General features: G+C 41.4%; 2 protein-coding genes and 1 pseudogene across 4 annotated transcripts in view; all 3 read left to right on the top strand.

Moving 5' to 3' along the window:
- Positions 1 to 6,078, top strand: part of IFNGR1 (interferon gamma receptor 1) — a 21,336-nt gene extending 15,258 nt beyond the window's left edge. For both annotated transcript variants that reach the window (XM_077144124.1, XM_077144125.1), the window contains exons 5-7: positions 443 to 617; positions 3,126 to 3,250; positions 4,975 to 6,078. In XM_077144124.1, coding sequence (XP_077000239.1) covers positions 443 to 617; positions 3,126 to 3,250; positions 4,975 to 5,544 — 870 coding nt within the window. In that variant the 3' untranslated portion in view covers positions 5,545 to 6,078. The remainder of the gene's footprint in view (positions 1 to 442; positions 618 to 3,125; positions 3,251 to 4,974) is intronic.
- A 6,266-nt stretch (positions 6,079 to 12,344) lies between these two features.
- On the top strand, positions 12,345 to 13,049 carry LOC143668991 (microtubule-associated protein RP/EB family member 1 pseudogene; annotated as a pseudogene).
- Positions 13,050 to 24,356: 11,307 nt separating this feature from the next.
- On the top strand, positions 24,357 to 54,138 carry IL22RA2 (interleukin 22 receptor subunit alpha 2). Of its 2 annotated transcripts, none has more exons than XM_077143678.1 (5): positions 24,357 to 24,469; positions 27,388 to 27,523; positions 29,788 to 29,966; positions 52,732 to 52,901; positions 53,945 to 54,138. In XM_077143678.1, exons 1-5 carry the CDS (start codon positions 24,385 to 24,387, stop codon positions 54,092 to 54,094), a joined length of 720 nt encoding a protein of 239 aa, XP_076999793.1. In that variant the 5' UTR covers positions 24,357 to 24,384; the 3' UTR covers positions 54,095 to 54,138. The 2 variants fall into 2 exon arrangements, with proteins under 2 accessions (XP_076999793.1, XP_076999795.1); XM_077143680.1 differs by having other exon boundaries at positions 24,415 to 24,462; positions 27,390 to 27,523.
- Positions 54,139 to 72,089: the final 17,951 nt, after the last annotated feature.

Genomic DNA, 72,089 nt, shown 5'->3' with positions numbered 1-72,089 from the left:
CAGGAGCGTGCCTCTTCCAGAGTCCTGACTTCGTGATGTTCCCGTCTGAGCTCTCCCACCCTCCCTTGCCAGGAATCCCAGGCCAGGCAGCACCAGCCTGCCCTGCGCCCTCGTTAGAGCCTCGCCCTGGGGGAGATGGAATGGCTGGCACTTCAGGCGCCACCGCCCACTCTGGCTGGGAAAGGTGTGGCCCTGCAGCCTTGTATACTGCCTTCATGCTTCTTAGCAGGTGTTTTCTCTCTCACCAGCGGAGTTTCTAGCACTGTAGGTATGGGGCAAAGGAACATGTGTTGGTCTAACACCTAACTTTGATTTCAAAGCTGTAGCAGCCTTTTTTGTCATGCATGTTTAACATCCATCATAAACATGTCTGCAGGTATTTGACAGGGGTGAGTCTGGCGATTAAAAGGGGTCGTGCATTTTTGTTGTTTTTCTTACACAGGTGAAGAAGGAGAAGGGAGTTGACTGCAGCGAGATTCCCTGCCAGCTGAGCATCCCAGTGACCTCCCTGAATTCCGAGTACTGTGTCTCAGCAGAAGGCATCTCAGACCAGTGGTATGTGAGAACTGAAAAGTCGGAGGAACACTGCATTACCATTTCCGATAGCAGCACAGATGGTAAGTTCTTGCCATTTTTTCCTTTACTCTTGTAATTCCAAACGTAGAGGGGGTTAACTAAAAGAGGGTAACTAAAAAAAAGACAGATTCATGTGTAATTCCTTTCTCTTTTAAAAATATTCAGTACTGTCCCTAAAAATATTCACTAGTTCCGTCCCTCAGAGAAATTCAAAATTAAAAATAAGACAGTTCCTTGGGCATTAAAAGAAGATACAAAACAACCAACTTGGAAAGCCATATAACCTTTTGACCCAGGAAAGAGAAAAATAAAGCAAACACATTAACCCATGTACCTCAGGGTCCACATTTCAGAGTTGCACACAGTAATGTAGGACGTGAATGTGTTACTTCAGCATGGCATGATGCTGTATATCCATTAAAATACTCTTTATAGAGACCATAAATTTAAAACCTGAAACTATGTAACATGAAAACTGGACAAGGTCTAGTAATTAAAATACAGACATAAATACAAATGAGTTTCCATAATTGATTATGGGCCACTTTCCTACCATTTAAAAATAATTCTTAACTTTATTTCATCGTCTTTTCTTTGCATGTGTGTATGGATGCATCTAAAGGAAATTCAAACTGGCATTTTCAAGGGGCAGTTATCTTTTAAAAGTTTGGGTTTTTCTTTGCAGTTATAAAAAATTCAATCCGAATTTTAGGTAATTTGTAAAATATAAAAAGCCAAAAGAAGACAAAAGTTTCTGTAGTTTTCCCATTCAAAAAAATACCTCATTGCTCGCAGTTTGGTGTTTTTTCCCATCTTCTTTTTTTCCCTTTTCCTTTTTCTATATGTTTACTGCTTTAAGTACTTATTATCAATATTATTCCATTTTATTTCATATACTTCATTAATATTTTTAACATCTAGAATTCTGTTCTATTTCAATTAATGTTCCGTAAGTTTTGAGCTTTTAGGATTATTTATATATTTTCACTTACAAATCATGCTTTGATGACTATCTTTGTATATATTTTTTGCTTAAAATAACAGTTTGGTTTAGACTATTTTTCCTAGGTTAAAAATGTATAAAATTTTAAGACGCAGATAGCTGGGTTTTTTTTTTTTTTTTTTTGTATGCCTATGGCGGGGGTTACATTTCATTCTTTTTCCGTGCAAGTATCCCCTTATTACAACACCATTTGTTGAATTTTTGTTTGTTTGGTTTTTCATTTGTTTGTTTACTTCTTTGTTTGGGAAGTGCATGGACTGAGAATCGAATTAACCCGGGTTTCCCACAGGGCAGGCAAGAGTTTTACCACTGAACTACCTGTATACCTCCAAGTTTGAAGGATGAAAGTGTAGGCTAAAAAGTCAGAAAACTTTTAGCCTGTTATATAAAGGTTTCACATTTAAAAAGAAAGCAGTGCCTATTCTCCCAGTTTTCATGATGCTATTTTGAAAAATCTTGTTTAGTACACAAAATGTGACAACGCAAATGCCCCAGATAGATTTAAAAAAAAAAAAAAGCCAGATATCACGACCACAGGGTGGCGCCCTGCGGCTCACTTGCAGAAATCCTGGCTTGCCTGAAGTCACGAATTCCAAGTACTGTGTTTCAGCAGAAGGCGTCTCAGACATGTGGTTTGTAGAACTGGAAAGTTGGAAGAACGCTGTATTTCCATTGCTGATAGCATGAGAACTGCACTTCTTCAGCGAGTGGAACCTCTAACACAGTTTAGTGGTATTAGTTATGATTATTTTACCTTTTACTGTTGCTGTTGTTTAAAATATTTTTTTACATTCTGTAACAGGTATGAAACAGACATTCATGAAGTAGTAACTTCCAGAGTTATATTCCAAAGCAGGAACTTTGGAATTAGAGATAATAAAATCCCATGAAGAAGGGCGAATATCACCACAAAACACAATGCCATTAGTGTGAAAGAGAGACTGAGAAATACTGAAGGCTGTGCTGAGGAAGTAAAAGGCAGCATTAAAGCAAATGCACAATAGCGATTATAGCTGTACTCTGGAACAAATCTTCCCTATTTTATATTATTTGTTACCTGGCTAGCATTCAAGGGAACGTCATTCCTTTGCAGCTGTGTGTATGTGTGTACATTTGTATATTTTTAAGTATTTGCAATCTCGTAATAAATAAAATATAACAAGATTATGGGGAGTGGGGCTAAATTATTTTAAGAGTTATGAAGCCTGCTTGAATTTATCTCCAAAGACAATATATTTTAAAAATTCTTCCTTTGCATTTTTTAACAGCAGGAAAAGCATAACTCTGGAAGCCCCCTAAATCAGGTCATGGCAGTATCGGGTCAGGGAGGTTAGAATTGCAGAGCTGCATAGAATCATACTGATGTCTAGGGCAGATAGACATTTTTTACTCAGGTTGTCTGCTGTTTCACTGATTTTTAAAACTTTGACCTCATTAATTACCTATTCTGTAAATCTAAGAGTAATGCTAAGTTTTTATAATTATTTGATAGCTATGACAGTATTCCATCTTAATTCTGATCTGTGATTTTTCCCTTTTTTTTTAGATTCTTTCTGGATTCCAGTTGGTTCTGCTTTGTTGCTCTTTCTGGTACTTATCCTGATACTCATAGGTTGCCAGGTTAAGAGGAATCTGTTTAAGAGAGAAAGCATCCCATTGCCCAAATCCTTGGTAACTTGATTTAAATATTTTTCTTTAATTATAGACACTAAAATGTTAATTTGAACCTTTTGCCAATTGCTTAAATTTTGTTTATAAAGTAGAATGATATACAGCAAAAATCACTTAATCCACCACACATCCAGAAACCACACTCTTAACTATACTCCAGGCTCTTTTTTTTTTTTTTAACTTTTTTTACATGTATACAAAGCAAAGAAATAAAAAAGCAATAGTTGTCAAAGCACTTTTCAACAAGTGGTTACATACAAGACAGATGCCAGAGTTTGTCATGGGCTACCATATATATGATCCTCTCGCACTTTTTCTTCTAGCTATTCCAGAATATAAGAGGCTAGAGGGCTTAAATATTTTTTTTATCATCACAATTGACTTTTTTTCCTTCTTTTTTTGTGAAAATACACACCAGCCTCTTTTGTATGCATGGGGTAAAAGTGCAGACAGCTTCCGGTCTGGTGAAAGAGGAGGATAAGGGCACAAGGGGTGTTTAGTGAGATAAGTACACAGCTAAAGACTCATACACATGCCAGTGAGCACCTTGGCCAGCCCTGGGTCTGGGGCTTAGAAAAGGCTCTGCCAGCAGTGAGGGTGCCTCAGCAATGCTGCGAGGCAGGTGGGAGAGTGTCCAGGTATAGGGGACAGCATGTGCTAAGGCCCTTGGTCCAGACAGCTTGGCTTCTGAAGGTCTGCAAACACAGAAACACTTCAGTGTGGTTGGAGTATAGAAAGAAAGATGGCAGGGAAAGAGATGAAACTGGTAGTTTGACATTTTAAGGTCTAACATTTAGAAGCTTTTGCATGTTGAAAAGAACAGCTAAAGGTAACAGAATCATAATTATGTGAATCAAATATGACAGAGAAAGAGAAATCATACCTGTTATGTGCAAAGGGCATGTTTAAATTCATTATAAAAATGCTACCTTTAAGCACAGAAGATAAGACCTATCATCAGTTAGTTGGCAATTTACACTATGAATTGAAATATTACAGCAGCCTTACAGCCTGCCCTCTTACACCTGTAACCTGAATAGCCAATAGCACGAGTAGTAATGGACCTGGTAGAAGCTGGTGCAAAGTACCTTAGCTGTGCAGGAAGAGCCAGAGCACGCCAGGCCCTTTGATTTGGTAATTCCATCCTTCAGAATTCATTTCGTAAATAAAAAGGTGTATGAATACATTCACTTCAACATGCTCTGCAACAGTAAAAATTGGAAGCACTTTTAGCATCCATTATTAATGAAATTATTCAGTCATCAGCCTAAAGAAATAATATGAGCTGCTGAAAATGATCTTGATGAAGGCAAATAGTGAAACTGTTGTACTGTGCATATGTGTGGAAGGTAATGTACAGAAAGCTATATATGTATGTGGGTGAGATACTGGGTGACATTTTGCTTTTTGGGCATGGGCAGGCTCTGGGAATCGAACCCGGGTCTCCAGCATGGCAGGCGAGAACTCTGCCACTGAGCAGAATTGCGCCACCCTGGGCGACGTTTTAAAAGCTCTAAAACTTTTTTTTCATTTTAACAAAGTATCTTTTCCATGAAAAACAAAGAAAGAAAAGGCAACCTCGTGATTCTGTTTCAATGTTATATGAAATATGCCACTTGATCTTGTATTTTATGATCCATTAACCTTAAGACTCCTTTTTTGGAGACTAGGTACTTAGGCCTGATCATTTATTATTTTCTCATAAATAATTTCTCTCCCCTTAGCTGTCTGTGTTCAAACATGCCACGTCAGAGGCAAAACCTGAGTCAAAACAGCTATCGTCCATCACTTCCTACCAACCGATTGTCTCGGTAAGTGAGACGGGAGAGCAGTTGTCTCCTGTGGCAGTTGCAGGCACAGTTGCAGAAGACAGTCTGGGAAAAGGAGACCAGAGAGAAGAGTGTGCTCGCGGTGCAGACGTGGCCATGACCGAAGAAACAGTGATCACCGTGGTCCCTGGTAGCCCTCTGACCCCAGAAAGGAAAAAGAATTCTTTCTATTCAAGTAGCAGTCACTCCGACCCCTGCAGCAGCGCCCTGAACTCATATCACTCCAGGAACGGTTCTGACAGTGGCCTTGTGGCCTCGGATGGCTTCTTAACTGACTCAGAATTTCCCCTGACTGATAAAGTGGAACTGGAGACAGAAGGACAGGACTCTCTCGTGCTGAGAGGCCCTGCTACCTCTTTTGGTTATGATAAACCCCATGTGCTGGTGGATCTGCTAGTGGATGGCGCTGGTAAAGAGTCCTTGATTGGCTATAGACTTCCAGCTGATTCCAAAGACTGTTCATAAACTCAGCCAAGATGCGCCAACGTTGAAGGATCTGATCTCATAGAAAGATCAGGCTTTCAGAAATTGTGTCTTAGTTGTTATTAACCAGATGGAGTATCTTGGTTTATATAAAAGTGTAAAGAGCCTGTTTAGAACTATCCTGTTTAATATGGAAACAGCAAAACCCAAATACCTGTATCACACAGAGCTCACCATCTGACTGGTGCCAAGCATGCCCTCTGTCTTGGGTTGCAGGAGTCGTGAGTGCTCTCCACAGCCCTGTGCCTGTGAAGCTAGCTGGTACCCTGGTCCCTTCTAGCTACTTGAAGACATACAATGGATTTTTTGCTTTTCTGTGGCTGGGGGGTATGTTGGTTGTTTGTGGGAGTTTTTGTATGTAGTGTTTTTAATGTTTAATTTCAGAAGAAATCAACGCTTTTTTTAAAAACTAACCCAAACTAATAAAATTATGTTATGTAAATAAAAGCATGTATATATTTTTAATGTAATATTACATTTCTAGATTTTTAAATAAAGTGGTTTTTTAAAACTAAATTTTATATTCATTTATTCAAGCACTTAGGCAGTCTTTCATAGTTAACCAGACCTGGAAATCGAACCCGCGTCTCCAGCATGGCAGGTGAGAATTCTGCTACTGAATTCTTTGTTTTTTATCTGTTTGCTTGTTTCCATGCCTTAATGCTATAAAATTATTTTCTGATTGCTTTTAATCTTGATAACAATCCTAAAAATAAACTAATCTTTAAAGGTGGTCCTTTTATACCTGTGTTTAGATATTTAGCACACAGAACCACACAGAGTGGTTTGTGAAGAAAAACAGATTTTAGGGTGGAGTGCACGGTCCTTGGAGCCCTTAAAGGTGGCAAGCAGCCTTATGGATGAGAAGTGTGTGGTGCTAGAGAAGCAAACTAAGAGTTAATGTCTGGATTATATAAGGAATTCTTGGAACTTGCTAAGAATATAGAAATCAAGACCATATAATCAATGAGCAAAAACTTAAAAGTACATTTTACAGAGTCAGTTAGTAGCAGATAAACCGAGGACAATATATCGGTTCATTTGAAAGTGCAAGTTAAGATGAGATACTGTTTTTTTCTGTTAGTGAAAAAAAAGCAGTAACTACTGGTTAGATGGCAGTGAAATGGTATACTCACATTGTCTGGAAGCAAAAGTGCCTATTGCGAATTGCCTTTCAATCCCGTACACTGGTGTACAGCATTTTCTAGGGGTTACCGGCAGTCCTTGGCATTTCCTAGCTTATAGCTGCATCACTCCAACCTCTGCCTTCATCACAAGGCCCTTCTTTTCTGTCTCAATAAGGACACCAGTCATTGAATTGAGGGGCCACCCCTACTGCAGTATGACCTTGTCCTCACTTGATTATATCAGCAAAGACCCTATTTCCGAAGGTCAGAATTCCCAGGTATCAGAGTGAGTAGCTCAATGTATCATTTTGGGACATACATTTCAACCCACAACATAATTTTCCCCTGATAAATTAGCCAATTGTCCCAATACCATTTACTAAATAGTCCAATTTTGTTGTGACTTTGAATGTCATGTTTCTAGATGCCAAATTCTCAGTAAATCTGGGACTGTTTTCATTGTTCTGCCTTCTCCTGTGTCAGTACCACACTTTTATTTCTTACAGCTTGATACTGGAATATATTTTAACTTGAGTCCCCCTTAATGCTTTCTGTCAATGCTCATTGTTCACAGTTAGGGTTGGAGCTAGGGGTTCTTTGAGGTGAACTGCAGGAGTTTTTGCCAAGTGTTCACCCCAATTTGAACTCCTTTTGGAACCTGTATTGGCATTGCATTGACTCTACACAACGTATGAGAATAACTAACATTTTCCAAAATTGAATATTATTCAAGAATGGAGAATTTCTCTATTCAAGTCTATGCCCCTCATTAAAGTTTTATACTTGATACATATTTGAGCATTTCTTACTAAATTTATTCCTTGATATTTTATGTTTGTGTTGCTGATAGGAATGTAATCTTGCATTAAGGTTTCTAAATGGCTGTCTATAAGAAAGCAGTTGTTGCATATTATTTTTGCATCCAAGCAACATCTAAACTTTTCTTTTTCCTGTGAGGTTTTCAGCTGGTCACATGGGTTTCCCAGTATACAACTTTATTGTCTACAAATAAATATAATCTTGCCTTTTCCCTGTCAATATCATACTTTAAATTTTATCCCCTTGTCTTCAACTTCGATGAATTCATATCAGCTAAATCGACAAAAAGCTGGAAGCCAGGGGTAACTTACTGAGCCTCATGGGAGTTGGATTCAATTCTCTCTGCCTTTTGGCCCTAAAGATCAATATTGCCACGTGTGTTAACCAATAACAGCTTCTTAAACTTAATTTTCCTCTAAATTATTACTGGTTACTAGGAACTCTTAGTATGGAAAAATCATCTCATGCCAAGTTAGATTGTCATATTTGAGATGCCAGTTCTTAGGCCTGCCCAGAATAGAGATGGATGACTTAGACAATCCTCAGCTGTGTGCACGGTGATCAGAGAGCATCAGCACCGACTTGCCACCCACCTCTATACTATGCAGCGTGGACATTTTTGGCCACTTTGTCCCAGAGTTACTCATCATGAATGAGGGCATGAATGAGTCAAAGAACAAATATATGATACTGATATGGCAGTCATTGAGCTGTTTTCAAATGCCCTATCTTGTTTCATCTTCATTGCCCCCCACGGTCCCCACTTAATATGCAGGCCCCATGACTTGGCAGGTTAAGCCTCTTGCCCAGTAAGGGGGTGAATGAGGATTCAGCCTCCCAGCTCTTTGCCGCCATCCTTGGTGGTGATCCCCATGTTTGGTGATAGAGAAGCATGAGAGTGCAGAATGTTTCCTGGGCTGCTAAGCTGTGTTAAGAGACTCTCCAAGTAGAAACATTTTAGGAATATTTCAAAACTAAAGGGGAAGGGGTGAGGGCCTCAGGAGAGAAGGGAAGAGAAAGCCAGAGGAGCCGTGTCTGCCGATGCAGAGATGGTAACAGGGTCGCTGGTTGCATCGTTTCCCATGAAAGAGCAATGCTTAGGTTTGGGGGGTACCTAGACGCCCTCCAGAGAGCTCTGCAACCTGAGAGCTGAGGAGTCCATGGCAACTAACATTTCTGGAGCTTGTAGTGATGCTAGGCACACTGCCACTCACCGACTCCATCACCTTCCCAGAGAGCCCGCCTTTAGTAGGTGAGAAGAGTAGGGCTTGGAGAGGAAGAGGACTGCCACCTCATCCCACGCTAGTCGGGGCAGAGCCATGGCTTCCAAAGGAGGTAGGTGACCAGCCAACTGCCCAGCGAGATGCTCAAGGAAGGAGAGAAAAGCTAAGGCACCAGGGAATGCAGGTGGCCTAGCCCTTCTCTCCTGCTGGGAGGGTGGTGATGGGGTGGACCCAAAGGTCAGGGGTGGGGCACTGACCCACCAGGGCTGGGGAATGAGACCCTCAGCATTAAAGTCCTCAAAGACAGGCCTGTTTCACATGGAGCTGCCACCTAAGAAATCCATTCCTTGAATAGGTAGATATTTACTCCTACTAGGATATTTACTTGTATCAGGGTATTTGTTCCTGTAAGGCTAATTACTCCTACTAGGATTTTTCTCCTTCTGGGATATTCTGGGAGATAGTAGGCCAGGCACTGTGCTGAGGCCCAGAGAGACGACCTCTCAATATAATGTGCTGAGGCAAAAAGAAGCTAATAACTTGAAGCTAATAAAAAGAAGCTAATAACTTGCCCAAACTAGGGTTCAGTCTTGAGCTTGGGACTTCAGAGCCCACGCTCGTACCCACCTCTCTACATGTGTTAGGGTTGGGGACCTGGCCGGAGCTTGGTTCTTCGTAGGAGCTGAATAGATATCTACTGACGCAAAGAATTGATGTCGAGAATGGGGGTGGGTGCAGGAGAGTGAGCCAAGAGGACAACAACAATCGATGTTTTAGGCCTGAGCTCCACCATGTATTGATTTTTTCCTCACATTTTAAGTATACACAAGGATATTTCCTTTAGTTTAGTTCTTTTCTCTTTGATTTCACACTCTCCGCTGCCCTCAGAGCTCAGCAGCACTGCCAGCCCAGGCAGGGCTCACCCCAGGGAGTGTAACCACCTACAGGCAGAAGATAAAGGGCTTGGCATGAACAGACCCTGCCTGGACCCATCCCAACAGCAGGCTCAGAGCTCCAGTCCATGGGCACAACCCGGCCACTGCAATCATGACTCCTGGATTCCCTCTGCTTGTACCCCTAACTGCCTGTACCTCATGCCTCAACCCCAACCCTCCACCCCCCCGTTAAACACTCTCTTCTGGCCCCAGGGTCTGGTCTGGTCCCCTCAGCCACTCCAGGGCTTGGCAGTTCCCACAGCCAGGATGATGATGTGCTTCTCAACTGGATGCCTGGTCCCCCTGTCCCACTCATCCCTGCCCCTGCCCAGGTGTCTATTCAAGTCATTTGCCCATTTTTAAATTGAGTTGTCTTTTTTTAATTGTTGTTGCATTGTAAAACTTCTTTATATATACTGGATATTAAGCCCTTACCCAATATATGACTTGCAACCATTTTCTCCCATCCTGAGGTTCTCTTTTCCCTTTCTTGGTAATGACCTTGGATGCACAAAATTTTAAATTTTGATGAGTTATCTGCTTCTTTTGTTGCTCTCACTTTTGGTGTCATATCTAAGAATCCATTGCAAATCCCAGGTCATGATTTTCCCCTAAGTGTTTTATATTTTAGCTCTTATATTTAGGTCCTTGGTCCGTTTTGCTTTAATTTTTATATATGGTGTGAGGTAGGAGGCCAACTTCATTCTTTTGCATATGGATTTCCAGTTTTCCCAACACCATTTGTTGAAGAGACTCTTCTTTCCACATTGCACGGGCTTAGTACCCTTGTCAAAGCTATGTTTGCCATAGCTATATGGGTCGGTTTCTGTACTTTCAATTCTGTATCATCAGTCTATATCTCTATTATTATGCCAGCACAATAAGATTTTGACTACTATAGCTTTATAGTACAGTTTTAAATTGGTAAGTGTGTGTCCTCCAATTTTGTTCTTCTTTGGCTATTCAGAGCCAGATGAATTCATCTGAAGCCAGCTTCAGATGAATTTGAGGATTGGTTTTCTACTTCTGCAAAAAGTCTGCTGGGATTTTGTAGGGATTGCATTGAATTTATAGATCACTTTGGGTAATATTGACATCTTAACAAGATTAAGTTTTCCAATCCATGAACATGGGATGTCTTTCCATTTATTTAGGTATCCTTTAATTTCTTTTGACAGTGTTTTGTAGTTTTCAGTTTTTATATCCTTGATTACATTTATTGTTAGATATTTTATTCTTTTAGATGTTATAGAAAATGGAATTATTTTCTTCATTTCCTCTTCAGATTGCTCATTGCTAGTGTTTAGAAACACAAATGATATTTGCATGTTCATCTTGTATGTTGCCACTTCACTGGACTCTTTCCTTAGCTCTAGTAGCTTTCTTGTGACTCCTTTAGATTTTCTATATATGAGATCATGTTATCCACAAAGAGATAGTTCTACTTCCCCCTTTCCAGTTTGGAATAACTGTTATTTCGTTTTCTTGCCTAATTTCTCTGGTTACCTTTTTATTTTTAAAAAATACTTACATCCTTGCCCTGCACTAGTTGAAAAATTCAGTGAGTTGATTTTACTTTAAAAATTCTACCTAGATTGTGCCATATTATAGAGTTATTCATTTTCTATTATTTCAACTTTCCTCTTATTGAGCTAGTATGGAACTGAACATAACTCCCTCTCTGGACCTGGGATAATTCCTCTTTTTCTACTCATCAGGATTCCTCTTAAAGCCTGCCTGCTTGGGAAGTGCTAGGATGGCCTTAACACCTGCCCTGGGGACTGTGTGTTTCTCCCAGTAGATGCAAGGGCAAGTGGGATAAGGAAATCATTCTCTCAAGCCTCTACTGCAGGCACATGCTTGGCAATGGTTCTTATTGTCTACTGGTTACCTGGTGCCCACTATCTCATATTATACATTTTTTTTTCCAAATGAGGAAACTGGACCATGGGAAAGTTAGAGGATGTTATTCAGGTAAATGAGAAATCAAAGAGTTGTACATTGGGACTACAACATAGTAGGAACTTAGAATGCAAATAATACATTGAGGATGGGAGGCTGGGGACTTATGGAGCTAGGAGATGATAAGAAGAGGGTTGGTAGTGGTTGTCAGGAGGAAAGGGGCAGAGGGGCTGGGATCAGTGCAGCTTAGAGGCCTAGGGGATCAGCTAAGACTGCCATGGGAGCCAGAGCCTCAGCTGGAGACCATGCTTGGCTGAGTGGGGATGTGAGTAGGGAGAAGGTAAGAGCCCTCCATGCTGTTGAGATGAACACCCTACTTCTAGGGAAGGCAGGGTGTTTAAATGAGCTCAATTAGAGTCCAAAGATCCCAGAAACCAAACAAACTTACTGAGTATTCTCAGTTGGCATGGACATTTGAAGCAAATGGGAAATGGCATCCCACTGGCCTTTCAGTACCAGCATATGGACCCCATGGTGAGTAGAGGAAACTCAAAGACGTGTCTTGTGATGTTTCAAATTCAGGTTTCACCTGTCTCCAAAGTCTAGGCTTTGCCCACTGTGGATTGATGTCTTTAATATCATATATCAAAAAAGGGATTAAGGTTGAAAGGTTTGAATGAGATGGAGATAGAACCAGAGCTGGGCACAGGCAGTGGATGCATCCCACCCAGAGCCAAAGATGGCAGTGAATGCACACTCCACATAGCGGGTGTGGCATGCTGGCATGGATCAGTGAGTCTCTGCAGCTGAATTTATAAAGATTGAACAGTTGTGCTCAGGGGCTGCCTATTGTCAGTTTATGAACATGCTGTTTCCTGGCTCCATTGCCTTGAAGAAAGTGAAATTCCAAGATAAGTTAGAACATGAACACATCCAGAACTTCTTCAAAATACTACAAGCGGGTTTTAAGAGAATGGGTGTTGGCAAAAGAATTCCTGTGGACAAATAAGTGAAAGGAAAGATTCAGGACAATTTTGAATTTGTTGCAGTGGCTAAAGAAGTTTTGTGATGCAAACTATGATGGAAAAGACTATAATCCTGCAGCTGTAGACAAGCAGCTTGTTCTCTCCCTTGTTGCTCCAGCTCTGAATAAACCAAAGAAACCTCTCCAGTCTAGCAGTGCAGCTCCACAGAGGCCCATTTCAACACAGAGCACTACTGCAACTCCCAAGACTGGCCCAGGTGTGGTGAGAAAGAATCCCAGTGTGGGCAATGGGGATGACCAAGTAGCTGAATTGATGCAGCAGGTCAGCGAATTGGAACTCACTGTTAAAGACTTGGAGAAGGAGAGAGATTTCTACTTTGGAAAACTAAGGAACATTGAACTGATTTGTCAGGAATATGAGGGGAGAAACGATCTTGTATGGCAGAGGACTGTGGCCCTTCTCTATGCCACAGATGGAGGGCTTTGTGACATGTGATGAAGGAGGCCCCAGGAGGAACAAGAAGTGTATTAACAACCTGGACCAGCAGAGCACGCTGAATTCTTCACTGCAAACCATGTGACATATTACATATTTTAGCTGTAAAATACTCCCTTGAATTATTCTTAGAGGACTTAACTAGTTTATTTTCATAAGCAAAAAGCACCTCTTCTTAAAATGTGCAGTTTGCAGAAGCTTCACTCTTTTTTCCATTAAGTATAAGTCAGGAGCTTTTACCTTGCAGCAAAGCAGTATTAATAGCTAGTTGGGAAAAATCAGTAGATTATCTGATGAGTTTGACGATGTTGGGAAGAATTTTTGAGCTCATCAGCAATTTGGGGCCTGAAAAGGTCCTAGAAAACTAGGCAAAGGAAAAAACAAAGCAATTAATTAACTCTGGGAATAACAAAAGTTGTACAAGAAAAGAATGAATTAATAGTATACTATGTGGCTCTGCTGTGACCAGTACTTGCATAGTCCTAATTATGAAAATACTTAATATTAAATTAAGAAAAATTGGGATGTACCTATAGTGGAAGGATGGAAAGAGGGCAATGTGTGGTGTGAAGTGAGAGAGCTCAATCTTCATCTTCCTTAGTGGTAAGTCATTAGAAGTTTTTTCAGAAATTTGCATCTAGCAGTGTAAACAGTTGTTTTGAACTTTGAAGGTAAATAGCAGAGGAGATGGCTAAACGAATTGAAGCTGGTTGTCTCATAGGAGGGAGTAATTGAGAATGTAGCAGGAACCATGTTTTTTGTTATGAGCCTTACACTGCTGTTTGACTCTTAATCATCTACGTGTGATTGATACTCAATTAAAAAGAGAAATCAGAGGGTGGCTTGAAATGAGGCTAGCAGGGTGACCAGTAAGCACATCCTGCAGGGCTTTGTGGGCCATCTTGAATATTTGGAACTTCATCCAAGAACAATGTGGAGCCAGAGAAGGGTTTCAGGGAGGGAGTGACAATGCCACATCTATTTTTTTAAAAAGCAAGACTTTGTTTCTAGTTGCAATGTCTGGGGGTGACCGTCTTTCTGAATTATTCAGGACACAAGTGTGGGAGAAGTGACTTCTTAGCTCCCTGATTTGGGAGACCTCCAATCTTGCAAAGCCCCATGTAGGCACATGATGCTGAAGGTCAAGTGCAGATCAGTGTGGGGCCATAGCAAGTGGCAAGGAGAGGGAAAGTGTCACCTCCTCCCCGCACTAGCACTCAGTCATAATGCTGCCCTTGCTTCTGGAGAAGGGATCATGTGGGGTCAACTCAAGAGCACAGTAGCAGAAACACAAAAATTATTTTAGTAGCTGTTGTCATGTCGCTGTACTTTACGAGCCTTTATCAAAAAAGCAGTGTGTATAGGTATAGAGATATTATATCACTGTACATCTTCTCAGGAAGTTTCAGGTTAGAGGCTAAGTCACAACAACAAGGTACATGGGTGGCTCAGTGGTAGAAAGCTTGCCTGCCATGTGGGAGACCTGGGTTCAATTCCTGGCCCATGCACTTCCCCCACCAAAACAAAACCAAAAAACACACACCTAGTTGGTTCACCAAGGGAACTAAGAGACTGACCCTGGGGGCTTACCATATGGTTGCTGGAAACGCTGATTTCTGGAGAAGGTGCTATAATGTCATATATTGAAGTGGAGACCTCAGTAGAGAAATGGAAAGACAGAGTTGAATTTTAAGCTAATGTGAAATCTTGGCAAAGAATGTTTCAATAAATAAATGCCTTAAGAGTGAAAAACAAAGTCATTAAATCTTCCATTTCTCTTTGAATATACGTCAGGCATATCACAGAACTTTGACAACCTGGCAGCACATCCAGAAATAGCCTCAGGTGAAGCTGGAAGTAACACTCTTTAAGTTACTTATTGTGGTTTCCCATAGTGCTGCAATAAAATAGTTCAAGAAATTAGTTATTTAGAAATGCAATAGATGTTTTCTTATTCTGAGATTGATAAGGATTTGTGTTGTTATTTAAAAGCCCAAGGTACAGTTTGTTGCATTCAGACTTATACAGCTATCTAACCATATTTTATCTTTGTATTTAAATAATAAGTTAATGCTAATCCATCTCTCTGCCCTTCAACTGCCTGAAAGCAAAGCAGCATGAAGAGGGGATTTCCAAATCAAGTATGGTTGTGTAAGTCAGCATGTTTTTCTTCCCCTCTGGAAATCATTAAAAACAGCAATGAGAATTCAAATTAAAGAGCTCTTCCACTTGGAAATTTTGTTTTTAATCTTCTCTTAAACAATCCTTGGATCAAAAAAATTAATCTAAATTGCAGAATTGCTGAAGAAAATAATACTGAAAATATCACCTTTTGGGACCTGCAGGAACCTGCGGGATACATTTCAGAGTAATTTCTGGTGTAACTGCTTATATTGATATAAAAGGAAGATAAAGCAAATGAATTAAGCATCTTACCTGAGGAGTTTTTATTAAAAAGAACAACAAATTAAACAGAAGGAAAACAGAAGGAAGGAATTTAAAAAGATAAAAGAAATGAATGAGACATGAAATCCTTTTAAAAAGGAGAATACACAACCAATGAAAAAAATCTGGTTCCTTGAAAACTTTTTAAAAAGGTAAGTAACTAGTAAGTAAAGTATTTAAAATATGTAAATAAATAATTTTAAAACAAGGGAGAAAATACCACTATTCAAAATAAGAAATGATAAAAGGGAAACCACAGAAGCAGGGGAAATTGAATAAATCATGAGGGAGTAACTAATTTGCTCAACTCTATGCAAAAAAGCCTTTAAAGCATAAATGAAGTGGATGATTTTTGTCAAGGAAATAGAATTTGTAGAAATTGAACCTAGAAGAGAGAGAAAATCTAAATAGATTAATTCCCATAGAAGAATTTGAATTAGAAAATTGTCAAAGAAATACCATCCCATACACCCAGGAAAGCTACCTAATGATTTCTCAGGGAAATCTACGCAACCCTTAAGCAGCAGCCAGTTCTCAGGCCCATGATTTGATTCGTCCCCTTGCAGGGTTGACAATGGCAGTCTCAGGGCTCTGCAAAGGATGGTGTTGCCTGAAGGTGTCTGTTTGGCTGGGTCTCTCCCCTCAGGACCCCAACCCTCGATCCTATAAAGCAGACAAGTATCCTCCTGGTCTTTTAGCTTAAATCGTGTGAATTCACTTCAGAGGCTAACATTGCATTTTTTCCATGGGTTCACCAGCTGTGAATTTAGTGTTTTCTGTGTGCCCGGCACTGTCCTGGGGTTAAAGCAGTGGACAGAGCACATGTTCCACCCTCGTGGACCTTATACTTTAGAGGGGGAGGTAGACAGTGAAAATAAAATAAGATGCATAGTATATCAAATGATGGAGAGTGAAGGAGAACATTGATGCAGATAAAGGGGATGGGGACGGCATGTGGGCAGGAGTTGCTATTTGGGGCTCTCCTGGAGGAATTCACTGACATGATAGCAAGGAGGTGAGGGAAGGAGCCAGGTGGACACCCTGGAAGGACGTTCAGGCAGGCAGAAGGGACAGCTAACAAAAGGTCCCAGCATGGAGATGTGCCAGGCACATTTGAGAAACAGCCCAAACCTCGTGGGCTGGCCTGCAGTGTTCAGGGAGAGCACTGTAGGAGGAGAATTTAAGGAACTGTCGCCAGGTCCTATGGAATCTCAGGTGACTGTCAAAAATTTGATTTCATTCTGTGGGAAGTGGGGAGACATTGGAGGGCCTGAGCAAAAGTTCGAAGTGGACATATGAAAGGATGGCCCTGCCTGATTCAGGAGCAGGGGAGCTGTAGGAGCCTGTGGCTACAACCCAGGCAGGAGATGGCAGGGCCAAAGAGGAAGCAGCGGAGGGCAGACAACTATTTGGGTGCTGGTTATACCATGAAGATCTTTCCAGGGTCAAGACAATGTCTAGAGATATGCTTGTGAGTAGGCATAATAGCAGATCTTGTGAGTAAAAGACCTTGGCCAAGAACGGCTAAAGTAAAATCAAACGCCTTATACCCAGAATAATATGAGTGAAGAGCAGAAAAGCTTATCTTTTTTTTGTTTTTCATCTTTAAACAATTTTATTCACACATCATACAATCCAACCTAAGTAAATATACATACTTTCACCACCATAATCTATATGAAGACATTTCCTTTTCTTCTGCATAGAATCCTTACCCCTCCCCCATCCCCCTTGCTTGCTGACATTTAGTTTTGGCATAATTCCTTTGTCACATTCAGTAGAAACATATTACAATGTTACTGTTGACTATAGACCCTAGCTTGTATTGATTGTACTATTTTTTCCCTGACTACCATCCATTTTCAACCATTTGCAATATTGACATTCATTTGTTCTCCCTCAACACAAACATTTTTATATTTGTACATTTAATCATCATTGTTGTCCACTCTAGGCATTCTTAAGTTATAAGAAAAGGTCATCTTAATGAAGCCCTGAGTTCCATAAACAGGGATTTGAAATAATGAATTAGTGTCCATAGTCCCTGAATCAATCAAAATTGAACTTTGGCAGATTAATCATTGTACGTATTGCCTGTGTCCGAATAGTGAAGTTCCATTTTTCCTGAATTCAAGTCCAGAAACCATTGTGAAACCCATGCCAAATATTTCCAGAATGTTGAACCGCTTAACGGTCATCATTACTCAGCAGAGCTATGGGGGCCTAGCAGATGAGAAAGACTAGTTTCCCAGCTATTGATACTACAAGTGTAAGCTTCTCCGTATGTCCAAGGGGTAAAGGGTGGTGTTCAAGTTCAAGTTCATGATGGGCCATTTAAGAGACGCACTGCTGCTTAACAAATCACAGGACACAAGCAAGGGCTGGAGCAGAAACCCTGATTACTTGACCTCCTTGGATGGACACCACTGCAGACCCTGGAGACCAGTCTCTCAACACTGTTCTGAAGGAAGATAAGGCGCATATGGCCCTTCGTTACTGGAATCTGGCAGGAGAAAAATGACAAAGCTCCACGAGGGCCATCTTTGCCGTCTTCTTCACGGCTGTGCCCCTCAGCACGGTGCTGCTTCCGGCAGATGCTCAGGCAGACTTTGCCTAGGGTGATCAACAGCTCATGAAGAGATTAGCTGAGTCTTCCTGGACATCACTTTGTCTCTGCATGGCACAAATATTACAAATGAAGAGCGATCTGTAGGGTTAAGATAATATTCCTTAGGGTCTGGGGTCCAACAGACCCAAGTTCACCCCTCACCTTGTCCCAACCTGCCTCAGGGCCTTGAACAAGTTCTCTGGTTTTCTATGTCTCATTTTCTCCATCTGTAACATCAGGACAGGAACACTGGCCTCCTGGACTTGTTATGAGGATTCACTGAGATAACATATGTGGGTTGGTCAAATTATGTGTTCTTAATCTTAATCTGTGTCCCTGTGGGTGAGAGCCCATTGTAAGTAGGACCTTTTTTTCCCTTTTTTATGCGGTTTTATTAGGATGTATTCACATACCATATGATCATCCAAAGTGTACAGCCAGTGGTTCTCGTATTATCCTTGTGCATTCATCACCACAATCAATTTTTGAACATTTTCATTACTCCAAAAAAATAAAAATAAAATAGAACACCCAGAATATCCCGTACTCTTATCCCCATTATTATTTATTTACTTTTGTCTTTACTTTCTTACTCATCTTTCTATACATAAGTTAAAGGGAGTGTCAGTCACAAGGTTTTCACAATCAGACAGTCACACGGTGACAGCTATATAATTATAATCATCTTCAAGAATCAAGGCTACTGGATTACAGTTCAATAGTTTCAGGCATTTCCTTCTAACTATTCTAATATCCTAAAAACTAAAAAGGGATATCTATATAATGCATAAGAATCAGCTTCAGAAAGACCTCTCAACTCTATTTGAAATCTCTTAGTCACTGAAACTTTTTTTTTATTTCATTTCTCTTCCCCTTTTTGATCAAGAAGGGTTTCTTAGTCCCATGATGCCAGGGCCAGGCTTGTCTTCTAGAGTTAGGTCTCACATTTCCGGGAAGATTTATACCCCTGGGAGTCATGTCTCATGTAGGGAGGAAGGCAGTGAGCTCACCTGTGTGCAGTGGGCTTAGAGAGAGAAGCCACATCTGAACAACAAGAGAGGTTCTCTAGGGGTGACCCTTAGACATAATTGTACGTAGACTTAGCTTCTCCTTTGCAGGAATAAGTTTCATAAGGGCAAGCCCCAAAATTGAGGGCTTGGCCTATTAAATTGCTTGTCCCTATGCTTGCGAGAATATCAGGAATTCCCCAAATGGGGGAGTTTAATATTTCCACTTTTGTTCCCAGAAAAAGTACTTTTTTTGTTTTCTGCCCAGATTACTCTGGGATGTATCAGGGCATCATACTAATCTAGACAAACGAACAAGAGCTCACTCCCTATTCACGTTTCCATATAATTATGGTGTTCAAATAAACAGACCGTACAAGTTAAATCAGATAGTGTGCTACAGAAAATAAAACTTTTGTACCAAATGACCATCTCTTCTTTGGTCTCACACAGAAGTTGAGTTTTAAAATATAGACCACATTATCCCTTACCCTGCATTCTGATTTATCTTAGTCCTATCCAGTTCAGCTTCATTCATATCTCTAGTTGAAGTCTGATCTCTCCTTCAGCTTAATAGTTGCTGTATGGGGTAACGCTGACTTTCATAGCTGCAGAACTCTAGCTCTGAGTCTCAGGGGTCACAAGGATACCTGAAGTTCCGGGGGATGACTAGGCTATGCAAAAAGGGCTCAGCATCTCAGAATTTAGAAATAATTCATACAACCCAGGAATAGATGTGCCTACTGTGAGAGCTTACAATCTAGGAACCTTACAATAAGCCTTCCCCTGATAACCTATGCTTTCAAATTCAATTCTCAGAATTTGCATATTATAGCTAGTCCATGATAGTGAGGCATTATAATATTTGTCCTTTCAATTCTGGCTTATTTCACGCAACACACTGTCCTCAAGTTTCATTCACCTAGTTGCATGCCCCACAACTCCATTCCCTTTTGGAGCCACTTTGTATTCCATTGTATGTCTACGCCACAGTTCACTCTTCTGTTCATCAGTCAATGTACGCTTAAGCCCCCTCTATCCATTGCAAATCATGACTATTGCCATTGTAAACACCAGTGTGCAAATGTCTATCTGTGTCCCTGCTTTCAGTTCTTCTAAGTATATATCTAATAATAAGGTTGCAAGATCATATAGTATTTTGGTTCGCTAAAGCAGCTGGAATGCAATATACCAGAAATGGATTGGCTTTTACAAGAGGAATTTATTAGATTACAAATTTACAGTTCCAAGGCCTTGAAAATGTCCAAATTAATGCATCAACAAGAAGATACCTTCACTCAAGAAAAGCCAATTGCATCCAGGTTCCTCTGTCACAGGAAAAAGCACATGGTGATGCCTGCTGGCCTTCTCTCCCAGATTCTGGTTTCAAATGGCTCTTTCAGCTCCTGTTTCCATTGGCTTTCTCTCTAAGTGTCTGTGGACCCTCATTTAGCATCCCCAGGCAGACTCTGGGTTTCATCTCTTAGCTTAGCATCTCCAAAAGTCTGTGTCTGGTTTCATTTCTCTGCTGTGTCCACTCTGAACTCTCTCTCTCTCTCTGTCTCTCTGTCTCTTTCTCTCTCTCTCTCTCTCCCTCTCCATGTGCTCTTTTCAGGACTCCAGCAAACTAATTAAGACACAGATTGAATGGTTGGGGTCACATCTCCATAGAAATAAACTAATCAAAGTTCCCACCTGCAATGGGTCTGCCCCACATGATTAGATTTTAAAAGCATGGCTCTTCTGGGGTACATGACTGTTTCAAAGCAGCACATATAGCACCCTATGTGTAAGTAGGACCTTTTTGATGATGCTATTTTTAGTAGAGGCATGGCCAATTGAACCAAGGTGGGCCTTAATCCAGATTACTAGAGGCTTTATAAAGAGAAAGCCAAGTGATAAGCCAAAGACTGGAACTCAGTGGAAACCCAGAAGAGAATGGAGAGGACATCATCATGTGATGGCTGGCAGAGATACAAGCCAAGGAATCTTGAGGATTGTGGCAAGCTAGCACTAAATGCTTCTGTCCCTGGGGGGAAGCCAGCCTTCTAGCCTCCAAAATCATGAGGCAATAAATTCCGATTGTTTAAGCCAACACTTTGCATGGTATTTGTCATAGCAGCTCTAGCAACCTTAGACAGTATGCAAAGGACTTAACTCAGGGCTCCACAATGATAGAGTAAACACTTAGATCATTATCAACCCCAAAATGGCATTCAAATGACCAGAGGAGTTTTATAAGGGTAGCAACTTGTAGGTAAAATGTTTAATCTTTTTTCTTTTGTTATGAAAAATGTCCAACATATACAAAAATAGAGAATATAGTGAACTGCCTATGAACCTAATTGCCCATTTTGACAATTATTAATTTGTGGCTATCAGTCCCTTCCCCAACCCCTTGGATTATCTGAAAGTAAATCCTGGCCATCATATCATTTCATCTGTAAATACATCAATATATATCTCTAAAAATAACTTCACAATGATTATAAAAATAACCACCACACCTGTATCAACCTAAGAATAACTAATAACAATTCCTTAATGAGATGAGTGGCTGGTCTGTGGGCAGCCTCAAGGAGAAAGGAAGACGCGAAGCAAGTCTGGCCAGGCAGGGGCTCCAGGAATTGTCTGGGCACCCTGGGGACCTCTCTGGCGCATCCAGCAGGCTCTCTCTATGGGGCTGGGCACAGAGAATGGTCTGAAGCGGGCATTTCGTGCTTGAAGTGAAGCATTGAATTTGAAAGCATAGGTTATCAGGGGAAGGCTCATTGAAAGGTTCCTAGATTGTAAGCTCTCACAGCAGGCACATATATAACTGGGTTGCATGAGTGGCGGGGGGCTCCATCAACTGTGATTTTCTTCTTTCCCAAACCAAAGGTCATTTCATTTGAGACAACTGTGTGACAAATTTTTCTGCTTCCCCACTGGTGGGAAATTCTAATTTAATTTCACCTTTCCGTCAACCTCGCAGCCTTGCAGGTGGCTTTGGCTTCCAGGTGATTTCACACAATGAGAGCCCACTGAATTGGGAAAGCACTGGTTTTGGTTTTGGAAATTTAACAGAGCAAAGAAGTTCACATCTTTGGGAGATGCTGCTCTCAGCATATTCTCTATTCCTTTCTCCTCTTATTTTCCCCTTATTTGTTCTTCAAAGTCAGGAACCCCTTTTGGAAACCCCAGCTTCATTCTCAGCTGCACTACCTATCAAACCTTGAATTAACATATTTTTCTTTTTGTTTAACTGGAATTTGTCACAATTTGTTCAATTGGAAACAAGAGCTAGTAACGTTGAAGATACTGAGCACCGCTAGTTCAAACCGAGTTATCCCCCATTTAAAAACCAAGGTTTACGCAAAATCTAGAGTCATCAGATAATGCCAACAAGTCAGAGACGGACGGTGATGAGAGATAGCAGACAAGGGGCAAATGAGGGACACAAGGCCTGTGTCTCATCCCTTCTTCAAAAGCATAGTTAGCTTACGAGACAGGGACCCTCCCCTGGAGGAGACAAGGTGTCTGGACTCTGAAGTCTGACTCAGCACAGACACACAGAAATCCCCGTGTCACCGTCACAAGCCCCTCCACGCTGCCTTGGCTTCAGAAAGCATGTGTCATATCGGTCCTTGAGTAACTGTGGAGTTTATCGTGTGGCAGTGGCCCTGGGTTCACCCTACCCTGGTCCCTAAGGAAATTCCCACTGGGCTCTGTTCCAAGACACCTTCATCAGGGGTGGGGCTCCCCAGGTGTCCCCAGCTGCACCCAAGGCTCACCGTGCCAGGCACACGACGGTCCAGAGCTGTTGTACACAGAGGCTGGGCATGGGGTGGCAAGGATTCCACACTCGAGAACAATGTCCCCTGTGCTCCTTTCTCACCCAGAATCTCCTCCCCAGCCCTCTCTGAGAACTCCATGTACCTCCCACCCAGCAGCTGGGCCCACCCCCACTTCAGCTCCCTCATTCCTTCCCTCCCTTCCCACAGCCCTGGGCCTCACCTATTCTTTTTTGGGGAGGGTCGGGGGGTGGTGGTGAGAAAAGTGGCTTTGCAAACAGGCTTCCAGAACATTTGGCCTCCCATTTAAGGAGGAGAGATTACCAGTAGCCAGGGCCCTGCCAGAGCTCTTTGTTTTCTGTTTTTCCCTTTAGAGGAGCTTAGGGAAGGCAGCGACTTCGTGTCTTGTTTTCTGCTGCATCCTGGGTGCTGAGAACACCTAGTTCATGCTAGGGCCGCAAATATGTGCTTAATGCTATTGAATGAATGAGTGAATGAATGAATGGGTACTGCTCAGAAACCATCACTACTCCTTACTAAAGGGGACATGGCACCAAAGACTCAAAGAGATACACAAAAGGAAAAAAAAGCCAGAATATATTTCCTCTTTTGACCTAAGCCTCTCTTTAAAAAAAAAAATCTTTGCAACTTTCTTGTGCTTTAATGTGTATTTTTAGTGCCTCTGAAAACATGCAGTAAAAAAAAATATCAGTAAGAAAAATGTTACAATGACTCATGGGCAAAGAACAGATGGCTTGGCTCAAACAGATTTCAGGGGCGATATGAACGAAGACCTAAGGTAGCAGCTCACAGCCTCGTCCTCCGTGTACCTTCTCATGGAGGGGGTCTTTTGGTTTGACAAACTCATAATCTTTGTCCAGATTGATGAGTCCTGGAGCCCAAGGATGGGGACGGAAAAGGGAGAGTCATCATTCATGAACGGGTCTCTGAGCAGGCAGGGTGGTGAGGATGGCAGGGGGGCTTTGGAAAGCTAGAGGGTGGCGGGAGGGAAGTGGGTCCCCCGAGGGGTCAGCCTGGACCTAAAGGAGGCAAAGACAGAAACAGAGCAGGGTCCGCCAGTCGCCTTGAGCCACTGCCGAGCACATCACTCAGAATCTTCCCAACAGCCACACCCTGCTTCCTGACAGATCCCCTCCGGGCCTCCTGAGCCTCTTCTCGCTCACCTGCGTGCCCCTTGCACAATTTCCTGCCCCGCCAGGTGTGCCAGGGCTCTACGTTGTACCTTCTCCCAGCTGACGAAGCGCCGGTCCCAGCCACCGCGCGCTGCCGTGTTGTAAAGGAGATGCACCGCACGGGGTTCTGAAATGACACTTTGGACTTTTTAACTCCCCTACACAAATAAAAGCATGCAATGTAGTTACACAAAGGAATTGTGGTTGCTTCAGGAACAATTGGCTTTGGTTAAACCCAGGGGGCCAGATATTGGCGTGGGAATCTTCCAGTTCCCCGTTCACCGTGAGCTGCCTCTCGCTGAAGGAGACATGGGGCACCCGCCACTCGCGCTCGGGACCATGGGGCCCCAACTCGGCTTTCTAGGCATCCTCATCCTCCTGGCCGGTGTGGGAGGTAAGTGTTTTCTTTCTTGTTAATTGCTCACAGCTTTGCCAGATGATCAAAGACCTGTTAGAAAGGGCACTGGCTCTTTTCTGGGCTTTATCAACATTTCAGCTTTCTTCTGTCACCAATGAAGGGAAAGACATAGGGTCAGTTACTCTGCAGCCAGATGAACTCCACATGTCCTTGAGACATATCTTCAAAGGAGCAAACACCCTAGAGGGTATAAGAAACGTGCAGCTGGACGAACGTGCACTGGCTTGCTCTCTCTGCCGAGAGTTTCCTTTGCCTTCTAGGGGCCAGGGAGCATAGATTCCTCAGCCAAACTGCCTGAAGTTGAATTTCTACTCTGCCTGGGGCAAGTTACATCCCCTTCTGTGTGCCTCAATTTCCTCACCTGCAGAACAGAGGCTGTTGGTGATTGTGAAGATCACGTGAATGTGGAGATGCCAGGCAGGTGGGGCAGTGGCTGGCAGAGAATGGGGACCCAGAAGAGCATGTGAGGATTTGCTGGGTCACACAGGGAATGCTTCGGGAGCTGGAGCATCTTATCACAATGCATCCCGGGGCCGGTCATGGTTTGCGGTGGGTCCCTGTCAGTGCAAGAGGCTCAGGTATTTCCTAAGAGCACACAGAGGCTAGTGACAGGTGCATAAGCACAAGCCAGGCCTCTGCCCTCCACCGGGTGAGGATTTGAGGAAACTGCACCTCTGCCCTTGATAATACCAACTCATTAGCAAACTTTGGCTGGGATTCAGATGCTACCAAAATGATCCTGGTTGTGCATTTTCATGGCCCTGTCACTTAGGTCAAGAGACAGGACATCTTTAAGCCTCAGCTTCCCCATCTGTAAAATGGAATAGTTAAATGCTCACTTTCTCTGAGAGTCATGAGAATTCAGTAAGATGTAAAGTTCCGAGCACAGCCTCTGATCTATAGGGCACACTCGATGAATGAGTGCCAGAGGGAAGAGGGGAGGCAGGGCGGCAAAGAGGACTTGCTCCGCCTCTCATTCTCTGCCTCCTCCCTCTGCTCCTCCTCTCTCCTGAAGCTTTGCTCTGGTTCTCTGGATAGGGAAGTGGCAGGCTCTGGAGTCAGACTGTCTGGGTGCAAAACTAGTTTCACTAAAGCCTTAGTTTTCTATTCTACGAGAGGGAGGCAGAAACAGCACATCCTCGTAGACCAGCTGGCAGGTGAGCTGCAGTAATGCAGGTAGAGTCCCCCCACCCCCATCCCCAGCATCTGGTGCCCAGTGGGTCATCCTTGGTGATGCTGGAATTGTTGTTACAATAATAAGAGAAGGAATCTATAGACATAGGAGGTAAAGTGCATTGAGCTTCTGTTTTAGTTTCCTTGGCTGCTCAAGCAAATACTATACAATGGGTTGGCTTAAACAATAGGAATTTAATGCTTCATGGTTTTGAGGTTAGGAAAAAAGTCCAAATCAAGGAATCACCAAGGTGATGCTTTCTCCTGGAGACTGTGGTGTCCTGGGGCTGGCTGCTGGTCCTTAGCTGGCACACAGCAGTGTCCCCTGTACTCTCCCTTCTCTTACATGTTCCGCTGATGTTCAGCTTCTGGCTGCTCCCTTGGCGGCTTTCTCTCTGTCTGTCCATCTGAATTTCACTCCACTTATAAAGGATGCCACAAATAGGGGTAAGACCCATCCTGATTGAAAAGGGACATCCTTAACGGAAGTGACCTCATCAAAAGGTCCTCCCTACAATGGGTTCACACACACCAGAATGAATTATGTATAAGAGCACGTCTGTCTGGGGTACACACAGCTCCAAACTACCACAGCATCTATCTTCAGGTTAGCAAACCAACTTGGAAATTTATGTCCTATACATGACTGATGAGGTAGTGATTCTGATGAGTAAAATCAACAGTGGCCCCAGATGCTTTCCAAGCACATGCTATCATTTGAGACACTCAAGGACTTATTGAAAATAAAAACAAACACCATTTGATTGGTAGAAATAAATACCTTGAGGAAACAGCCCCATTCACTACAAAATAACAGATCTTGAAATCTAGAACTGAGATCATTGGCTTAGAGTATCTGCCTGCATCTCAGTAAGGTGATATTCCAGCGAGACTTGAAGGAGGCGAGGAAACGAGCTGTGTAGAATCCCAGGGGAGAACATTCCAGAAAAAGAGAAGCACCAATGCAGAGCCCCTTGAGTGGGCTGGTCCCCAGCAGGTAGAGTGAGAGTAAGAAGGCTGAGGAGCTCAGGGAAATGGAGGTCAGGGAGAACGGAGGGTAGCCCCCTGATCCTCCTTCTGCCTAATCCCCTACTCCTCATCATAAACTTCAGACCCTAGAATACAACTTTGTCCAAGGGCTCTTGCTCCCAGGGAACTATATCAGGTGAAGTTGGGCTTCCTATGTCTCCTGTCTTGAGGAAGAAAGCACAGGCCACACCTGAGCTAAGTCACCCCATCCTCTAAGGACACCAGGCACTAGCATGGGTTCTTAGCTGGCCCAGTCCAGCTGAGCAGCTAGGAGCCAAAATCAATTCCAGGCACACTTTGCCTCACAGCAGTGGGGCCCTGGGTGGGCTGAGGAGCCTTGGCGTGTATGGCCTCTGGTCTCGGCCATCCCCTTCCATTACCATCCAGCAAGGGTCTAAGGGAATGGTTTTCTTTACTGATGCTTACTTCCTCTCTAGCTTGAGGAGTGTGATAGGTGAATATTGCCTTTAAAAAATCTAGGATGCAATTGTCCTGAAATGTTTGCGTCCATCAAAATCATGGCATTGAAGATTGAAGATGTTGACTTCTGGGCTCCAGCTCCACCCTCTGCACACAGCGGTGTAGAGAAAACACTTCAGGGAATCCCAAGGCAGGCATGACCTTGCTACTACTGGTAAAACAAGGCTGCCTCTATCAACGTCAAGGGTTTCTCCTTTTTCTCATCATTTTAGAGACCCAGCCAGCCCGTGAACCTCTGAGGCCCCAGAAGGTTCGATTTCAGTCCCGAAATTTTCGCAACGTTCTGCACTGGCAGCCTGGGAAGGCGCTGGTTGGGGCCACCACCCTCTACTTCGTGCAGTACAAAATGTGAGTAAATTGGACTTCACTGGGGTGACAGTGCTGGCTCCGGGACCTCATGTGGCCAGAAGGCAGTGGTGGGGAAGGATCCGTGCTGTTTTCAGTTTCAGAGGGGTTGAGAAGAAGTAGAGGGAGGGACAGAAGTGACTTTTCCCCCTGAAGGCTGCCTGGTGACCCAGAACTCATGAAACTGCACAAATCTGTTGGGGGTGGGGGACAGGGATCCCCATCCCTGGGGGACACAGCTCTGAGGTCTTCCAGATTTAGCCGCTGGCCTTTCATGATGGGCTCTCAACACTTAGCTGTCGAATGAATGCTGGAAGCGACTTGGATAGCATGTAGCAGGCACCCAGGTGAGCGCAAACTATCATAGTCGTAAGAGCAGTGCAGGACGCACAGAAGTGAGTGTGTGCAATAGAGCTTTTTCAACTTACAGTGGGTTACTATTTAGAAAACTCTTTTCAAAAATGAATGACTACCACACGCTGCTGAGTCTTTCCAGGGCTCTCCAGGCTTTTCCTCCTGGACCTAGGCCTGGAAGCTCCTGGTTTGCAAACAGCCAATTTTTCTGCTCACTCACGTCCTGGTTGTGCTGTGGCTTTGCTTCTTCTGGTGTGGTTAGAGATGCTGGCTAAGCAGGATATTCCAGTTCAGCTCTCATAGTTTTTCATTGGAAATTCAGAAAATGTAATACAGATAGGGACCAACATTACGATTTTTATTGTTTAAATCGATCTCTAGGGCAATGTCGATCAAATGTCTCTCCAGCATGGGTAGGGACTAGGTTAGATTTCCTAATAACTAATCTCTCACTGACCTTGGAGGGGATTTTCCCCAGAACTTTCTCAGCCTTTAACTGCTACTACTTTTCTCGACATATTTTGGGTAGTCAACTATAACACTTTTACAAATCATTACAGTAAAGATTTCCCCATTCCAGGAATAGATTTGTGCATCTGCTGGGGATGATTCTAGCATATAGGAAGTCTAGATTGGTACTCTTTTTATACTTCACCCTAGGCAGTATCAATAGGTTCAAAATTCATTAATACCTGGGTTAGCAACTGTTTTACCAGTAATCTAATAATGCTTAGGCTTCAGGCCTCTGTCTAAGAATTTTATACTTGTAGTTCCTTTACTTAAAAAGAGCTCCCAGCTTTGTATAAACTTAGGACCTAAATTCATCCCTATCAATACAGTATTTTCACAACACAATGCCACTGTGTTTTTTTAATTCTTTGACTTGAGGTCCTTCCAGTTCATATGTGTCTGATGCTAATATCTGACCCATTTGGGATAGGATGAAAATGAGGTATGAAATTGAAAGAGAAGCCAGACATTGCAGCTAAATTCAGCTAGACAAGCTGAATTGTCTTATCAATTAAGAAAAATTTAAACACATCGAACTGTGCTCAAAATATGTTGTTTATTATACATTAATAAAAACTGATATAGTGAAATTGCTGTCATCAGACAGTTTACCCAGTACAGACACCAGCAACAGTCCCCATTATACATTGTTAAATTTGATTTCAAGTCTTCCAGCAAATGTTTCGGAAGTCTTTCTGCCCGGTCCCCCAATCCCTGCTCTGTGCCCACCAGCAACTTCCTGCATTTGCTGTGATTTGAGGCTGGGGCAGGAAGGTCCCAAAGAGTTTATCTTTTATTTTGTGGTTACACCATCACCTCATCTTAGGCTGAATTGACCTGTGAGTCTCTTTGTTTCCCTGTCTTTTCCTTGGGTCCCCCTTCTTCTCTCCCAGCTCATAATTGCATGCTTCCCTACATAGAGTTCACTACGAACCCAGCTCCATTTTCAATAAAAAGATTACCCGCATGTCTTAGGGAAGCAGGACCTGAGATGAAAAGTGGGAGCAATTTCTCAAACTGGCCATATTACTCAACAGCAAGCTGATGAGAAGTGCAGAAAACCACAGAGCTGAGCTCTCAGATGCATCAGGACGTGAAGAGCTGGTACTCAAAAGTGGAAACTTGCCCATTAACTAGAAGAAAAACTCTTCGCTAAAACAAAACAAAACAAAACAACTCCAAAAACTACTGATAGGGAGGGTATTAAAGTGGAGTTTATCTTTCCAGAAAAGGCACTTTGGGTAACAAGACACAGTTTTTTAAAAAGGTGAAGAGTAACCATAAGGCTTCAGAGTAGTTCTGGCAATAAAGGTCAGGTTTCAACCAGCCTAAAAATTAACAGATTTTTAAACCTGTAGACTCCTTCAGGGGACACTCAGATCTGTGTCTTTCCCCTTCTGTAGGTATGGACAGAGACAATGGAAAAATAAACAGGACTGTTGGGGGATTCCAGGACTCTTCTGTGACCTTACCAATGAAACCTCAGACATTCATGAACCTTACTACGGGAGGGTGAAGGCGGCCTCGGCTGGGGTCTTCTCAGGCTGGAGCATGACCCAGCGGTTCACTTCCTGGTGGGAAAGTGAGTTCCATTCAGTTCCCCTGCTTTGCCCTTTCTGCACTTGGAAAGTCCCAATGTTTCAGGCCAGATCTATCACTTCCGCCATAACTACTGAATTTACATTTTCAAAGACAATCTGCCTCCTCATCCATTTTCGGCGTCCCACAACCTCTTCTAACACTGTCCCCCCACCCCCAACTCACTCATCCTCGACCACAGGTAAAACACTTAATAATTAGGTAAATGGGCTAAATTTGTCAGTTGAAAGACTAAAACTGCTGCATTAGATTAAAAAATAACCAACACAAAATGCTATTTCTAAGAGCACGTCTTATATACAAAGATAACTTAAGAATGCATAAAGTAAAATGATGAAAATGTATGCAATGAAAATGCCACCAAAAAAAGCTAATATGACTATAATAATAATATCTCAGTTGACTTTAAGGAAAGGATTTAATTAGAGATAAAGAGGAGATTTCATCAGTTAAAAGGGGAGAAACATCTGCCTTGCAAGAAGGCTTGGAGCAATCACTCTTGGTTTGGTAAGACTTACTACAACTCATGGTGGAAAGCACCTCTAAACCACTGGCATGCCTGGGCCCTTACAAGAAAGCTGTGGCTGCATGACCACCATCTGACTGGACCAATTAATTGATGATGAATCAAGTTCCTTCAAGGCATTGAATAAGAAAGCCAGCCAGATGTCGATGGGACCCAACCCAAGCCAGGAGCTCAGCCCTCAGCTAGTGAAACTCCAATACACCAGGCAGAGAGCAGTGCAGAGAATTCTGGAGAAACCACAGAACCCACTGTCCATCAGGGCTGGAATGCTTGACAAGAAAGAGGAGACATGGCCACTGATAAATTTGGATTTTATCTTTCATCTTATTTTTACTTTACCCACTATGATGGTTTGAGGCTATATGTACCCCCAAAAAGATCATTTTTTTAACATTTTTATTGAGAAATCTTCACACACATAGAGTCCATACATGATGTACAATCAGTGGCTCACAATATCATCACATAGTTGTGTAGTCATCACCTTGATCATTTTTAGAACATTTGTATCGTTCCAGAAAAATAAGTAAAAACAAAAAAGAAAAAATTCATACATACCATAGCCCTTACATCTCCCTCTCATTGACCACTAGTATTGCAATCTACCCAATTTATTTTACCCTTGTATCCCCTATTATTTATTTATTATCCATATATTTTTTTATTCATTTATCCATACCCTGGATAAAAAGAGCATCAGACAGAAGGTTTTCAGTCACACCGTCACATTGTAAAGCCATGTTGTTATACAATCATCTTCAAGAATCAAGGCTACTAGAACATAGCTCAACAGTTTCAGGTACTTACCTCCAGCCACTCCCAGACTCCATAAATTAAAAAGGGATATCTATGTAATGCATAAGAATAACCTCCAGGATAACCTCTCAACTCTGAAATCTCTCAGTCACTAAAACTTTATTTTGTCTCATTTCTCTATTCCCCTTTTTGGTCAAGAAGACTTCTTAATCTCATGATGCCAAGTCCTGGCTCATCCTGGGACTTCTGTCCCACATTTCCAGGAAGATTTACACCCTGGGGAGCCATGTCCCACGTGGGGCTGGGGGAGGGCATTGAATTCACTTGCCAAATTGGCTTAGAGAGTGAGGCCACATCTGAACAACAAGAGGTTCTCTGGGGGTGACTCTTAGGTATAATTATAAGCAGGCTTAACTTGTCCTTTTCAGGAGTAAGTTTCATAGGGGGTGAACCCCAAGATGGAGGGCTCAGCCTATTGATTTGGTTATCCCACTGCTTGAGAGAATATCAGGAATTCCCCAAATGGGGAAGTTGAATAGCTCCTCCTTTCTCCCCAGTCCCCCGAGGGGACTTTGCAAATACTTCTTTATTCACAGCCTAAATTACTCTGGGATATTTGGGGGCATCACACCAACCTGGATAAACTGACAAAATCTCACATCCTATTCAAGATTCCCTGTACTTAAGGTGTCCAACTAAACTGACTATACAAGTTAAATTAGGTAATGTGCTACCCAAAATATTAATTTTGCACCGAATAAACATCTATCTCTTTGGTCTCACACAGAAGTTGAAGTTTTAAAATGTGGACCATATAATCCTTTCCCTGTATTCTGATTTACATTAGTCCTATCCAGATTAGCTTCATTTTTATCCCTAGTTGAAATCTAATCTTCAACTTTTTGAACAGTTCCTATATGGGATAATGCTGACTTTCATAGCTTTAGGGCTTTAACTCTGAGTCTCAGGTGTCACATAAATACCTGAAGTTTCTGGGAACAACCAGGTTATATACAAACATCTCAGAAGCTCAGATTTTAGAAATAACAATTCCAACTCCTGAATATATATGATTGCTATAAGAGCTTACAATCTAGGACCCTTTACAACAGGCCCCAACCTGATAACCCATGCTCTTGACTTCAATTCAACAAGTTTGTATATTATGGTTAGTCCATATGAGTGAGGCATGCTAATATTTGTCTTTTTGTTTCTGACATTTTATTCAATATACTGTCCTTAAGGTCCATTCGCCTAGTTTCATGCCTCACAGCTTCATTCCTTCCTGCAGGCACTCAGTAGTCTGTTGTATGTATACATCACATCTTCCCCTTTCATCCCTCAGTCCTTGTACCCTTAGGCCACCTCCATCCATTGTGAATCATCCATCTATTGTGCAAATGTCCATTCATGTCCCCACACTCAGGTCCTCCAGGTATATACTGAGCAACAAGGCGCACCTCTCAGTTTCTCTACCGACAGTGAATAGGTACATCACTTTCTCAACATTTTCCCTAGCACATTTCTCCCTGTTCATTTTTAAACAGTTTTATTTACACATCACACAGTCCAACTTAAGTATGTAGACATGACTTCACCACCATAATCTATATGAAGACCTTTCCTTTTCTTCTGCAAAGCATCCATACCCCTCCCCCATGCTCCCCTCCTGTTGACATTTAGTTTTGGCACAATACATTTGTTACATTCAGTGGAGGCATATTACACTGTTACTGTTGACTGTAGACTGTAGCTTACACTGAATGTACTTTTTCCTGTATGCCTTCCATTTTCAACATCTTGCAATGTTGACATTCATGTATTCTCCGTCATGTAAAAAGGTTTTTATATTTGTACGCTTAATCGCCATCATTGTCCACTGTAGACATTCCTAAGTTACACTGTCTTTATCCTCTATCTTTTCTCCTAGTTTTATATGTGCCTCCAGCTCTTCTCCCTCAATTATACTCACATTCAGCTTCATTCAGTGCATTTATATGATTGTACTATAATCAGGAGTATTGTGCTATACATTTCAAAATTTTTATAATCAGTCCTGTTGCACAATCTGTATTCCTTCAGCACCAAATGCCCAATCTCTACCCTCTTTCTATCTCCTCATATCCTGTGTTCTTAATTTCAACTCTCAAAGTTTACTCATTAATGTTAGTTTATTTTAGTGAAACCATATATTATTTGTTTCTGAATAATTTCACTCAACATAATTTTCTCAAGGTTCATCTACATTGTTACATGCTTCATGACTTTATTCTCTCTTACAGCTGCATATTATTCTGTTGTATGTATATACCACAGCTTGTTTAGCCACTCATCCAATGAGGGACATTTGGGCTGTGTGTTAGTTTGCAAGCTACTGGGATGCGATATATCAGAATTGGAATGGCTTTTCTAAAGGGGAATTTGATAAGTTACAAATTTACAGTTCTAAATCCATGAACATGTGCAAATTAAGGCACCAATAAGAGGTTACCTTCTACTGAAGAAAGGTAGATGCCGCCTAAAACACCTCTGTCAGCTGGGAATGTGGTTGGCATCTCCTGGTTCCTTGCTCCTGGGCTCTATTGCTTTCAGTCTCTGTGCATGTGAGGGTTCCTCACTTTGCTTTTCTGGGGCTGACTTTCATCTCTTAGTGTCCCTAGGCTCTCTCCAGGTTCTGACTTGCTTAATGTCTCATGGAAATGCCTACTGGGCTCTAAGTATCTTGAAACATCTATGTCTCTGTTCTCCATGTGTCCACATCTGTGTCACCTCTGCTGTGAAGTTTCTGTCGGCTCTGAGGTTTCTGTCATTTCTCTAGGCTGTCTTTTCTGGGGTTTCTCCAAAATATTTTCTCTTTTAAAGAATTCCAGTAAACAAATTGAGACCCACCTGGATGGGTGAATTCACATCTCCATCTACCAAAAGATCACACCCACATGTGGGTATGTCTCATCTCCATGGAGATAATCTAATCAAAAGCTTCTACATGCAATATTGAATCAGGATTAAATGCAGTGCTGCTTCCACAAGATTGGACCCATATTAAAACATGGCTTTTCTGGGGTACATAATACTTTCAAACTAGCACAGGCTGTTTTCCTATCTTAGCAATCATAAATAATGCTGCTATAAACAATGGTGTGCAAAATGTCCGTTTGTGTCCTTGCCTTTAGTTCCTCTAAATATAGACCTAGCAATGGGATTGCTGGATCATATGGCAATTCTATACTTAGCTTCCTGAGAAACCATCAAACTGCCTTCCAGAGTGATTGTACAATTTTACATTCTCACCAACAGTGGATAAGTGTGGCCAAGATGGCGGCTTAGTAAGGTGCATGTGTCTTAGTTCCTCCTCCAGAACAACTACTAAATAACCAGAAACAGTACAGAACAGCTCCCGGAGCCATGACAGAGACCAGACACACAGCATACCCCAGTCTGGACTGGCTGGACCGACTGCGAGCCTCCGCTGCGGTGAGATCCCTGAGCGGCATGCGCTTCCCCGGGCCGCAGCGGCTGGCGGCTGGCGCCCCTCCCTCCCTCCTTCCCGGGCCAGCTGAGAGTCTCGGATCAGCGAGATCCCCAAGCCACGGTGGCCAACGACCGGCGCCCCTCCCCCACAGGCGTCTTCCCGGTCCAGCGGCGAGCCTCGGATCAGCGAGATCCCCAAGCCACGGCGGCCAGTGGCCGGCACCCTCCCCCACAAGTGGCTACCCGGAGGGAAAGGAAAGAGTCTCCAACAGTAGCAGAGACTGAGTCCAACCAAACACCAATAGTGGCATTAATAAACAAATTCTGACTACTAAAAATAGGCCCCCAGCTCAGGCGAAACTGATCAAGGCAGAAGTCACTTATTGGGCTAACTGAAAAAGAGGAAAGGGGGTGAAACAGAGCCTTCTGCGGCTGTTTCTATGGAGGCTTGGTGCCTCTGGGCTCAGTGCCAGGATTACACAGGTTGCAACTGCCCCAAACACAGAAACAGGCTGCTTTCAGGGCTCTCTACCACCTGAACCTTCCCCACGGGAGGGGTGAAACGCATCTCAGGTGGAATCCCTCTCTCAAGGAATTCAGATCCCAGGACTTCGCAATTTGAAGCCATTAAAACCCCCCTACAACCTTTCCTCTGTCTCCACCATGCACACAGCAGGGAGAGCCTTCTAAAGTTAGAGGAGCCACAACATCTTTTGCTGGTGGGACCTGCAGACAGACAAGCACCACATACTGGGCAGGATAAGAAAAACAGAGCCCAGAGACTTCACAGGAAAGTCTTTCAACCTGCTGTGTCTCACACTCAGGGAAATCTGATTAAATGTCCAGACACCAGCAAAAAATAACAAATCACACCAGGAAAATTGAAGATATGCCCCAGTCAAAGGAACAAACCAATAGTTCAAATGAGATACAGGAGCTGAGACAACTAATTCTGAATATATGAATAGAAATGGAAAACCTCTTCAAAAACCAAATCAATAAATTGAGGGAGGACATGAAGAAGGCAAGGGATGAACAAAAAGAAGAAATGGAAAGTCTGAAAAAACAAATCACAGAACTTATGGGAATGAAAGATACAGTAGAAGAGATGAAAAAAACAACGGAAACCTACAATGGTAGATTTCAAGAGACAGAGGTTAGAATTAGTGAACTGGAGGATTGAACATCTGAAATCCAAAAAGAAACAGAAACTATAGGGAAAAGAATGGAAAAATTTGAGCAGGGGCTCAGGGAATTGAATGATAATATGAAGCGCACAAATATACGTGTTGTGGGTGTCCCAGAAGGAGAAGAGAAGGGAAAAGGAGGAGAAAGACTAATGGAAGAAATTATCACTGAAAATTTCCCAACTCTTATGAAAGACCTAAAATTACAGATCCAAGAAGTGCAGCGCACCCCAAAGAGAATAGATCCAAATAGGCGTTCTCCAAGACACTTACTAGTTAGAATGTCAGAGGTCAAAGAGAAAGAGGATCTTGAAAGCAGCAAGAGAAAAACAATCCATCACATACAAGGGAAACCCAATAAAACTATGTGTAGATTTCTCAGCAGAAACCATGGAGGCGAGAAGACAGTGGGATGATATATTTAAATTACTAAAAGAGAAAAACTGCCAGCCAAGACTTCTATATCCAGCAAAATTGTCCTTCAAAAATGAGGGAGAAATTCAAACATTTTCAGACAAAAAGTCACTGAGAGAATTTGTGAACAAGAGACCAGCTCTGCAAGAAATACTAAAGGGAGCACTAGAGTCAGATACGAAAAGACAGAAGAGAGAGGTGTGGAGAAGAGTGTAGAAAGAAGGAAAATTAGATATGATATATATAATACAAAAGGCAAAATGGTAGAGGAAAGTATTACCCAAACAGTAATAACACTAAATGTTAATAGACTGAATTCCTCAATCAAAAGACATAGACTGGCAGAATGGATTAAAAAACAGGATCCTTCTATATGCTGTCTACAGGAAACACATCTTAGACCCAAAGATAAACATAGGTTGAAAGTCAAAGGTTGGGAAAAGATATTTCATGCAAATAACAACCAGAAAAGAGCAGGAGTAGCTATACTAATATCCAACAAATTAGACTTCAAATGTAAAACAGTTAAAAGAGACAAAGAAGGATACTATCTACTAATAAAAGGAACAATTCAACAAGAAGACATAACAATCATAAATATATGCACCGAATCAGAATGCCCCAAAATACGTGAGGAATACACTGCAAATACTGAAAAGGGAAATAGACACATCTACCATAATAGTTGGAGACTTCAATTCCCCACTCTCATCAATGGACAGAACATCTAGTCAGAGGATCAATAAAGAAACAGAGAATTTGAATATTACAATAAATGAGCTAGACTTAACAGACATTTATAGGACATTACACCCCACAACAGCAGGATACACCTTTTTCTCAAGTGCTCATGGATCATTCTCAAAGATAGACCATATGCTGGGTCACAAAGCAAGTCTCAACAAATTTTAAAAGATTGAAATCATACACAACACTTTCTCGGATCATAAAGGAATGAAGTTGGAAATCAATAATAGGCAGAGTGCCAGAAAATTCACAAATACGTGGAGGCTCAACAACACACTCTTAAACAACGAGTGGGTCAAGGAAGAAATTACAAGAGAAATTAGTAAATATCTCAAGGCGAATGAAAATGAAAACACAACATATGAAAACCTATGGGACGCAGCAAAGGCAGTGCTAAGAGGGAAGTTTATTGCCCTAAATGCCTATATCAAAAAAGAAGAAAGGGCAAAAATTTGGGAATTAACTGTCCACTTGGAAGAACTGGAGAAAGAACAGCAAACTAACCCCAAAGCAAGCAAAAGGAAAGAAACAGTGGATAAGTGTGCTTCTTTCTTCACAACTTCTCCAGCACTTGTCATTTTCTGTTGTTTTTATAATACCATTCTAGTGGGTGTGAGATGCTACCTCACTGTGGCTTTGATTTGCATTCCCCTAATAGCCAGTGAAGTTGAGCATCTTTTCATGTGCCTTTTAGCCATTTATATTTCTTCTTCTGAGAAGTATCTCTTTATGTTTTTTGCCCATTTTAAAATTAGATTATCTATTTGTTGTGGAGTTGAAGAATCTCTTTTTATATTCCAGATACTAAACCCTTATCTGATATGTGGTTTCCAAATATTGTCTCCCATTGCATGGGCTGACTTTTTACTTCCCTGACAATACTCTTTGATGAACAAAAGTGTTTAATTTTGAGGAGATTCCATTTATCTATTTCTTTTTTCAAAGCCCATGTTTTGGATGTAAGGTCTAGGAAACCACCTGCTATTTCAAGATTTACAAGATATTTCCCTACATTTTCTTCTAAAAGTTTTATGGTCTTGGCTCTAATGTGTAAGTCTTTGATCCATTTTGAGCTAATTTTTGTATACTGTGTGAGATATGGATCCTCTTTCTTTTGCATATAGATACCCAGTTCTTCAAACACCATTTATTGAAGATGCTGCTCTTTCCCAGGTTGATTGGCTTGACCTTATCAAAGATCAATTGTCCATAATGAAAGGGTCTATTTCTGAACAATCAATTCGATTCCATTGGTCAGTATATCTGTCCTTATGCCAGTACTATGCTGTTTTGACCACTGAAGTTTTATACTGTAAAGTCAGGTAGTGTGAGACCTCTCACTTGATTTTTCTTTCTCAAGATATTTTTAGCTATTTGGGGCACCCTGCTCTTCCAAATAAATTTGGTTACTAGTTTTTCTATCTCTGCAACAAAGTAAGTTGTTGGGATTTTAATTGGTATTACATTGAATCTATAGATCAATTTGGATGGAATTGATATCTTAACTATATTTAGTTTTCCAGTCCATGAACACAGTATGCCTTTCCATTTATTTTCGTCTTCCATGATTTCTTTTAGCAATTTCTTGGTCAGTGTATAGATCTTTTGTATCCTTGGTTAAATTTATTCCTAAATATCTGATTCTTTTGCTTGCTATTGTAACTGGAATTTGTTTCTTGATTTCCTCCCTAGATTGTTCATCATTAGTATTTAGAAACACAACTGATTTTTAGGTGTTGATCGCGTACCCTTCTACTTTGCTGTACTCATTTATTAGCTCTAGTAGCTTTGCTGTAGAATTTTCTCACTGCAAACAGTGGGAGTTTTACTTCTTCTTCTCCAATTTGGATGCCTTTGTCTAGTTTCTGTAGCTGGAACATCCAGCACAATGTTGAATAACAGTGGTGACAGTGAGGATCCTTGTCTTGTTCCTGATATTGGAGGGAAAGCTTGCAGTATTTCCCCATTAGCTGTGGGTTTTTCATATATTCCCTTTATCATGTTGAAGAATTTCCCTTCTATTCCTATTCTTTGAAGTGTTTTAATCAAGAAACGATGTTGAATTTTGTCAAATGCCTTTCCTGCATCAACCGAGATGGTCATGTAATTTTTCTGCTTTGATTTGTTGATATGGTGTATTACCTTAATTGATTTCTTTATGTTGAACCAGCTTTGCATACCTGGGATAAATCCCACTTGGTCATGATTTTTTAATCTGCTGCTGGATTTGATTTGCAAGTATTTTATTGCATAGTTTTGCACCTATATTCATTTAAGACATTAGTTTGTAATTTTCTTTTCTTGTCTGGTTTTGTATTAGGGTGATGATGGCTTCATAGAATGAGCTAGGTAGCTTTACCTCCTCTTCAGTTTTTTGAAGAGTTTATTCAGGATTGATACTAATTCTTTCCTGAATGCTTGGTAGAATTCACATGTGAAGCCATCTGATCCTGGACTTTTCTTTTTGAGGAGCTTCTTAATGACTGATTCAATCTCTTTACTTGGGAATGGTTTGTTGAGGTCATCTATTTCATCCTGAGTCAATGTTGGTTGTTTATACCTTTCTAGGAAGTTGTCCATTTCATTTATGTTGTCTTGTTTATTAGCATATAGTATCTTCTCATTAGTTCCTTTATTTCTGTATGTTCAGTGGTTATGTCTCCCCTTCCATTTCTGATTTTATTTATTTGCATCCTCTCTCACTTTTTTTTTCATCAATCTACTAAGGGTCCATCAATTTTATTGATTTTCTTAAAGATCCAACTTCTGGTTTCTCAATTGTTTTCATAATCTAAATCTCATTTATTTCTTCTCTAGTCTTCATTATTTCTTTCCTTTTGCTTGCTTAGAGGTTAGTGTGCTATTCTTTCTCTAGTTCTTCCAAGTAAAAGTTAATTTCTTGATTTTTGCTCTTCTTCTTTTTTTAATATAGGCACTTCAGGCAATAAATTTCCCTCTCAGCAAAGCTTTTGCTGCATCCCATAAATTTTGATTTGTTGTGTTTTCATTTTCATTTGCCCTGAGATATTTACTGATTTCTCTTGTAAAATTTCTTCCTTGACCCACTAGTTGTTTAAGAGTGTGCTGTTTAACCTCCATATATTTGTTAATTTTCTGGCCTCTGCCTGTTATTGGTTTCCAACTTCATTCCATTTTGATTCAAGAAAGTGTTTTGCATGATTTCAATCTTTTTTAATTTATTGAGACTTGCTCTGTGACCTAGCATATGATCTCTCCTTGAGAATGAACCATGAGGACTTGAGAAAAAGATGTATCCTGCTGTTGTGGGGTGTAATGTTCTGTAAATGTCTAGTAAGTCTCGTTCATATATCATATTGTTCAAAATCTCTGTTTCCTTATTGATCCTCTATCTAGATGAACTGTCCATTGATGATAGCAGGGAAATTGAAATCTCCAACTATATGGTCAAGGTATCTACTTCTCTCTTCAGTGTTGTCAGTTTTTGCCACATGAATTTTGGAGCACTCTGGCTCAGTGCATAAATATTTATGATTGTTATGTCTTCTTACTGAATTGTTCCTTTTATTAATATATAGTTTTCTTCTTAGTCTCTTTTAATTGTTTTATATTTGAAGTCTAATTGCTCAGATAATAGTATGTCTACTCCTGCTCTTTTCTGGTTGCTGTTTGCATGAAATATCTTTTTCCAATCTTTCACTTTCAACCTATTTTGGGGGGTGAGACATGGGCAGGCACTGGGAATCAAACCCAGGTCTCTGGCATGGCAGGCAAGAATTCTGCCTCTGAACCACCATCACACCACCCTCAACTATTTTTGTCTTTGGATCTAAAGTGAGTCTCTTATAGACAGCATATAGACAGGTCCTGTTTTTTAATCCATTCCACCAATCTATGTCTTTTGAGTGGGGAGTTTAATCCATTAACATTTAGTGTTATTACTGTAAAGTAAAGTTACTGTACAGTACTTTCTTCTACCATTTTGTTCTTTGGATTTTATATGTCATATCTAATTTTTTTTTCTTTTTACGTTTACTGATAATCTTCATTTCTATACTCTTTTCCAGACCTCTCTTTTCTGTCTTTTCCTATCTACCTTTAGTGCATCCTTTAGTTATTTCTTATAGAGCGAGTCTTTTAGTCACAAATTCTCTCAGTGACTGTTTGTCTGAAAATATTTTAATCTCCCCTTCATTTTTGAAGGGCAGTTTTGCTGTGCATAGGATTCTTAACTGGCAATTTTTCTCTTTCAGAATCTGAAATTTATCATACCACTGCCTTCTCACCTCCATGGTTTCTGCTGAGAAATCAACACATAGTCTTATTGAGCTTCTCTTGTATGAAATAGATTGCTTTTCTCTTGCTGCTTTCAAAATTTTCTTTGTCTTTATCATTTGACAATCTAATTAGTAAATGTCTTGGAGTATTTGGATCTATTCTTTTTGGGGTACACTGTTCTTCTTGGATCTGTAATTTTATGTCTTTCATTAGAGATGAGAAATTTTTCAATGATTATTTCCTCTATTTGTCATTCTGATCCTTTTCCCTTTTCTTTTTCTTCTGGGACACCCACAACATACATATTCATGTGCTTCATTTTGTCATTCAATTCCCTGAAACCCTGCTCATATTTTTCCATTCTTTTCCCTATATTTTCTTTGGTGTGTCTGATTTAAGATGTCCAGTACTCTAGTTCACTAATCCTTTCTTCTACCTCTTCAAATTTATTGTTGTAGTTTTCAATTTTTTTCATCTCTTCTATTGTGCTTTTCATTCCCATAAGTTGCGCGATTTGTTTTTTCAAATTTTCAATTCTTCTTTGCGTTCACCCAATGTCTTCTTTATATCCTCCCTCAACTCATTTATTTGATTTTTGATGAGATTTTGCATGTCTGTTCAAGCATCCTAAATTACTTGTTTCAACTCCTGTATCTTATTTGATGTGTTAGTTTTTTTCCCTTTGACTCAACCATATCTCTGATTTTCCTAGTATGACTCATTATTTTCAGCTGATGTCCAGGCATTTGATTTCTTTAATTAATTTATTCTGGAGATTATTTTCACTCTTTTACTTAGAGTTTTCTTGCTGAATGGTTTTGCTCTCTATTTGTTCTTTGACACTCAGTTCAACTTATTCTAGATGTCTAGGATAGGTTCTGTTTAACTAATTAGAATTTTTCAGTTCTTGTTTTTCTGTTTCTTGCCCTCCCTATATGAGCCTTTTTGTTTGTTTGTTTTTTGTTTTGTTTTTGACAAGGGTCTCCCCAGATATCACTGACCCTGGTCAAATTTTCCCAGACCCGATAGGCCCATTTCTCAGGAGGAGAGCGTAGCTAGCATCAGTTTCCCCTGATGGTGAGACCCAGCAAGTTGTCAGGCTTTCCTGTGAAGCCTCTGGACTCTATGCTTTTCCTATCCTGCCCAGCATGTGGTGCTTCTCTGCCCACAGCTTCCTACCAGTGTAATGTGGTGCCTTTGATTTCAGCAGACTCTCCCTGCCAGGGGTGTGGTTGAGACTGAGGCTGCAGTAATAGGAGGGCTTTGATTGCCTCTGTTTTTCAGTCCCTGGGGCCTGAATTCCTTGAAGGAGGGATTCTGCTTGAGCTGGGCCTCACCCCTATTCTTGGGGAATATATGCCCTTTAGAGAATTAACCCCTTTCACCTGACTAGTTCCTTTGTCTCTCAGATATGCTTTAGTTCTGCCCTTTCTGGGGCAGTGCTGGAGCTGGAGAGTGCTTGCAGTTCTATCTAATGAGCTGTTTAAGAATTTTTTTAAAAAAAAGCCCTTCAGAGCTCTCAGGTTTGCCAATCAAGAAATTGATTTGGTACATTGCTCTATATATTTCCAGGCTCTATGTACCTCCTTTTCTTGGGGTCCAGTCCTTTTTCAGTATTTTGTGCAGTCCAACTCAAAATGTCTCTAGGTTGTTTGCTTGTTTGTTTTGTTTTGTTTTATCAGCCCCAACCCCCCTCCTGGGGCAAAACTCCTAGTACCTGTAGTGCTTATTCTAGGTTTATCTGTGCTGGGGGCTTGTTTTTAGTAATCAGAATTTGTTGATTAATTCTGCAATTGGAGCTTGGTTGAGCTAAGTCCTTACTACTAGTAAAGTCTGTTTCCTTTCCCCTTGGGGAACCAGCCTGCTGTGCCCATGTGAGAGGGACACCAGCCTCTGCAGCTTGGGGGACTTACAGTTCTGTGTGGGATTTCAGCCATTCCATATGGTCCAGACTAGTGTATGCTGTGTTTCCTGTCAATGATGTTTCTCCAGCAGTTCTTCTGTACCATTCCTGGCTATTTACTAGCTGCTCTGGAGAATGAACTAAATTCCACATTTCATTATGCCACCATCTTGCCCCCCACCAGATCATGTTCTTTTAATCCATTCTTGTGGGTGTAGACCTGTTGTAGGTGGGACCTTTTGATTAGGTTATTTCAGTAGGAATGCTGGGTCTTAATCCTCTTACTGGAGTCCTTTGTTAGAGGATAAAAGACAGAAAAAAAAGCCCCAGAGAAGTTGAGAGAAGGACACACAAAAGCTCACAGAGACAGAAGCTAGAAGAGAGAAACATGCTGAAGCTCAGAGAGGAAGCCACTGCAGCCAGTAGCTGGAAGCAATGAAACCTTGGAGAGAAGGGAGAGACCAACAGATGCACCATGTGCCTTCCCCATGTTACAGACCTGGATGCCAGCAGCTGGTCTTCAGAATCCAGGTATAGTCCTGTTGATGCCTTGATTTGGACATTTTCATGGCCAAAGAACTAAAAGCTTGTAAGTTAATAAATCTCCATTGTAAAAGCCAATGCATTTCTGGTATAGTGCATTTCATCAGCTTTAGCAAACTAAAATACCTGCCCATGTTATGATCCTTTTCTCTCCCTTCCTGCCTTATTTAATCAATTTTTTAAAATTATTCTATCATGTCCTTCTCTGCTTGTACTACTTTTTATTATAGTCTTTTCCTGTTTATCTGAGAGACTATGGCATGCGACTTGACTTATTATAGTTAATACAGAATATTACTTTTGCTCCTTCCCCAGTAGTGCTGTAGCTTTAGACACTGGCTCTATTTAGCCCCTCTATTTTTTGCATTATTTTTATTCATGTAGTTTTATCCTACTTGCATAATAATCCCACAAGATTTTTTGTGAATATTTTGTATGTCAATATTTATTTATTCATTTGCCCACATATCTATTTTTTATTGCCCACATATTCCTGTGGATATGAAACCTTCTTCATTTCTTCTACATTGACTCAGTTCCTTTGCCCTAAGCAATATATTGTGAGTAAGGCATTCAAGACATTGTAGAGAGGAGTCCTGAAATGCATTTTTCAGCAGGAGAGGCAAATCCATAACCAGAATAATGTCTATTCTAATGTCTGTCCCTGCCCTGTTAGAAAGGACCCCCAAAAATCTACCTGCAACCAGGTGACAGGTAAGCCTCCCTGGAGCATGGAACTAACACTTGGGGTCCAGCATTGGTCTTCCTTGCTGGGAAAGTTGGCCATTCAGTGTGTCCTTGACTGAGGCTATGTGTGGCCTCTATCCCTTTCATACAGCTACTTTGTTCATGAGCCCTTCAAGCAACTATGAGATATTAGCAAAGAGGCTGTCACTAAGTCTATCTAGATTTTTGAGAACTTCCTTTTAGTAGGTGCCTTTTGCTGTGCATTCACATGAACACAAAAATATTTCCACCTGGATCTCAGTACATAGCTACATCGCTGTTAATCCAGAAGCCTCTTCTGAGATCTCCTGCCACCACCTGAGTGTGTAAAATGCTGCAGAAGCCACTTCTGACTGGTGCCAGCATGTAACACAGGACCTGCTGGGAACCAGGCTCATTTTCTTTCTTCCTAGGTTAACTGGCTATAGGAATTCCACATAAGACCATACTACAGTGGAGGAAGAGGTGATAAGGTTGCAGTTATGGTGTACTGGGAACAGAAGCAACTTGCTTTGATGTTAAGTCCTGCAGGGGCTGAGCTTACATACTCCACCACCATTTAATGTTGGCACACTGTGGCATATTAGAGGACATCCTGCAAGTGATGGGAAGTTCAGGTCACGTATTTCCTTGAGATCCCAAGGTCAGATATTCAGTTGCTCTGGGGACCCAGAAATAAGGAAGCCTGAAGCTATTTCTCAAAAGAAAACGTTATTTGAGAAGGAGGAAATGACATTGCTTCCAAAGCCCAGAGGCCTGAGTTCTGGGATTGTGTGGTCTGCCAAAGCATCCTGACCTGCCATAGACATTTTAGAAACCACTGGAGCCGCTGGGTCATAAAAGACAAGTGGCAGAGCTGCTTGCTTGCAGCTTGGACTAGCTGGGGAGTCTGTCTTTTACTCGGAGTACCATTCAAAGCCAACAACTTATGTGTGACTTGGAAATGAGTGGCACAACTGAAGGGGAATGTATTACCTCCAAAATCCTTACAGGCCCAAGAAGCCAAGTGAATGCTTCTTAATAGTATGGACTGCAAAGTAAAGAAACTCATCTTTCCCTTGGGAAGAAATGTCTCAACAAACCCCAGATAAGTGGAGTCCCTAAAGTCTTGTGATATTGAACTCCAACATTCTGCTTATATGTTGCATCTATGATATCTAGTACTTTGGCCATAGCAAGGATGTCAGCATCATGCAATCAATTTAGTGGATCAACATGATATCCTGTGGGGAGAAGATCAAGGTCTCTGTAGACTAAGTGAGACAGAGAACCAGGCCAGCAGTGAAGTCCAAGTGAAAGATTGTTCTGCTGCTTTCTAAGTATTGGATGGAAGAAGGGAAGAATCGTTCACCAAGTCAATAGCTGCAGAGCAAAGGCTGGCTGACTGACTCCAACAGAGGTAAATAACTTCAATAGCAATTATAACCAGGGTCACCACTCGAGTATATTTTAAATGATCCCTTTATTATTCAAAACTTATCATTATTTGTATGTAGTTCAAATAGATGAGTTCCAAGGGAATGTGACAACTTTCACTGCCTCAACATATTCCAAGGTGTATTGATTCACTAATCTCTGCATTCGCCTCATGGATGCAGTATTGCTTTTGAATTTTTATTTTGTCCAAAGGAGAAATTCCATGGGCTTCCTTCCACTTGGCCCTTTCAATCCCTTAAAACTTCCACCTCACAGATCACAGAACCAGCACGGCAATGGATTCTGCAGTTGTGTGTGTCTCATCGAGAAAGGGGACACAAGCCATAATTGCTTTTATTATCTGATTTCCAGAAGACCTCGCAGTGATTCCCTGAGTTCTCCAAGGAATATCAACTCAGAATCAGAGTCCATTACTGCCAAAAACGTCTGTACTTCCCTTTCTCTAGTTCACAGTTACTCTGGTGGGAAGGTGGAAAGAAGACTGACAGTGTAGTCCTGTGGCTTTATTACCTCACTGCCCTCCACATCTCACCCCAACTATCTAATTGATACAATATCCAATTTGATCCAAACTAATTGGATTAAATCCAAAATGTGAGCTATAATAGAGTTCAGAAAAAGTCATTTTGACTTAGGGTTAATTATCTGTGGAGTGTAGCTCCATGGATTTAAAAAAATCTTAATCTAGTAACATACATACAACCTAAATTTTCCCCTTTTAACCACATTCAAATATATAACGCAGTGCTGTTAATTAGATTCACAACCTTGCATTACCATCACCACCATCCATTACCAAAATTTTGCCATCATACTAAATAGAAACTCTGTACATGTTAAGCCTTAGCTCTCAATTCCTATCCCCACCCCATCCCATACTAGATTCTGACTATATGAGTTAGCTGATTGTCTTCAAAGTTCATCCATGTTGCTGAATTTATCGGGACTTCATTCTTTTTTTTGGTTGAATAGTATTGCATTTTATGCATATATACCATACTACTACACTTTGTTTACTATTTATCAACTGATAGTAACTTAGATAGTTTCACTCTTTTGGAAATTGTGAATAATGCCACTATAAGCATTGGTGTGCAAAGATGTGTTTGAGTTCCTGCTTTCAAATCTTTTAGGCAAATACCTAGAAGTGGGATTGCTGCATCATGTGGTAATTCTAAACTTAACTGTCTGAGGAACCACAAAACTACCTTCTATAATAGCTGCAGAATTTTACATTCCCACCAGCAATGAATGAATGTTCCTGTTTCTCCACATCCTCTCTAATACCTATGACCAGGTATTCTGCTCTTATGATTATACCCAAAGAAAATGCATGCTCCCCCAAAAATATGAACAATAATGCTCATAGCACTTTACTCATTATTCTAGTTTGCTATCTGCTGGAATGCAACACACCAGAGACAAATTGGTTTTTACTAAAAGGGGATTTATTTTGTTAGTTCTTCAGAGGAAAGGCAGCTAACTTTCAACTGAGGTTCTCTCTTACATGGGAGGACACAGGATGGTCTCTGCTGGCCTTCTCTCCAGGCCTCTGGGTTCCAACAACTTCCCCCAGGGTGATTTCTTTCTGCATCTCCAAAGGCCCTGGGCTGAGCTGCAAGTGCTGAGATGAGATAGGCTGAGCTGCTTGGGCTGTGCTACAATGAGCTCTCTCATTTAAGCACCAGCCAATTAAGTCAAACATCATTCATTGCAGCAGGCATACCTCCTAGCCAACTGCAGATGTAATCAGCAACAGATGAGGTTTACATACCATTGGCTCATGTCCACAGCAATAGAACCAGGCACCTTCACCTGGCCAAGTTGACAACTGACTCTAACTACCACACGTCCACCCTTTGTCAGCTTGGCAACTACACGCATCACCTTAAACAATATTAAGGTGCAAAAAATTCTCTTCTGGCTGTGGACCTGTGAATCTCAAAACAAGTTGTCTCGTGCCAATATACAAAGGAGGATATGCACAGGATACAGGTTTTCATTGCCATAGGGAGAAATTGGAAGAAACACAGATGTAAAACCTGCAGGGTAATTGCCATGGGATTTCAAAGTCTGAAAGTCATTTATTCTTCAGTCCCACCCTTTCCAAGGGCCTATGCAGTGGCCTGCCTCTTTCCAAATCAACCTCGGGGAAAATTAACGAGACCACCTTTTTCTCGGCTCCACTCTCTCCAGGCATCAGGGCCACCCCTGGGCTCTTTGCCATTTCCAGGCACACGCTCAACCCTTCCATGTGGTGGCAGCCAGGCTCTCCCCAGTCCCTAAGGAGCGTGCTCTACCTTCTCAAAGGTCTGAGGCTGCACAACTTTTCCACTGCAACAAAATGGGAGACTCATCCTCTGCCCACAGGGCAAACGCACCCTCTCCATGTATATGGGTGGATCCATTCTCCTGGCCGAGGTTTCTTGGCTTCAAACCTGAGCGTCCATGGTTCTCACTGTGCAAACTCCAATTTGTCCCTTTGTGTCCCCCTTTGTCCAGATTGGCAGTGGTTCTGTTTATGCCAACAGTTTCTTCAAGCACTCCAGGACTTGTCCATCATTCTCTTCACAGTTCCTCCAAAATCTTCCCTCTAGCCATCCAAAAAACTGTTCCAACATATCTGGTATTTGCAAACCACAGCAGCACCCCACTCTCTGGTACCAAATCTGTTCTAGTTTGCTAGCTTCCGGAATGTAACACACCAGAGATAGATCGACTTTTACTAAAAGGGGATTTATTTTGTTAGTTCTTCAGAGGAAAGGCAGCTAACTTTCAACTGAGGTTCTTTCTTACGTGGGAAGGTACAGGATGGTCTCTGCTGGCCTTCCCTCCAGGCCTCTGGGTTCCAACAACTTCCCCCAGGGTGATTTCTTTCTGCATCTCCAAAGGCCTAGGCTGAGCTGCAAGTGCTAAGATGAGGTATGCTGAGCTGCTTGGGCTGTGCTGCGTTGAGCTCTCTCATTTAAGCACTAGCCAGTTAAGTTAAACATCATTCATTGTAGCAGGCACACCTCCTAGCCAACTGCAGATGTAATCAGCAACAGATGAGGTTCATGTACCATTGTCTCATGTCCACAGCAATAGAACTAGGCACCTTCACCTGGCCAAGTTGACAACTGACTCTAACTACCATATTCATCAGGAGCCAAAAACTGAAAACAACCTAAAAAATCTATGAAGAACAGAATGGATAAATCATGATAGTCATACAACTAACTATCACACAGCAATAAAAGAATAAACTATTGCTATGTGCAAGAAGATGGATGAATAAAATGTTTATGGGGCTTTGTGTATGCTATTGAGTGAAAGAAGCCAAAACTATGTGGTGATAGAAATTATGGTTCCTTTCTGGGAATAATAAATTAAAGGAAACATAAGGGGGCTCTTGGGGTACTAATAATTTTCTTTTTTTCTTTATCTGGGCAACAGTTATTTACTGAAATGTGTTCATCTTATAAAAATGTATGAGCTGTAGCCTTATGATTATTTATTTTTCTGTGTATATATTATAGATCAATTGAAAAGTATCTTTTAAATAGAAAGATTCAAGCCAAATCTACAAAAAAATATTGACTTGGAAACATGCTTACAATAAATGTATATTGTAAAAATTATTTAAAAACACAAGGAAGCAGAGTAATATAAGCAAGTTTGGAAGAAACAATCACTGGACCCCACCAGCACCTCAAGTATTAGTAATGTTGGAAATAGATAATAAAATAAATATGTTTAAATGTGTCATAGAGGGAATAAAACATGACAAGGGAACTATGTTATTGTAGGACCAGGTAGATTGAAAAATACATAAATTGGTATCACAGAAATGAAAAAAACATTTAATCATTGAAGTAAAAATTTAATTAATGAGTTAAAAATTGACTTAGATATAACTAAAGAGTGAATCAGTGAATTAGAAGACAGATATGAGTAAATCACTCAGAATGTCATGCAAAGAAAACAAAAGGATGGAAAAAATTAAAGAAAGGTTGAAAGACATGGAAAATACAATGAGATATTCAAGCAGATGCTGCATTGGCATTCCAGAAGGAAATCAGGTATCCATCTCCACGTGCATATATGAGACAGATCAGCTAATTTCCAAGAATTATAAAATACATAAATCTGTAGATTCAAAACATACAAGCAGAAAACAGAAAAACAACAAACAATCAATACCTAGAAATATCATAGTGAATACGGAGAAAATTAAAATGACTACAGGCATACTTTGGAGATATTGTGGGTTACATTCCAGACTATCACAATAAAGAAAATATCACTATAAAGTGCGTCACATGTTTTTTTTTGTTTCCCAGTGCATATAAAAGTTATGTTTACACTATACTGTAGTCTATGTGCAATGACATTGTCTTAAAAAGCAATGTACATATCTTAATTAAAATACTTTATTGCTAATAACTTGCTAACCATCATCTGAACTTTCAGGAAATCTTGGGAGGTCTTGCCTCAATGCTGATGGCTGCTGACTGATCAGGGTGTTGGTTGCTGAAGTTTGGGGTGGCTGTGGCAAGGAAACAATGGGTTTTCCTGCACTGATTGATTCTTCCTTTCAGAAAAGATTTCTTGGTAGCATGCGATGCTGTTTGATAGCATTTTACCCACAGTCCAACTTCTTTCAAGATTGAAATTAATCCTCTCAAACTCTGCTGCTACTTTATCAACGAAGTTTATGTAATATTCTAAATCTTTTGTTGTCATTTCAACAATGTTCACAGCAGCTTCACCAGGAGTAGATTCCATCTCAGAAAACCCCTTTCTTTGCTCATCCATAAGAAGCAAGTCCTCATCTGTCAAAATTTTATTGTGAGATTGCAGCAATGTAGTCACATCTTCAGGCTCTACTTCTAATTCTAGTTCTGTTGTTACTTCCACCATATATTCAGTTACTCCCTCCACGGAAGTCTTAAACCCTGCAAAGTCATCCATGAGAGTTGGAATTCACTTCTTCCAAATCCCTGTTAATGTTGCTATTTTGACTTCCTCTCATGAATCACAGACATTCTTAATCTAAATCTAAAACGGTGAATCCTTTCCAGAAGGTTTTCAACCAACTTTGCCCAGATCCATCAGAGAAACTGCTATCTATGACAGCTACAGCCTTACAAAATGTATTCCTTGAATCTTTGAATATTAAGACTTGAAGGTTGAAATTACTCCTCGATCCATGGGCTATAGAATGAATGTTGTGCTGGCAAGCATGAAAACAACAATAATCTCATTATTTCTCTCCATCAGAGCTCTTGAGTGTCCAGGTGGCTTGTCACACGAGCAGTAATATTTTGAAAGAAATCTTTTTCTGAGCATACTCAGGGCTTAACATATTCAGGAAACCTTGTAAACAGATGTTCTGTCATCCAGGCTTCATTGTTCCATTTATAGAGTATAGGCAGAGTACATTTATCATAATTCTTAAGGACGCTAGAATTTTCAGAATGTTAAATGAGAATTGGCTTCAACTTAAAGTCACCAGCTGCACGGTCTTTACCAAGAGAGTCAGCTTGTCCTTTGAAGCTTTGAAGCCAGGCACTGACTTCTCCTCTCTAGCTATGAAAGCTCTTGATAGCATCATCTTCCAATATAAGGCTGTTTTGTCTACACTGAAAATCTGTTGCTTATTGATGCCAACTTCATCAATGATCTTACCTAGATCTTCTGGATAACTTCTGCAGTGTGTACATCAGCACTTGCTGCTTCATCTTGCACTTTTGTGTTATGGAGGCAACTTCACTAAGCCTATTCATTTCTAGCTTTTGATTTAAAGTGAGAGACCTGAGACTCTTCCTTTCTCTTGAACACATAGAAGCCATTGTAGGATTATTAATTGGCTTAATTTCAATATGTTGTGTCTTGGGGAATAGGGAGGCCCAACGAGAGGGAGTGAGATGGGGTAGCAGTCGATTGGTGGAGCAGTCAGAACATACACGATATTTACTGATTAAGTTTGCCATTTTATACAGGTCCAGTTCATGGTACCCTAAACAATTACTATAGTAACATCAAAGATCACAGATCACAAATCACCAGAATAGATATAATATTAGTGAAAAGTTTTGAAATGTTGCAAGAGTTATCAAAATGTGACACAGAATCACAAAGTGAACACATGACATTGGAAAAATGGCGCTGATACGCTGGTTCGAGGCAGGGTTGCAACAGAACTTCAATTTGTTAAAATATATATATATATATATATCTTTGAAGCACAATAAAATAAAGCACAATTAAACAAGGTATACCTGTATCTACTAATCAAATTTTCTTTGCTAGTTAATGATATTATTATTGATATCAAAATGCAAGAAACAAAAATTCTCTTTTGTTTCTTTCCGTGCTGTTCCATAGTATGTGGCATATTCCCGCCAAATTAATTTTATAGCTACAGCTCTTCAAATAGTTTTAAAGCTGCTTTGAAATTTTATATATTTAAGGGCCTACATAATATTTGTCTTAATCCACCATCTCCTCCCAAATTTCTTTTTATACTCTGTTTTCCAAAATAATCAGCGAGGACTGTGGAAATCATTGATTAATGTCATTTTTAAAGCTAAAACAGAAACGATCTGTCTTTGCAAGGAAAAAAAAATTACTTCCAAAGACACTTCTCACGTGCTGTGTTAGGTGCCAGCAGAGTCATCTCATCACGACCTCTGCCAGGTCTCTGCATTTAACACTGGTCTGTCATTAGGTATAATGTAACCATGTGAAATTATTCTATTTTTTGAAGGCTTCTCAACTTTTCCTACTCTTTCTCCAGCAACAATAGATCCTCCTGTCATGGATATAACCCAAATTAATGGATCTTTGTTAGTCGTTCTCCGTGCTCCAGATTTACCATATAAGGACCAAAAGAGAAAAAACATATCCATGGAAAATTACTATGAACTAGTATACCGAGTGTTTATAATTAACAATTCACTAGAAAAGGTAAGTTCAGATGAGCAGATTTTTGTTTTATTTTGTTTTTTCATTTAATTAACATTTTGGCCACGTTGTATGTCCTCTCCTTTTAATCCCTTCTTACTTTCGCCTTCACTTGTAAACATTAAATACTGCTTGGTATCACCATCAGAATGTGTGTATATGTATGCGTGTATGTGTGTATACATATGTGTAGCATATGTACAGCATATGTGTGTGTGCATGTATAGCATACATGTGTGTACATATATATGTGTGTGCATGCATTTGTACTTTTAAGCACTTAGCTTGCCTCCAGGTGTCTTGCCTGGAAATCTAAAGATCAGCATTAATAATATTTAACTCCACTTAAAGTCCCCAAATACTCATTTTATAAACTTTATAGATCTCAGTCTAAAGTAGCTTTTGGACCATGGCATTAATAGTTTTGCAGTTTCACTATGATCTACTTCTCCACTGTCAGTGCCTTTATCTTGGCTTGATGGCTAATTGAACGTTCCCTTTATGGTGTCCATCTATGACAGAGTTGCTGGTGGCTGTAAGAAACGAAAACCCATTCACACTGATTCAAACAGAGAAGAGGAGGTGGGGAGGAGATGGGTAAGGAGAAAACAAACAATGACAAGTGTGTCATGCTTCATGGATAGGCAGAATCAAGTGCCCCAGGCTTTGCAATGTCTCGAACAGAGAAATGGGGAAGTGAAAAGGGTCCCCTCTGCCCCTCTGACTTCATCTCTGTGGGGATACATGTTACACATCTTCAGTTATCGCTACAGGTCATCTCCATTCCTCTATGCACAGGTCACATTCCTAAAAAGGAGATTCTGACCACTGGGTCACTCAGCAGTGACCAGGGAGAATTTAAGGGGCACTCATATGGCCATTTGCCATTTGCTGAGTCATGGCCTAGGACTCAGAAGAAGGGGGATGCACCTGGGGGAGGGGGCCTACAGGCCAGCTGCTGCAGCTTCCATGGGGTTTATAAAAAAATAGAGCAAAGCAGTGACTTATTGGCAACCACTCATCATCTGATTTTTGTCCTCGTGTAGGAGCAAAAGGTGTATGAAGGAGCTCACAGAGTTGTCAAAATTGAAGTCCCAGCATCTGGCTCTGGTTACTGTGTCGTGGCTGAAATATATCGGCCCATGTTTGACAGAAGTAGTCAGAGAAGTGAAGAGAGATGTGTCCAGATTCCATGAAGTGGTGTGGAGTATTCTCCAGTTTGCAAAGCAGCAGCTCTCTGAGAACGGGATGGCTCTTTCTTGAAGGGTCTTATTTAAAGTTCCTTTTTTTTTTCCTAAAGCAATGTGCACAATACACATTGGGGATGTCTTTGTTTATTCATTCTTTCTTCCTCTTTTATTTGTAAATTCTCTTTGATTAACAGTCCCCCACACACAAAAAAAGCATTAGAATTTAAATAAGAGGCAGAGAATAAAAAGCTCCATGAAATACATGAATGATAACCTCCCTAGCGATCATCTTCCTTTTTCTATGAGAGCAAAATACAATTTAAGAACCAAAGAATAGTAGGCATTTATTAAAATGTTATTAAATTAATAATATGCGTGTAGATACAGCATTGCAGACTGAGGAATCCCGACACAATCCCTTTTTACTATCTATTGAGCCAGTTAATCTGACCTAGATATGCCAATTTAAAATTTTCATATGAATTTTCTATATATTTCTTTTCTAGGTTATACAAATATGCTTTCTCTTGCATTTATCTTTAATATAAAATATTTCTGTTTAATTCACCAAAATTTTGTTCTTAATTCTGTATTTATGTCTTTAAAACAGCAGTAAATAAGAACTGTATTTGAACAAAAAATTCTCATGATCTCTGGATTCACATGTGAGTTGAAACTACCAGCCACATCACCTAAGTCCAGGAAACAGCCCAGTCAACAGTCTTCCCTCATCTAGCACGTTCTCATGTTCAAGAATTTTTTTCCTATTTTTGTTTTTGGTTTGTTCTATTTTTAATACTGCCTTAGAAGAATGAATCCTTAATTTCAAGAGTAGATATAATATTTTTTTAGAAATCATTCCGAATCTGTGCCCCATCACTTCTCAACCCTCCTGGCCAAAGGTCTGTGGTCAGCTGCAGCTGCATGATGCCTGGATTTGAGGATGCCCTGAATGACAGCTGCACTGGGGAGGTGGAGGCGAGGTGGGGACAGCAGTGGAGGGGAGAGTGGGCAGAAGGGTTAGACGGGAGAAGGACGAACGTGGGAAACTTCACTCACTCTCCTGTGCAGCGACCTGGGCGATGCACAGGTGGGTCACAGAAGCTCTTCTTCCCTTTGGGGTCCGTCTTGGGTTGCGGCCTGAAGTCGGTGCTGCTCGCGGGGTGGAGTCTATATCGCAGCCCACGAGCACCGTGCCCGGTGGGAATTGCTCCAAAACGTGACTTGAAATAAGGTTGGTGCGCGGCTGGTTGGGTGGTGGAAGACTCACCTTCCCCCCCGGAGACCTGGGCTCGAGTCCCAGACCGTGCACCCACCTCCACCTCAAAAAAAAAGAAAAAGAAAAAAACAGTGTTTCTGGTATATACTATGGTACCAATAATAACTTGATTACAGATTTTTCATAAATGCCAGGAGGGAGAGAGTAAGGCACAGAGAGAGAACTGGTTTCACTACTTGCCCACAGGGCCAGAGAAAAGGGATTTTAACAGAGACCTAGCAACTGAAAAAATTTACTTTTACCTACGTTTAAATTATGTCATTGCATTTTTGCGTTCTGCCTTTATTGTCTTTTGTCCTGTTTTGGGACGGGGGAAAGGGATATAAGAGGGGGTGGGGTGGGGAGGATAAGCGTGCAGCCAACAGCATAAGTTTATGGAATACAGCCTAAAGGTTTACGAAAGGGTAATTATAGTTACTCATGAAAGTTATTATGGAGCTTCCGGTTTTGTTATTATTTTGTTTTGCTCTGCTTCTGCTTTCATGGTTAGGCAAGTCATTATAAATTAGTTTATGAAAAACGGTAACTGTCGCATTCTTCATTGTGTTACAAATTTATTGCCGTACTGGTTCAATAAATCTTTCCATTTTTTCACTTTGCGTTCTGAAATATTGTTATTTGGGTTTTGGAAGGAAGGATACGCGTTTTTAAGTTTGCCAGATGAATCCCTGGTTAGGCCCCAGCGGCCCAGCACACACGGCGTCGGGGGCCGCGGGAGTGACGCCGGTGGCAGCTCCGCTCTGCCTGCTGCTCGCCGCACAGGGCGTGGCACTGGGGTCGTCTTCTCTCTTTCTCTCACCTGCTGTGCTCAGTCCATCAGTGAATCCCCTTGGAGCCACCTTCAGAGCACGCCGCCTTCTTCCAGGCCGAGGGACCCACCCTGGGCGACTCTACAGCCCCTGAATGCCCGCCCCGGCCCCGCCCCTGCCCCGCCCCGGCCCCGCCCAGGCCCCGCCCCGGCCCCGTCCCGGCCCCGCCCCGGCCCCGCCCCTGCCCCGCCCCCGCCCCTGCCCCGCCCCTGCCCCGCCCATTCCCCCCCCCCGCCCCGGCCCCGCCCAGGCCCCGCCCCGGCCCCGCCCCGGCCCTGTCCCGGCCGACCTCAGGCTTGCCCCGCAGCGTAGCCGGGCGCCGATTTATTTCAAACACGAACCCGGTCGCTGTCACCCCTCTGCTCCAACCCTCCAATGCCGTCCCACCTCAGAAGGGTGGAAAGTAACCTCTTTGCAGTGTCCGCCAAGGCCTTGGGTGGCCGGTCCTTTTCCCATCGTCCCTTGGACCTCATTCACTAATCCTCACCCTCGCTCCCTGGGCCGGTTTGAAGCTATGCAACCCTGTAAGGCCATGTTGGAATCTTGATTTAATCTTGTGGGGGCAGCCATTTCTTTTAATCCTGATTCAGTATTACAGGGCAGAAGCTTTTGATTAGATTGTCTCCATGGAGATGTGACTCGCCCGATTGTGGGTGTGACCTTCTTATTAGATGGAGATGTGACTCCACCCCTACCAGGTGGATCTTGACTAGTTTACTTGAATTCTTTAAAAGGGGAACTAGAAACCTCAGAAACAACAGAGATGAAAGCTGATGTAAACATTTGGAGATCGAGACAGAAATAGCCCAGGTGCTAAGCTAAGACTCAGAGAACAGCAGAACCTGAAGAAAAGAAATACCCAGCTGGGGCAGATGCTCAGTTAAGAAATGAAACCCAGAGTCATGTCCCAGAGCAGCTAAGTGAAGGCCCACAGATGCTTAGAGAGGAAATCACTGGCATCAGAAGCTGGAAGCAACGGAACTAGGAACAAGGACCAGCAAATGCCAGTCACGTGCCTTCCTAGACCACCCTTCTTTAAGCCAAGGTATCTTTCTCTGGCTGCTGTAGTTAAGGACATATTTATGGCCTTAGGATTGTAAATCTGTAATGAATAAAATTCCCTTTTTAAAAGCCACTTCATTTCTGGTATAGGGCTTTCCAGCAGCGTTAGCAAACTGATACATCCCCTCTGCTCCAGTACACCCACCGCTTTGCTTACCCTCAAACTCACCAGGTGCACTCTGGCCTCCAGACCTTTGCACCAGCTGTTTCTGGGAAGGCTGGGCCCCCAGATGGTCCCACGGTTCCCTTCCTCTCTTCCACCAGGCCTTTGCTGGAAGGTTCAATTTAAAATTGCAGCCTATCCCCGCAATGCCTGCTCCCTTCACATCTCCCCTGCACTGAAACCACCTGTCACGCAAGACAGTCTACTTGTTTATTGTCTTTTCCATCCCTTACTAAAATATAAAGGCAACCGTAATTATTTTTCATCATCTACAACAGAACCCCGTACCTAGTAGACACCCAACAAATATTCACTGGAGAAATTAATGAGGCAAAATTGGAACCACTGAGAACACGGGAGTGTGTGCAGGGGATAGTAGGGAGATTTTCATGCAATTTTGCTCCATCTTCTACCCTCTCTTCCTCCATGCTTAAGGCCCGGAGAGAGATCCGTGTTTAACCCAAGATCCAGAGAGTGAGAGTGAAGGGATTTTCCTGCTGTGTCTCGGGCACAGCAGAGGGCTGCTCTGGATTAATTCTCTTCCCCTGGCTGAGTGTCACTTCCTCAGCATTGTTCTCCCTGCCTGGTGGTCAGGCCCAGGAAGACCATCTCAGATTTTCTCCGAAGTAGAGAGCGAGTAAAACTGAGAGAGTAGGAGGGACATGTCCACACTGAGAAAAGGGATTTTAGAGAGTGAGTGAAAAGCATCCCTGAGTGACCAAGATGCCCTAGGAGCTCCTGAGCCCGGGTCATCTTAGATTGGACCAAAGTGGTAAGGGTCCAGCAGATAGGAGCTAATTTCTGTTGTGCTTCAAGATGCGCCCCGCATTGGCTCACTGTGTGACTGTCCACGCAATAGGTGGTAGGTGGTGGAAAGACGCTGAGGGAAACACGTGCTGTAAAGTTTCTGTAATGGTAAGGGATATAGAAATTGTGGGGAGGGGATGGTTAAATAATGCAGGAGAATACACAGCTACCAGGTCCCCCCGTCCTGGCATTTCCCCTTAAAAATAAAGAGCTGAGGCCACTTTTTCCCCAGACGGGAGGCCCCCCTTTGGCATTCTCATGGGGATTTGACATCTTCCTTGCTTCCCCCCTCCTCGGTCTCAGCACAGCCCAGGAAATTTGCAGAGAGTGGCTGTGGTCGACCTCCATCTCTCTGGCCTCTGCCTGGTTGTATACATTATTTTTTTCATCTTCACACTTACCCATGAGGTATCATAATTATTTCTACTTTACAGATGAGCCTCAAAGAGGTTGAATGATTTGCTCAGATCTTGAAACCACAGTTAATTCCAGAACTTAAGCTCTTTTTATCAGGACCTCTGTGGGGCTTTAGAATTTCCTCTGGTCTTTGGACATTCAGATTTGTACATCTCCATTTCTTAAAGTCCCTTTTTTAAAATTCCTGGCTAAAACATCTTTGCCTTGTCAAACGCAGGACCATATTTTCCCTTCACCGTCAGAGGTATAAGGACAAGTGTTGGTCTTTAGGAACAGGCGAGCACGGGGCAGGGAGACCTGATGGGGCAGCGGGTGGGACACTGTGTGCTTTCAGGGACAAATAGGAACAGGCCGAGCAGTGCCTCTTGTCCTGCTTCATGAAGGACATTCGAATTCACTGGAAAGGTTGCTGACATCCACGCACTGATTGGCAAACATCCACACCTTGGGAAGTTCTATATCTAAATTGGTTTGAAGGCGAGTGTTGTTCATTTCTAAAGGATCATAATTTTCTAGAAAAAAATTCAGCAGTGTATTTTGTCAGTGAATCTCCAATGTTTATAAGTCCCCGAAAACAGCAAGCAAACAAAAAAAACAACTGATAAACTGAAATCTCATTTCGAGGAAACCCTAGGCAAAGCCTTTTAAAACCATAATCATTCTGAAATTTACACCAAACTATCTGGCTCCCTTCATCCAAATGCCATTTACCCAGAGAAATAAGGGAGCCTGCAGAATAGAACTTCTTTTGCTATTTCTTTTTCCCCTGCTGGTTGGGATCATGTTCTGGGGAAGAAAGTAGGCTTTTGTACCTAAATAACAACAAAACTCACCAGTAGGCCGGCTGTTTGATATTGCCTAGACCAAACCATGAGAGGGGATCCAAGTCCACAGAGCAGGGGTCCCCAAGGGGAAGAACCTGCCTCTAAACTTGGATGCCTTTAGAGCTCAGGCCTCAATCCCTTCCAGCACCTCTTGCTAATTTAGATATAAAATCAGCTGACAGGTTGAAACTGTAAACTTTAGGATTCTTTTCTACTGGAAAATCATTAACATTTTCTACAAGAAAAAATTCATTTGCATTGCTCTCAGAGGGAATAATTTACATTTCATTCGGTTTTCTAGAAGTTAACATTTATCTAGAGTTGTAAAGTATCATAAGAAAATGCAATTACTGAGTGCCCATGCTTTTACTCTTTTGTCTTTATGGGTTTTGCATATTTCTAATAAATGGTCTCCTCCTTGTTCTTATAAATAACCTCACATTTTCGCCTGATACACGTACATAGGTGCAGCAAGAAGCGCTATATGTGACATATAAAAGACAACTTGTGGCATAACCAGTAAATTGAGAGCTGTACCTACACAAGAATTTCTTAAGTCTAGAGGATTAACTTTTGCCTAAAGATTTTGTAAGAATTGTACTTTCAATGTTCCCTATCATTCCAGAGATCATGTTTAATTCCACTCCAAGATTAGAGAACCAAACCAAGAAATTTACCTTTACCTAGTTTTATCTGCAGCACCTATAAATGTAGGTGGATTTCTCTCTCTTCAAGTCCTGCAAATCTTCTAAAAGCCTGGGCCTGCCAGGAGGTGACCTTCCTTATTGCTTAGAAGGCTGGGCCCTTGTGAATCACAGAGCAGGGACCAGATCAGCTTCCTCAGAAGTTTTGTAGGCATTGGTTCCACCTATGATTAATCCTTTGTTCCTCACATGCCTAATTAAATAAATGTACAGATCTTCTAGGAAACAACAATTTGGCTGCATAATCAATTTATCAAATTATGTTCTGTAAAAATTATATTATTGAATCTCTGCAAGTAATTACCTAAGCACTAAAGGGAAAGAGACCCCGTAAGAATATTTGTTCCTTATTTGTGAGGGGTCAATGAGAATAAGATACCGCTTTTTTGAAAGGTCTGTTAAATCAGGATTAGAAATAGAAGACTTAGAGGTAGATTAAGAAATAATATCCATCATATACCTATCAGAAAATAAAATATTAAAAATAATACTAGCATTATAATTAAAAAATCACAATTAGATCGTTCTCATCAATCCCTTGAGTTCTGCTTGATTGATTTGTGTTTCACTAGATATTGGAGAGCAGACTGCTTTCATGAATTCATCAGCTTCTAGACTGAAAAGAGTTATGGAAATTCTGACTCCATTCTCTGGCCCAGAAGCTTTGTATTCACAATTCTAGTTTTGGAAATAACAAGAGGTGCAGAAGTATCTGGCAGAATCTTTCCCACAATGTCTCTGAAACTATCCTTTTTTTGTTTAAGATCCATTTTTAAAGTTGGAGTTTATAGCAAGGCCTATAGGCACAGGTGGGAGAGCGGCTGAAACTACTTTTAGGAAGGCAGGCTGGCTATCGCTGTATTGCTAGCTATTATTGATATCAGAATGGAGGAGAGCAAATTTTCTATTAAGGTAGGATACATAATTACTTTATGAGGATTTGATCAATGTTTCCCCCAACTGTATCAATTGCTTATGGACAGTCAAAATATTAACAGATTTCCAGGGCTTGCCAATAAGTCCTGCAAAGTTGTACATACTCTGAAACACATTTATATCAGTAACACGTTATCAATTCAGAATTAAGGTAGGAAAGATTAAGGCAGAAAGTCGCTCTTCTTTGACAGCTTCTCCCATATAGCTCTTACAATAGTGTTTAATTAATTAAAATTTATTTACTTGTATGCAGCTCTGCCACCTGGTTTTCTTGACCCAGAAGATCCAATTCACTGTGTTCTGTGGACAAACTTGTGAAACTCACAACTGCTAACACACCCTATATAAAGTGGTCAGGAAAGTAATATAAAAGAAGAGGAAGTTTGTTTTTTAACAAGTACTATATATGTGTGTGTATTACACACATGCATATAACATATAACATACATATATAAATGTATATATGACACCAAAGAAAAAACACAAGAACAGATGTTATATTCGTCTTTGAAACTAATCCTGAGACCGTGGTTGATATCTACAAGTCCTCTCCTCCAATCCCCTTCCCTGTTTTAGCTTGAATCAGAGCCCATGTGTTTCCTCCCATCCCAATACACACACACACACAAACACCGAAACACACACAAACACACATTCACAGACACAGAGAGGCACACACACACAAATCTGTCCTTCTGAATGACCCAGACGTGGGAGCTTACAGATCCCCCAGGGAAAGGCCATTCTTTCTCTTTACTAAGTGCCACCTCGTCAGTGTAAAGGACATCTCAGTGGTCCATGAAACCATTTGTCCTAAGAGTAAGGTATAATAATATGATAAATTTGAAAGATTAATGTGAAACTATAAACTTTAAAATATCTTCCCTTCTTGTTCAACCGCCGGGGGGGGGGGGGCGGCACCCCCACCCTTCCCAATTCTCATATGCACCCCCAGCTCTCAGATTTGGATCTCTAATGCTAGCCTCCCACTCAAGGATCCAGGACTTTTGAAGACTAATTGATGCCATACATTTTGGCAGAGAAAAAGAAAATTAGGATGGATTTGGAACATCCTATTGTTGGTGGAAAATATTGGAGGCAAATCGAAGGATGAAGTGGAAAGCAGAATAAGGGAGTTCCCAAAGGCCAATTATGTCAATTTGAGCATGAGTTAATATAAAATGCACCAAATATTAGTTGTAATACAAAAGAAGCTTGAAAAGAATGGGTTCCACTAATTTGATGGACTTTTTTTTATTGATTTTTAAATGTAGGGAAACATTGATGTACAGTGAAATCGGACACAGGGACAGGGGCAGCACAACAATGTGATGATACTGTGAGCCAGTGATTGTGTACTTCGCATGGTTTGTATGGTATGTGAATATATTTAAATAAAACTGCATTTTTAAAAAATGTTGCTTTCTAGGATGGAGAATTCAAAATAAGATAGTTAATTAAATGGGTAATAGGAAGAGAGAATGAATCATACATAAAAATTCAAGATATAAATATAGTAAGTCTAGAAAAGTAGGGGCAAAAGTCATATATTAACAAGAAACATTTACTGTATATATTGCAGAAAATGTAAACAAGGACATTAAAATTAATGATTATTTACTTACTTTATACCTGTTACAAGAAAAGTGCAGACTTGCACTAGAAAAAAAGTTTTTAAATTTGACATTTTGGTCATTGTCTGGTTTGAATTTGTGGATCCCAGAAAAGCCATGTCCTTTAATCCTCTTTCAGTATTGCCGGGTGGGAGTTTTAAAATTGTTCCCATGGAAATGTGACTCACCCAATTGTGGGTATTAACTTTTGATTAGAGGGAGATGTGACTCTACCATTCCAGGTGGACCTTAATAGGAATCTTTTAAAAGAGGAAACATTTTGGAGAGAGTCCCTTTTAGAGCCACAACACTAGAGCCCACGCAGCCAGAGACCTTTGGAGATAAAGAAGGAAAATGCCCCCGGGACAGTTTCATGAAACAAGAAGCCTGGAGAGAAAGCTAGCAGACATCACCATGCTTGCTATGCCCTTGAGGTTCACCCCTATGAAACATCCCTGCAAAGGATAAGCTAAGTCTACTTAAAATTAGGCCCAAGAGTCACCCCAGAGAATCTCTTTTGTTGCTAAGATGTGGCCTCTCTCTCTTTAAGCCAACATGACAAGTGAACTCACTGCCTTTCCCCATCTTCATCGGATGTGAATCCCAGGGGTGTAAATCTCCCTGGCAACATGGGACAGAAATCCTGTGACTTGGCATCAAGGTATTGAGAGAATCTTCTCGACCAAAAGGGGGAAGAGAGAAATGAGACAAAATAAGGTGTCATGGCTGAGAGATTTCAAACAGAGTCTAGAGGTTATTCTGGAGGTTATTCTTATGCATTAAATAGATATCCCCTTTTTAGTTTATGGTATATTAGAATGGCTAGAGGGAAGTACCTGAAACTGCAGAGCTGTGTTCCAGTAGCCAAGTTTCTTGAAGATGATTGTACAATGATATAGCTTTTGCAATGTGACTGTGTGATTGTGAAAACCTTGTGTCTGATGCTCCTTTTATTTAGGGTATGGACAGATGAGTAAAAAATATGGATTAAAAATAAATAATAGGGGAAACAAAGGTTAAAATAAATTGAGTAGAGGGGGTGCACGGGTAGTTCAGTGGTCAGAATGCCTGCCTTTCATGCGGGAGATCCAGGTTCGATTCCCAGACCATGTACCCAAAAAAAGAAAAAACAAAATAATAAATTGAGTAGATTGAAACACTAATGGTCAATGAGAGGGAGGGGTAAGGAGTATGGTATGTATGAGTTTTTCTTTTCACCTTTTTATTTATTTTACTGGAGAGATGCAAATGTTCAAAAAAATGATCAGGGTGATGAATACACAACTATGGGATGATATTGTGAGCCCATGGTTGTACACCATGTACAGAATGTTTGAATGTCAAGAATGTTTGTATGTTTTTGTGTTAAAGTTTGACAATAAAAGATCTATTAAAAAAAGTAGAGAAACCTTAATGCATAATTGTAAATACTATGAAGTCATTTAAACTGACACACATATAAAAAAAAAAATCTGCAATGCTTGCATTGTTTTAAATGACATGTTAGTGTCACATCATCTGTAGTTCTGCATTGGGGTTGGACAGCGGATGTTGAGAACTGCATTCCCACGCTGTGAACTTGACATTTAGAACTGCGGGAGGGGCAGGCAGGCCCCTAATCCCCACATTTCCTGTTGTCAGTGCCCAGAAATTTCACAGATAATGCACTATCATTTCCTGAATAATAATAATATAACAACTCCTTTCCTGAAAAAATACATTAATTCCATAATTCAAAATACTATTTCTAACATCCGCACTATTTGTCATAGGCTGAACTGTGTACCCCTATAAACATACATATTTAATCTTAATCCATGTCACACGTTCACAATGGTGTGAACCCATTGCAAACCAGACTTCTTGAAGATGTTATTGTTAGTTCGGGTTGGGCCCGAATCCAAATTACTGGAGACCTTATACAGAGGACCCAGAAGTGACAGAAGTAGAAAGGAGAGAGGAGGGGACATCGCCCCGTGACCAGAGGCAGAAATACAGACAAGGAGCCCTAAGGACTGCCAGCAGGCAGCCCCAGGATGCCACAGTCTCCAAGAGAACACAAGCCTTGTCAATACATTGATTTTCGGACTTCTTTTAGCCTCAGAATCATGAGCCAACAAATTCCTGTTGCCTATGCCCACCTATTGTGAGGTATTTATCTCAGCAGTGCTGGCAAAATAAGGCACAATTACGTGATACACATCATCTCAAAAGCTTTGTCACTAAAAGTGCCATCTAAAAGGAAATATCAATCCTAAACCCCAAACTCGAGGAGCAGAGACAATGGCTTTCCTTTTTAAAAAAAAAATGTTTCAATCTTTTTCTATAAGTTGTGAAGAAGTTTGACATTTGAATCCATAAAAGTTGGTATTTAACAAGATTCTAGGCCATCAATGCAGCACATGAAGATTCTCCCTCTTATTCAGAGAAATCAGAAATATTTAGGTCTAGGGAGGGAGCTTTCTCTATATTAGCATTTGTCTGAAACACAGTGTGGCTTTGAAACAAATTTCCTATAACGGAAGAGCTAAAAAACCAGCACAGTAAATGAACACTGCTTTTGGTGACTTATGAAGTAAATCAGCCCCATCATCCAAGTGTCTTCTGTTTTTAGGAGCAGAATTCTATTGTACTCTGGTGAGGGGCGTGTGGGTAGGGACAAAACTAAGAAATACCTTCTGAACAGGATTTAGTGAAGTCCTGGATAACAGAGTCAGATGGAATACTAAAAACCAGCGGTTCCAATCCATATTTGAGTTGAAAGCTTCCTTTGCTTGGGTGCTAGTTTGCATGCCTTTTCCACAAAATAGGCCGTCCTGTTCTTCAGGATATCTATCAGAAACAAAATACTGGGCTGGTTGAATCATGGATCTGATCCAAAGTAGCACTTCTTGTGTGTGTGTGTGTGTGTGTGTGTGTGTGTGTGTGCGCGCACATGTAATTTTATTGGAACACAGGCATGCTTATTTGCTCACATATCAGCTGTAGCTGTTTTTGCACTGCAGTGGCCAAGTTGAATAGTTGAAACAACTATTATATGGCCTAAAGCCTAAAATATTTACTTTCTGACCCTTTATAGACCAACTTTTGATATCAGAACTGTTTCTTAATGTCCTCTTCTTTTTATCTATAAGGAATGCTAATTTCTTGCTTTTACCCTAAAATTTTGCTGTTTAAGATAAAGTTTTACTACTTCTAAGGAATTTTGCTGTGTCTGGGTAACCAGCCAGACACTTGGAAACTCCCTGCATGCTTCCCTTAAGTCTTTGGTTCGTGGGTGGTTGAGTATGGGGAAAAAGGGAAAGAAATGCAGAAGAGACAAAAAGGTCTCCACACAGAAGCAATGCCCTTCTGTATTCTACCAATAACTAAATCAAATTTCTCAAACTTTGGTGAACTTACATACTATCTGGGGGGCAATGGCGGCTCAGTAGCAGAGTTCTTGCTTGCCATGCCAGAGACCTGGGTTCCGTTTCTGGTACCTGCCCATGTTAAAAAAAAAAAAAATTACTTTTAAACTATTTGGGGAACTTTTTCAAAATATACTTGTGCAGCCCCCAACACTGGAGATTCTTTCAGTGAATCTAGGGCAGAGGGTGGCAAACTTTTTCTGTAAAGGGTCAGAAAGTAAATATTTTAGGCTTTAGGCCATCTAATAGCTGTTTAACTATTCAACTCAGCCACTGCAGTGCAAGAGCAGCATTAGTCCAATATATGAGCAAAGAAGCCTGCCTGTGCTCCAACGAAATGTAAGTCCCTCACTTACAGCACAGATTTGGATGACAAGACAACAAACCATGGTTGTCTGCTCCCTGTCGGAGGGTGAGACCCAAGGATATTTGGAAAAGAATTGCTCATCTATAAAGTATTCCCAAAAATTTATCCAAAAATACAAAAAAGGCTATAGAAATATGACAAAGATTTAGACTAGGCAGTTCCAATAAATAAAACTATTTTACAAAAAAGGAAAAAGATCTCAAAATAATTAAATAAGTGCAAAATAAAAAGGATGCCATCTTTTACCAATTAAATTGGCAAAGACTACAAAGTTAGCTAAGATGGGCTATGGCGAAGCTGCAGGAAAGCAGGCTCGCCCACTACCATAGCATGAGGATGAATTAGTCCATCTCCTTCTGAAGGCAGTTTAGGCACAGGTATCAAATGTTTATGTATAAAGATGCAAAGGATAATGTATAAAGAGGGTTTATAATAGTATTAAACTGGAAGCAACCTAGAAGTCTATCAACAGAGGCATAACTGAAAAATTAAGATGTATCTGTTCAATTACATACAAAGCAAATATTAAAAGGAATGAGGTAGAGCAACATGGCTGACTGGCTGACTTCAGATATTCTCTCCTTTCTTCTTGGGTGGGAATGCCCTTCTTGAGAGGACATTTGTCTGAACTCTCTTGCAGCTAGGTGGAGTCATGTGACAAAGTTCTCACCAATTGGGCATGGATGGAATTGATGTGTGCAACTGCTAGTTCAGTTTCTTCGAGATATTTACCCTTAAAAACCTCTTCCTTTCCCATTTCTGAATGGGAAATGGTGAAGCCACATGGTAAAGATGGTTCAGAGGGTCCCTGAATGATTTAATGGAGCAGGACTCTCCTACCAGTCTGAAAGTGTAAAGTCACACAGAAATAAACATCTACCATATTTAAACCACGGCATGTGTGATCTCTATATAGCTTAGTGCTTGTCCCACATCATATAGAAATTGGGAATGTTGCCACCATAACTAAACTATTAAATAGATGGCATTAGGATAAAGGGACAAGGAGGTGATGGAGATACAACTATTTCAGGCTAAAGGAGGCAACATAAAACCCTCGTTATGTTGTCATTTCAAAGCCTTTGGTAAGACTCTGATAAGGTGGGAAGCAGAGCCCTCCCTCTATCACTCCTGGGAGGCTGTTGGAAAGATTTGGAATGTTCATCCTTGTTGGCTTCTCGCTCTTTGTTGTTTGTAAAAAGATTCTTTTCCCCACAAACTAAGGCAAGAATTAGCAAATTTGCAAGCAGATATGGAAGAAAATAGATAGCATCCAGAAAGGGGAGGCCTTGTCAGATTTGAAAAGCTAACTGATTCTGTACCCTGAATTTCTGGATTTAAAACTACCCTCAGGGCCTCTGACTAAGGCCTGTCAGGACTCCTCGCCTAACCCAGAGGAGGCCTGGAGCAAAGAACAGATTAAAGGTGTTGTCTTCCTACCAAGACTGTTTTTTCAGAAGAACTCAAAGTAAATGCCATTCAAATGAGGAAGAGAGCTGCGTCAAACAGAGAAGCCCGGTAGCAGGTCGTTCTGAAGACTCATGTCCTGCATGGAACGTGGAGAGTGCTTCCTAACTAAGCACTAAGTTACTAAGTTACTAAGGTAACTGACAGGGAGCAGACATACCCCAACCCTGAACTAAGTGTGAGTTCTGTCAGAAGCAGTGTGGGGTGGTAAAGCACGGTGGTAAGGTGCTTCATAAGTCCAGAGATGTTGGCCCTGACAGAAGCATGATGGGCTAGGAAAGCAAACCCAAATCCACATGTGTCTGTACCACTGGGGACAAGCCACTGCCCCTCCAGGAGACACAGACCATAAGGGGTTTGTGACTCATTTCCTGCTGCTGGCTGATGAGGCCTCAGACAAGGTGGTGTAGGCAGGTCAGCCTTGGTGAGAGGAAGCCCTACTGTGAGTCACACATCACTTCTGTCCCCACTGACACAGACACTAGTCGTGCCCCACTGAGGAAACATTGGGTGTCTAGGAAGAAGCTGAGGAGGTCCCCTTTCACTGATGGGTCATTGTGTCCTTTGCTTCTTGAAGCCCTGCTGCAGATATTGGGCTGAAAGAACCTGGCTGGGTCCTGTCTGGGTTATTCCCTTCCTTCTGCAGACTTGATGGTTCAGAGAACTCCATGCATAATGGAAACTCCAATTGCAGGATCACCCAGCATCTCATGGCCCGATTTTTTTGCCTCCATTGAACCCTGGTAAAAAGCCAATAGCTGGTTTCCAAAATAAGACAAGTTACTTTCTGAAGAGCATAGGATTTTGCCCCCACACCCTGGAAGCTCAGTCTGTGATTACAATCAAGGCTTGCTGTGGTCTTCCAGACTGGCCTCCTACCAGGTATTGCTTCATCCCATCCAGTTTCAGACTGTATACAGAGAGATCTTTCTAAATCAAAGTCTGACCATGACGTTCTCTTGTTTAAAATCATCAACTCATTTTATCACAATTGTTCAATACATATTTAAAGAGCATCAATTATATGCCAGTTCTAGGTCTTGAGGATTCAACAGAGAATGAGAAAGAGGGCCTTTGCTTAAGCCTTTGAATTTGCAAAATAGGTGCCTGCCTTGTAATGTAACTTGAGGAGTACTAGCCCATTGCTGGTCTCCAAAATTCCAGAGATTCATTCTTTGGACAATGCTACTTGTCTGTGCAAACACCCTTAAGGGCAGTAGAGCTTTGATCTTTTTTGGTCATAAATATTTCAAGGTAAATTCATTTATCGGATTGGTTCCAATATTTGAGCAACCCAAGATGACAGTTCAGTGTTGTCTATATGAGCTTTATGGTATCTTTGACAATGGCTTTTATGTACAGAAAAAGTGTCTAGGGGATACTATAATCTTACAAAATTAATACTTGATTTATGAGAATTAAAAATTCAAATTCCTCATTATTCTTTAAGCTTTTGAGTTCAACGCATTACCTTATTACTGTTCAATAAATTTTGCAACTTTTTACAATCACTTTTAAGAAGACAATTACAACTTAATTGAATTATTTTAAATATTTATGAACTTAATATATTCCATATACTTTTGAATATTTCAATTGCACAACAGACAAGTTGTTGAGAACTGACAGTGCTGATGTTTTACCTTGCTTGAAAGCTAGCACGTTAGCCTGCCAAAATTTCTTGGTCGCTGGCAGAAGAAATGATGAGACTCCCGCGTCAGAGACAGAGAGTGTTAATACTCACAGCAGTAGCAGGAGGCAAAGTATCATCATTTTGCTTCAGTTTAAAAGCTAAGGAAATCTTTTATTATTATTATTATTGATATAATTTTATATCAATATTGATATAATTTTATATCAATATGGGAGAAAATGTACCATCTAATGTGGAATGTCAATGATGTGGAGAACTGGATGTAGGATAGGTGGTAATTTCTGTACTGTCATCACAATTTTTTTTTGGTAAATGTAAGACTATTTTAAAAGAAAAGGTTTAATTTTTAAAAGTAAGCTGAGTAAATGAAAAAATTAAATAAATAATAAAATGTATTATACTCAAATCTTGAAAAAATTGTGAAAATTGAAGTTAGGTAGCAAAACCCTGGTTTTGCACATAGCAGGAAGGCTGGCCTGTCTGCTGAGCACTCATTCTTTCCCACCAGCTGTGCTATGGAGCAGCAGCAGTTCCTGCTCATGGGTCTGCTTCTCAGACCATCTGGCACAGCCCTAATTGGAAGACTTCCACTAGTCACCCTGAGAATGAGCAGGGACAAACCATCAAAAGCAGAGCTGAAACCTGTCCAAGAGTGAAATGTGCCTCTCTCTTGAGGGAACTGGGACTTCTTGGTGGCTAGGTTCTCAGGGGATTTTTTAGATGGTAGGGGGAGGGAACACCCTGGCTCCAGTTTACCATAGGGCTCTGCCCTTCCAAGCACAGGCCCCTTGCAAGCATGCATCCTGTCTACATAGGCAGGTCCCCATGCTGGAAGTTGGGGGTGGGAATTGACCTTTTGCCTGCTGCCTCCCCATTTCCATAGTCCCTATCATGTCTTCCCACCCACCTCTCAATTACCCAGGCTTCAGAGCACACGTCCTTCCTGACCAGGACAGCCTTCACTTCCTTTTGGCTTCATTAAGCTACAGACAAACTTCTTCCTGGCTCCTCCTTCTTACTCTGGCCGTAACACTACAGGGCACCTGAGAGTCCCCTTTCTAGGCAGTTCCTTATCCCCCTCTTTCTCCCTCCCTGCTCCTAACAGACCTCAAGTGCCCCAATTACAGCAAAGGAAAACAATCCCAGCCAAGTGGTCCTATTGCAACCTCAGTAAACCCTTCACCCATCCCAGGGATCAGCCCCCCTTACTCTCCCCAGCATTTTGCCACTAACCAATGCCCAACCCTTATAAAGCTTGCTGCCATTTGTTAGATGGAATTGGGTTCTACTCTTTCTCCGCTACCATGGTAGCTTTGAATAAAGCCATATTTTTCTGTGTCACACTGTCTGGGTCTGTTTTTTCTTTGACACTCCCTAACTTCAAGATTCCAAAGTTGAGAGGAGAGAGTGACAACTTTCTCCTCCATAAAATAGAGCCAGCCAGGAGGGGCTGATCTAAATCCATGGTTTTGGAACCTGAGATACTCTAGAATCACCTGGAGGGCTTGTTACAACTCAGGTCCCTGGGTGCCATCTCAAGAGTGTCTGTTCAGTGTGGCTGGGGTGGGGCCCCAGTAATTTGCATTTCCAACAAGTCCCAGGTGATGCTAATGTGGTTGGTTAGGAGCCACACTTTGAGACCCACTGGTTTAAGTGACCTTCGGGCAGTCTTTCTATTTTCATATTGATTAAACCCATGTCTCTTCGACTCATGTGATCATAAGCATTACCTGGGAACTTGGTTAACTACGCAGATCAGGAGTCCCCACCCCAAACCTACTGGCTCAGAATTGCCAGGAGAGCAGATCAGGTGATTCTGGCCTTCAGAGGAGCTTGGGGACCTTCATTATATCAAAACTCAGACACTTTGGTGGGGAAATTACGGGCCTGCCAGGAAAGCTCCAGGCCCCGGGAGAAATGGTAAAGCTGGGGGAGGGGGAGAGACAGGATCAAGAAGCAACTGCAGCCCACAGTTCTGCCCTCAGTCTTGCCCCCATCACAACCACTTCACAGCTTCTTGCAGCAACCTCGTCACAACCATTGGATGGGGAGGGCAGGAGGTTCCTGGGGCAACAAATGGGGGTCAAAGGGCAACACTGGGAGGTCAGCAGATAACACATCCACTTAACACTTTGTATGTGCTTGGTTTCTCCAAACACACGGGGAGGTCTCAAGGGAAAGGCCTTTTATTTATTTATTTCGGTGTCCTCTCTTACACGTATGGTGTCCCGAGAAAATTATTACTAAGATTATTTAGATCTTGTGGCTTCCAGAGCCTCTTATGGCCGGAGAGCCCTTACAACTGGGTTTGCCCAGGAAATTCCAGTCCTCACCTCTTTCTCTCTCTCTCTCAAAAGTACCCCGATTTGGATGAGAAATTATATGGTCACCTTTGTTATAGTTTCAATATCCTCATCTCCATGGATCTAGTCATAGTCACCTATGTGTGTCTGATATTTTGTATTTTAAAAGGGATTTTTGTAAAATGA

Source organism: Tamandua tetradactyla, chromosome 25, assembly GCF_023851605.1.
Source record: "Tamandua tetradactyla isolate mTamTet1 chromosome 25, mTamTet1.pri, whole genome shotgun sequence".
NCBI classification, from domain to species: Eukaryota; Metazoa; Chordata; class Mammalia; order Pilosa; family Myrmecophagidae; genus Tamandua; species Tamandua tetradactyla.
Note: the sequence above shows the minus strand (reverse complement) of the source record. Positions and strands in the feature narration are given on the sequence as shown.

Excerpts from the sequence above, each read along its gene's own strand:
- IL22RA2 (XM_077143678.1), top strand. The coding sequence starts at position 24,385 with ATGGGGCACCCGCCACTCGCGCTCGGGACCATGGGGCCCCAACTCGGC. Across the intron at positions 27,524-29,787 it reads TACTTCGTGCAGTACAAAAT|GTATGGACAGAGACAATGGA; the intron begins GTGAGTAAATTG and ends CCCCTTCTGTAG. Across the intron at positions 29,967-52,731 it reads GTTCACTTCCTGGTGGGAAA|CAACAATAGATCCTCCTGTC; the intron begins GTGAGTTCCATT and ends CTCTTTCTCCAG.